At 32.7% G+C, this 60,948-nt stretch overlaps 4 protein-coding genes and 1 pseudogene across 5 annotated transcripts; 3 read left to right on the top strand and 2 right to left on the bottom strand.

Annotated features, from left to right (window-relative positions):
• Window positions 1–621: 621 nt before the first annotated feature.
• LOC11439947 (actin cytoskeleton-regulatory complex protein PAN1) lies at window positions 622–5,716 on the bottom strand. The gene is made up of 5 exons (XM_003630034.4): window positions 5,472–5,716; window positions 3,807–5,163; window positions 2,232–2,426; window positions 1,688–1,839; window positions 622–1,579 (listed from the first exon to the last, which is right to left on the bottom strand). The coding sequence occupies exons 2-5, from the start codon at window positions 5,131–5,133 to the stop codon at window positions 968–970; spliced, it is 2,286 nt and encodes a 761-aa protein (XP_003630082.2). The 5' UTR covers window positions 5,134–5,163; window positions 5,472–5,716; the 3' UTR covers window positions 622–967.
• Window positions 5,717–8,011: 2,295 nt separating this feature from the next.
• On the bottom strand, window positions 8,012–12,717 carry LOC11438385 (18S rRNA aminocarboxypropyltransferase). Its single transcript, XM_003630032.4, has 9 exons — window positions 12,489–12,717; window positions 12,341–12,408; window positions 11,952–12,017; window positions 10,639–10,679; window positions 10,267–10,403; window positions 9,911–10,001; window positions 9,495–9,566; window positions 8,651–8,763; window positions 8,012–8,425 (listed from the first exon to the last, which is right to left on the bottom strand). Exons 1-9 carry the CDS (start codon window positions 12,598–12,600, stop codon window positions 8,304–8,306), a joined length of 822 nt encoding a protein of 273 aa, XP_003630080.1. The 5' UTR covers window positions 12,601–12,717; the 3' UTR covers window positions 8,012–8,303.
• Window positions 12,718–22,133: 9,416 nt separating this feature from the next.
• On the top strand, window positions 22,134–28,479 carry LOC11442558 (MICOS complex subunit MIC60). The gene is made up of 12 exons (XM_024773275.2): window positions 22,134–22,295; window positions 22,422–22,488; window positions 23,375–24,070; window positions 24,296–24,421; window positions 24,516–24,668; window positions 24,786–24,863; window positions 25,291–25,383; window positions 25,485–25,604; window positions 26,730–26,807; window positions 26,900–27,079; window positions 27,605–27,706; window positions 27,912–28,479. Exons 1-12 carry the CDS (start codon window positions 22,285–22,287, stop codon window positions 28,143–28,145), a joined length of 1,938 nt encoding a protein of 645 aa, XP_024629043.1. The 5' UTR covers window positions 22,134–22,284; the 3' UTR covers window positions 28,146–28,479.
• A 6,951-nt stretch (window positions 28,480–35,430) lies between these two features.
• LOC11435550 (protein CELLULOSE SYNTHASE INTERACTIVE 1) lies at window positions 35,431–45,323 on the top strand. 2 transcript variants are annotated; one of them, XM_024772054.2, is made up of 8 exons: window positions 35,431–35,628; window positions 35,880–36,034; window positions 36,820–36,893; window positions 37,312–40,375; window positions 41,275–43,819; window positions 43,979–44,433; window positions 44,574–44,690; window positions 44,797–45,323. In XM_024772054.2, the coding sequence occupies exons 3-8, from the start codon at window positions 36,883–36,885 to the stop codon at window positions 44,968–44,970; spliced, it is 6,366 nt and encodes a 2,121-aa protein (XP_024627822.1). In that variant the 5' UTR covers window positions 35,431–35,628; window positions 35,880–36,034; window positions 36,820–36,882; the 3' UTR covers window positions 44,971–45,323. The 2 variants fall into 2 exon arrangements, with proteins under 2 accessions (XP_024627822.1, XP_024627821.1); XM_024772053.2 differs by having other exon boundaries at window positions 35,431–35,730.
• Window positions 45,324–54,736: 9,413 nt separating this feature from the next.
• On the top strand, window positions 54,737–59,420 carry LOC11435549 (protein CELLULOSE SYNTHASE INTERACTIVE 1-like; annotated as a pseudogene).
• Window positions 59,421–60,948: the final 1,528 nt, after the last annotated feature.

Raw genomic sequence — 60,948 nt, 5'->3', positions numbered from 1 at the left:
AAAAATGAATGCACAAATATTTGATAAGACATTCAAAATTATTTTTCTCTCTATCTTTCACTTTTACATTTTTCTTAGTACGAGTGAAATGAACAGAAGACTCGGTTAAAATGGTAGCTTTGTAAATAAAAATAAAAATAATCTTCCATGTCAATCTCTAGCAGAGATGACACGATACAATATTATTATGTTTTTTTTTTTGAAAGAACGATACAATATTATAATGTTGAATTCATTGAGATACGGTTGAAAATTTTCCTTCCTAAAATGCTCATTGGTGACTACTGGGTTGAAAGTCACACATTAAATGTGATATACCTTCATCATAATCTTTGCCTGTCCTTTTTCAACATAGTCTCTTCTCGTGTTCACATTAATTATATACAAGCACAAAAACATCAAAGTTTATTACAATCTCTCGGGTGAAATAAATATTTGCTCACGAGACTTTGAACTCGTTGCTCACTCCTTTCATACTACGTCGGAATGTCGATTATTACCATAGTTACTGCAACATACTTTTCTGCTGTTGCTTCTGATTTTGTATTTCTGACACTAATTGAAGCTATTATTATGAATCTACGTTAGCAAGTCGTTTCTTCATATAGCTTCCGGTCTTATGAACACAACTAACATTGTTATTCAACAATTTGGTTTCATGGCAAAAGTACATAATCTACCATAGATTTTTAAACTTCAAAATGTATCGGTCAAGAAAAAAACTATCACTCAAGTCAAGTATCTTTTAGCTTGTAAAGTTCTAATACTAAACAACTTTTTAGTCACAACCCATGTAACAGTACCAAGAACCAGAAAATAACCATTGGCATCAACAATTTCTTCCCGTGGGGGACATGGGAACACTGGCGTACCTGCCAAGATGCATATCTACAGAAAAAAAACTTCCAATGGCAAATAATAAGAAAATCAACAAGCTGCCAGGGAAAAAACTCTGAACAACAGTTGTCTACTGCTTAATACTTCTGCACAGTGCCGCCAGTTTTGCTGCAACTTGCTCTTCGGATAGCGGTGAATAGTAGATTTGAGGAGTTGATATGGTTTTGCGAAAGATATCATCGATTGTAAGAATAGGTCGGTCAACTTTCTCTGGAAGGGGTGATGGTGGTGGAAGCCGTTCTCTAGCAGCTGGTGGGAGCTTTGACAATGGTGGCGGCAGTGGAAGCCGTTCTCTAGCTGCTGGCGGGAGCTTTGCCGAAGGTGGTGGAGGTGGAGGATGTTCCCTAGCTGCTGGTGGGAGCTTTGACAAAGGTGGTGGTGGTGGAAGTTGTTCTCTAGTTGCTGGCGGGAGCTTTGACAAAGGCGGTGGAGGAGGAAGTGTGACAGGAATGGGAGGTTGCTCCTTGTGCTGATAGGGTAAAGGCTCTGGCAGTGAGGTAGTTGCTACAGGAGGAACTGTTGAATCATTGTTGGCAAAGGCAACAGGAGGAGGAGGTTCTAGCTTCATTCTCACTTCTTGGGGTTCAACATACTCAGCAACTAAAAGGCGTCCACCCTTTGGAGGCCATTGAAGATTATAAACAGCATCTCGGGTCTCAGTGGCTTCTTCAACAGTTGAGTACTACATTACGTCATTAGAAGATTACTTAGAATCATATATCATTAATACAGCAACATCAAAAGGGAACCTTACTAGCAGCGAAACAGAGAAAAAAGAATTAAGCCTTACACTGACGTAGCAATGGGTTTTTATTTGGTCCATCCAAAAACTGATGATATTCCCAGATTTACCAAGAAGTTCTTGCACTGCTTTTAAGGTAAAAGGTCGGATGAAACGATCAATCCTGAGGGAATTAGTTGGGGGCCTTTGTGATGGTGGAACTATATGATGAAAAGCAAAACTATTAGACTTGAAGCAACAGAGACGAAAAACACAACTTAAGAAGTAAGGACACCATAAACCATTAAGTAACTTATCAGCAAATATGTACAAGTATGGACACTCAACTAATCGGTGATTATTTATGTTATAAAAAATGAAGAGTAACTAATTTTTTTTTGAGTGTATTAGGTGTGCCCAACACGTGCTTCGCTAAATGTAACCGATTAGATTGAAAAAATTGAGGAATTGTCTATTGTCTATGTTTTCCCCTTCCTTTTTCTTATTTAGAGCTACAAGACAGAAATTCAAATTTGATACTTATTCATTCAAGACCAGGAATAAGATTAATCAATTCTTTATAGTTTCCTTGCAGAATAAATGTCTGACTTACCGATGCGTTCTTTGGGCGCATCATCAATTGCTGAGGAATCAGACCAAGACAAATTGCGCTTCAAAGCAATTGGCTCACCCTTTGGTGCAGTAGCAGGTCTGACAGTAGACATTTGTGAATCTGAACCTTTAACTGTTTCAGATTTCCACCTTTTTTGTCGTTTTGGAGGCTCATTATTCTCAACTGATGTTTGATCTGTGGCACAATTCTCCAAATAATTAAGAGGGCTAAGAAGAACATAAATGTGTTTATCATTAAAAACAAATGCATAGCATGGAGAAACGCAGCATAAACTGTACATTTAGTTTCTTGTTTGTCCAAAGGAACGCCCTAAACAAAAAAGTCCACATAAAAGGAATTGCAAATGGAACACAACAAGTTACTTCTTATTAGGGAAGTTATGGGAAGTTATTATGTCAGTTATGTTTAATTTTAGGAATAAATAGAGAAAGGAAATTAGAAACTAGTAATGGGATGTTTTTGAATGGTTATGGGTGAGACCAAGCTCTCAAATTCTTGGAGGGAGAGACCGATACTCTCGAATTTCTTGGATAGTAATTGTGTATAATATATCTATCATTAGTTTATGTGTAAATTCTATATTATCTATAGTGTGTGTAGTTGTTTGTTGTAAGCGTTTCGGCCATCAATAAAAGACAGTTTCTACTATTAAAATGTATTTTGGTACCAGTTTCTAACACATTAGTTGTTGCCACTAGAACTGTGAGCGTTAAAAGTGAAACATAGTCAAGTTTTCTTGCAAGAGACTCTTCGGATCCATGATTCGGATAAGATATTATAGGACATTATGTTGTCGTTTGATCCATGCCGAATTCAAGTGGATAAAGCTTAGTTGTATTAGAAACTAAGCCACTGAGAAAGAAGGAGAAAGAAGGAGAAAGTGTGTTGAAACTAAGTGTGTGTTTGGATGGAGGGTTTTGGAGTGGATGGGAGGACTTACTTTTCATTTTTAAATTACAGACACTATAAAGTGTTTTTTAAAATGAATTAAGTGTGATTGAAGTATTATATGATCATATATCATGTTGTTATTTCAATTTTTAAAAATATCAGATGTATTTTAAAGTATAGACTTAGCCCTCCAAAGCCATCCCCTCCAAAAACCTCCTCCCAATCAGACCTTAAAGGAAATTTTTGTCTGAATTTTATTGATCAAAAGACAACAGTTGCATACACAGTTTGGTATTTATATGAACATCATCTCTCTAACTGCTTCTAAATGAGTTAGTTACAATTAACTCTCGTTAGTTATGTTGACACTGGTTAATTGAGGACAGCTGAATACCAGATCTTGGAATCTGTTATTCAGCTGGTTAGTCAGTTACTCCATTAAATTATTTTTGTTGTAGACTCTTGAGTAAAAATATTATTAAGTAAAACACCAGAGTCTAGGGATCAATTTACAGTCTCCACATGAAACCAAATTCCCACACTATAAATGATATATATCACAATTCAACATGAATAGAAATATGCAATGTACATGACACTGTAATCAAATATGTTGAATGAAAAATGAAATCAAGACTAAATAAAAAAATATATGAAGCATACCCTGAAATTTTTGTTTCTTGACAAGAGAAACAGAAGGAATATTATTATTGTGCTGGGTACCACCTTCTTCTGAGGATAGACCATCTCCCACCGCAATAGCATCACGCTCCTCATTCACAACAGGCAATTCAACACTTTCCCCCTTTTCTCTAAGTTCATCAACATTAAAATTGGAATCAAATTGCTTGCCCTCCTCTGGAAAATCCTCTTCCATGGAATCATCACCAGAACTTCCATCCAAGTTTAACTTTTCTGGATAACCAACATCTTCACTGATATTGGTCTTGTTCATGTCTGGACTTCTGTTGTCACTGACATTTTCCTCAGCAGATGCCTTTTTCTCGTCTAGCTCTTCAACATCCATTGAATGTGATTCATCGCTAACAGGGACATCAATTTTCGATGATGGTTCTTCCACCATCTCTGACCTAACAATTTCTTGTTCTAATTTGACATTATTAGCAATTATAGTATCCTTTATTTCATTCTTTTGATTAATTGACACAAAATTACTAGAAACAGAATCAAATCTTACTTGTGACCCTAAACTAGGGTTGACCTCAGATACCTGATTTTCAAGAAGCAAAGAGTTGGGCATGAGATGCTCACAAGGTGGCTTTAAGTCACACTCCAGCTCGGGCTTTGACTCCTCATTACTCAGCCTCACATTTGACTCCTTATCCTCCTGCTTGGTTACGAAATCCTGACCATGACCATTCCGTGGCTTTGCACTACATGAATCCTCCTGACCGCTGACTACTACTTCTGTTAAGACACTCTCGGTGACTGTAACAGGGGTACCTCTAGTAGAAGAATGAATTAGGTCCCCTGCCACATTTGCAGAATCCGCACCAGCTGATAAATCCATTTGTTCCACTTCTTGTTCCACCATTGCACTATTATCATTGTCAACCGGCTTTGTAATACCATATTGCTTACCACTCTTTCCACTGTCATTGTTCACAACATCTGGAATCTTTTCATCATTTTCTGTATCAGTTGGATGAACTACTGCACTGTTACCCTCTTCATCTGATTCAACACTTTCGGAACTTTTCATTACACCTGTGTCAACTACTGCATCAACTACAGTCTCTCTATCTGCATCCTTTAGCTCAACAGTATTTCCAATGAAACCATCAACCTCATCCTTCTTGGAAACCTCAGCATCCACGCTTTCAATGGTCACGGCTTCATCCAAAGAGTTAATCAAATCTTCCTTTAAACCTTTTGTAACTAGTTTTGTACTCTTAACCTCATCATTCACATCAGTAACATTCAATTGATCAATAGGTTGATCGTTAAGAATTGGATATGTCGACAACATTATATATCCAAATTAACTCAGTACTCTAACCTGAAATCAGTAATAAAATTCAACACATGATCAGCAACAATGCTGATAACAACAAAAACGAATGCATTAATCAAAACAACACATAACCATTCAAGAGAATCAATCTTGAAAAACCACAAAAAGTGAAAGATAATGAAATACTCCGATTGAAGACACATTCAATTGATAATGAAACGAATGATCAAAGAAGCTAGTTGACACAAAAATCAAACGTTGAAATTGAAAATTTACACATGCATTAGGTATGAAAAGTAATTATGGAGAAAAATGAGAAAACGAGATTCTAAGAGGATCGTTGTATTACTCACAGTCACAGTAGCAAATGATCGTTTCTGGTGCGAACGAAAAAGGATCAAGGCTTTGATGAATGAGAAATGCGAAACCCTAATTTGAGAAGAGAAGAGAAAAGAGAGCACTAGAAGATACTAGAAGCTTAAGCTTTAAGGACTCGCTTCATTTCGTTTCAGAAAACAATTCAAGTGCCTTCTGTGGGGTTTATGAGGTGTGTCTCCTTTCAGCAACGGTGTATGTGTGTGCCTGTGCCGTGTTTAAACAACTAATTAATATGATTAAGGAAAATGATAACCTTTTTGTAAGGACTTAAAAATACCAGTCCCACTTTGGTTTGAGCTTATGAAAAACAAGCTTACGTAAATAAATAAGTTTTTATTTTAATTTATAAACTCTCATTAACAAAAATTGTATTTCCATAAACTGTTTTTTCGTAAACTACCTTAAAAACTTATAAATAATATATAAAAACTTATTTATTTGCATAAGTTGTTTTATATAAGCTCTAAAATAAGCTAATCCAAACGGGATCAACATGAATAAATAGGAAATTTTTATTTTTTTTGAAAGGCAGAATAATTTTATTTTATAAATATTATTATTATATTTAAGCATGTTATCTTACATTAAATTATTTATAAATTAGTCCTCGTGGGTTTAGCTCAGTTGGTACAGATACTGCATAGTATATGCAAGGTCTGAGATTTAAACCCCGGCCACCACAAAAAAAATTATTTATAAATTAAAAAAATACTATTATAAAATATAAAGTGACATTTTTAGCAAATTAGGCTTTAAAAAACTCCTAGTCTTCTCTATCTTAAAAAAAAAATACGACATGACGTGGATTAGATCGTAAGTTCTTATTGATCGGTCTAATTATTTCCATCAATAATTATAAGATAGTAATAAGAAAATGTCATATCAACCAATGAACCTTCTTTTAGCGACCTAACATAAAATCAGATTAGCTCAATCTAAGATTCAATTTCAAGTGACATTCACCAATCTGTCATTTTTCTTGTTCCTCTCTTTACCCTCCAACTCTATATCCATTTCTTCATATTTAATATTGTGTAAAATAATATCATATGATAAGATAAAGGTGTAAAAACTGCATATTATATTATTTCATGTCTTAATTCACCAATCAATAAGATAATATGATATGTTTTCCCTCAAAAAATAGAAAGACAATATGATATGTTAAGTTTCACATTTGATTATATTCTACTCCCTCCGTCCCAAATTGTATGTCGCTTTGGAAAAAAAATTTGTCCTAAATTATATGTCGCTTTACAATACCAATGAAATATTAATGTAACTTTTCCTATTATATCCTTAACTATTAATTACTCTTTTTTCTTTCAATTATTTTATTTATCCTTTCCATACCATTTATTAAGGATAATTTTGTAAAACAAATCATAATTTCTCTTCCCCACACAATATTAATTACATTTCTTAATACGTGTGAAATGACCAAAACGTCATACAATTTGGGACGGAGGGAGTACCTCTCTAGTTGAAATAGTATCTTAAGATGAGTTAAAAACCATCAGAATAAAATAATAATAATAATAATAATAATATATTAAAATTTAAATTTAAAATATAGCTCAATAGCAAATATAATATGTTTGAATTTTTATAAGTTCAAACAAAATCAACATTGGCTAACTAATTTCAAATTAACATAGTCTTTATAAATCGAGCTTAAAATCAATATTGTCCAACTAAAGATCACAAATCCACCTTCTAGCACGTAAAAGACCAAAAATTTCTCCCCTAGTCACCGAAGTTTGGGGCCTCCGACCATTCAATTTTAGCTGGAACAAAGCACTCTTGATCACCGGAAACACACCCCAATACCAACACGATTTTTCCTTGAGAGAGATATCCATGTTGTATTTCAGCCGACCAACCATAGGCTTAGTCCACTTGTTTATAGGGACAACATCCACACGCAGCTGCATGATAGACTGAATGTATTGTGCACTTCTCCAATCTTTCAAAGGTAGTGTGCCTCACATGACTACTGTTTGGCGGCCATGTTACGTTCGCCCATATCTGAATGTTGCGACTCTTCAAATGCTCCAAAGAAAACAACAAAGTGGCTCAACCTGCTCTCAAAGTCTGAAGAGCCATAAACACCAAGTCCTTAAGTGAATTACATTGAAGAAGCAACACTTATAAGTCTTCCCAAAGGCCAGCAATTTGCAAATAAGAGACACTCTTTTGGAACTGAAATGAAGAGATGCAAATTCTCTTCCTCAATTTGGACACAGAAAGCACATGATGTAGGACAAACTACTCCTTTGTCTTGACATACAGATCTGTTCGGCACACAATTTACACATCACAGCAGAGAAGATTCTTCACTTTAGATTTAACATCTCAACAACTTCCTAATAGTTGATTTTTTTTTTTTATATTCACTTCACATTAAATAAATTGTAATAATACTCATTTTATTTCTTATTTTTAAATATTTATACATTTTTTTACCTATTTCATAATCCTTTTTTATACTCGGCTATTTAATAATCATTGAAAATGATATAGTAAATAACTTGACATTTTTATAATTAAAACTGAACGAAAATTACAGAAACATCAAGGACTTACAGAGGGAAAATACATGTAAAACTTACAACTTGCTGACACTCTTTTAAATTTAAATATTTTAAAATATAAGAGAAACGCTGGAAACAATTCACCACCCAAGATGACGCATATCTCAGCTGAAATGTTTTCTGCTATGCAATTCTTCATTGATCACATGTCCATATTGATTCCAGTATTGCAGCACTGTTAGAGAAGTATCCAGTGTCAGATTAAAAACAAATCTACTCACTCTCTTCATCACTATTTTCTATGGTCAAATGATTCATGTTCCTTTCAAGAGGTGGAAGCCCATCATCAGAATCAGAAGAGTTTTGATCATTATCTTCATTTTCTTGCTTAACAACTGCCATGTAGCATAGGAGGAAAAAACACATTAGAGAATTTTTTTAAATATATCAGAAGTATCTATATGTCTTTGCGATACAACGAAAAACCAGCATACACAAAGTATGCAACAACAACTAATCTTTTTCTCGCTAGATAAAAGACTGAACTACATGGATCAAACAACTTCACACCACAACACCCACCATCGTGTAAAATAGATATATATATAATAAACACAGACCTTCGCTATCAGTGGGAGCCTTTGGAACCTGACGTGCTTGTGATAGCCAATCATTTTGAACAGAAATAATTTCAGCACTGTTTTGGCATTTAGAGTAGGCCTTCAGTAATTCCCTGTATTGGTTAAAAGAAAGTTCTGAATATAGAAAAGTCTATGAAGCCACATATAATTGAGAATCAAATTCAGTGAATCGCATGTTAGACACAGATTTCATAGAAACGAAATAATTGGAATGAATTTTGTTCACAATTGGAATGTCTGTCCATAAACTCCTTGAGTTCACAATGGTTTCACGTAGAAACATAATAGTACAGCAAAATTGTGTGCTAGGCTACATAGCAGATCTCTCAATTAAGGTTAGACTACAATCAGATACAAGAGTGATTAAGGGGCTAATCAGGAGCTAATGCACGCTCAACCTAACAATCATAGCTAGTGAGGCCCTAGTTATTTATACATAACTAAATCAATTCTAACATGAATATATCAAATCATTTCTTAACAAAAAAATTTGTTCATGGCTACATACAGAGATGGTTTTAATTCCAGTATTCATTTGTAGGTACTGCTTACTTCAATATCAAACTTATAAATATGCTTCATAAAGGACAAAGAGAAAGCTATGTAAGTTACGTTACAGATAGTGTTTTTATATCATGAACTATAAGGTTCAAAAGAAATCAAGAGGGACTCTGGGTTCCCTGTTGCTTTTTTCATTTAACTGTGCGGGATAAATTTATGTTATGCATGTGCTTGAACTTATACCCTTGTAAATATCATAAGTGAAAATAACCTAGATAGCAAAGTGAAAATATAAAAATTAAATAAATGAATCATATCATACTTATTCAGAGACGAAAAAGCGTGACCCCAGTTAAACTTGCCAAGCAACAGATTTGCTGTTTCTTCTTCTCCACTGCAAGATGTAGCAAAGAACTTCAACCAATAGTTTTCATTTCAATAATCAAGCATCATATAAGAATGATTCTATGTATATGCCGCCAACTGCAAAGTAAATTATTAAGTTTGGGCCTAAATTTTTATTCAAATTTTGTTCCATTTAAAAACACATTGGTAATAGCATGATCTGTTGTGTTTGTGTACAGCAAATTGCAAGCAACACTAGTCTAGTAGCAAATCAGCCAACATAAAAAATATGGGACACACAATTTCAGGTACAATTTTTGCAGGGGGTGAATTGTAGGAATAAACTCAAACCAAAGTGTCTGGTCATAAATGATTTTAATGCCATTTCTATACCATATTGTCAAAGCAGCAGCCAAGGCCTCTACACAAGATAGCTGACATGGCCGACCATAATTTATTGGGTTTGCCGCTACAAGCCATGGCACTGCAATAAAAAAAAAATCATTACATTATTTGTGATTGAGGCAACCCTAAACGAGGCAAAAAGATTAAATGCAATGGTGCTAGAAGAAATCTTTTAAGTATCGTGGTGCGACGTTATTGCCAGATAGTAGCAGCCAGTCAGCCACAAGCCAGATCGCTGCAATAGTGGTACCATGTCCGCTATTGACAACCTGGTTCTGCACTACTGTATTTGAACAGAATATAAATAATAAATAAAAATAAAATACAAGCGTATAAGTTCATACAAAGGCGAGGAGCAGCGCAGCGCAACTTCACAAAAGGCACGTCATCTAAGCGTGCCCACGAGCAATCCACAACAGCCAATCCTTTATTCTGGATTAAAGAGTAATCTTCTCTGGAGACACATTGCGTTCCAACTGGACTGTAAAAACACAATTACAGTAGTTATTCAGCGAACAAAGGAACTTGCAGAATTGCAATATAGTATATACAGCAACAACTCAACAGCCAAAAGAGAAAACAAAATATTGCTTCACAAGGTTAGCAACTTAGCACCCATTTCGTCTAGCTGTGAAGTTTTGCTTTTAAAAAAAAAATATTTCTTAAAAACGTTAATAAGAAGGTTAGCAACAGAAAGATATTTTATGACCAAGTACCTTAAAGCAATTCCCCCAAAACCATTAGTCACACGTAACTCCTGCACAAGATATATCAGATTCAGGACCACTGACATATTATATAATAAGCATCTTTCGATAGTGTAATTAGACCTTCATAGATTACATAATCAACAACAAAGAGATGCAAACTAAGCAATAAGCAGCTGCTCACAACACAGACAACCATTGACCAACCAACCTTTTATATCATCAATTTTTTGTTATAGATACCACTAGATTTTTTGTCCAAAGAAATTGTATAAAAAACAAGCTATTTAAGTATATCTACAGATACTATGATATAGGAAAGGTTGGTCAACAATTTGGAGAGTTTGCTTTTCTTTCATCTTTCTAAGAGCAGTCTGTTTGATCAAATCAGGGATCAGACCGCTCCTGGTGTTCGAACTAGTCATTAATGGTCGGCTTCATTGGTATCCTTTCGGTATGCGTTGTGAACACTTTCATTTTTAGCGTCTCATCTTATCTAGAGAAGCGAAACTCAAACGGATAGAGCAAATGGTCCAACTACATAACTTTTTCTTTTTCATTACTTCTATGGTCGTGCCTCTTGGCACAGCAGCACCCTTACTATTGAAATGGTTCGTCAGTAGAGATGTTCCCACAGGTGCCCCTTTTTCCAATGGGACTATAATTCCTATTCTTATCCCTTTATTCCCTCTTTTGGTCTATCTACATTCCAGGAAATTCATACTATGGACCAGTATTACCACAGATTAAAGTAATTGTGGGCCTGTGGCATTACAAAAACTCTACAAACCTACCATTCAGATAATTAAACAAAAGCTTCTTTTTACATGTTGCCTTGCCCTCAAAAGGCTTTCTCCATATGAAATATTAGATTTGGAATTCTCTCATCTTACAGAAATAGCCTATATGCCTCTTCATACTTCAAGTATGATATGCTATTCTCTTTTCACTATACTTTTCTGATCTTTTAAAAAATATCTTGTTCAAAATTTCATGTATAGTTTTAGAGGCCTAAGATGACTACAGTGAAAGGATGTCAAACAACTACCAATTAGAGGCCTTTGACATCCAATGTGATGGTCCAATATTTTGCAACTAATTTAAATCAATGACTCTATTTCTACTCCTAGCATTCAAAACCATTTTAACTATGATCTTAAATAAACAAATTTTATTGTTATTGTCAATTACACTTCAACATCAAATTAATGCAGGTACAATGAATTCATGCAAATGGCGGTATGTATTTGCACTCACAAGCACACACCTATTGAATGTAAAAAATAATGAGTGAACGAAGAGAAAAGATAAGAAATACTTGCTTTTAGAAAACCCAGTCTTGAAAGCTTGCGTCCTGTGCACTTTTTGGCATCACATTGCCCAAAATCCTGCATCAACATCCCAATGACATGATATTAGATCCAAATTCAGCGATGATGTATACAATAACAGGATTTAGCTCCTCTAGAGTGCCATAGTGGTTCCGGAACCAACTTTGGGTTCCATAAAAATCCATAATCGGAGATACTCTTAGAGGAGGAGGTGCTAAACGCTAAAGTAAGGCTTGTTGGGATAAACAACTTAATTTGCAACTTATAGCACAAGTGCTTGTGTATAAGCTACTATTTTGACAGAGGATAAAATACAGTTAAATTATGTTCACAAGGTATTTTGAGGACATATGAAAATAAACTGAAAACAATTGACATACCCACATTGCAAGCTTGATTTTGGGTTGTGCGAGTTCATCTGATTCTTCATTATCACCCTCACAGGGTTCTGCAGTTAGAAAGAAGTTATTTAATTTGAAAGAAAAATAACAAATAAAATGTAAATGAAATGAAGAGTGATGAACGAACCTTGAACGCAGCTTTGATTTTCGTTGTCTAGTGAGAGTTGGTTGTGTCGACTGGATTGAGCATGATTGGGGCGATGATTTCTGAATCTGTGTTGTCTGTTATTACCACCCATCTCTCTCTCTCGCAAACAATTCACCGCTTCAGTATCTTCTTGCTTCTTCTTGATACTTTGCTGTTCGGTTCGTGTTATTTTTAGGTTATATCTTCTGCATCAACCCAGTCAAGGCGGTTTGATCATTAGAAAATATATCTTTTTTTTTTTTAAAAAAAAAAAAAAAAAAAAAAAAGGCTTACGTGTGTTTTTGATTTTTTAACTTTTAAGAAATTGCAATTTTGACGCAATAAAAAATTTGCTTGAACAGAAATATAAATAAAAAAAGTTTGGGCACACTCACATAATTAGAGAAAAATAAATAGAAAAGAATTTAGTCATATCATTCAATTATTTTTTCTTCAATTTTGTTTAATTATGTGTGTGTCTAAACACTTTTTTCTTGTCCTCGTAAGCTTAGCTCAGTTGGTATAGACAATGCAAGATCCGGGGGTTCAAACCTCGACCACCGCAACAAACAAAAAAACACTTTTTTCTTGTGTTTGTGGCCAAGAAAGAATTTTTGTAAAAAAAATTTGCAATTTTAGTTCCTTATGTTTTAGTCCATTTGCAATATTCTTTTTTTTTTTTTTTGCAAATTTGACTCGGTCAACGCTTGTGGAGCATGTCACATGAAATTTACAAACTTAAAAAAAAAAAAAAAAAAATCATGTGTTTACCCGCTGAATTAAAAAAATAAAAAGGAAGAAGAAGAGGTATGTGAGATGGTTCCAAAGACAAACCCAAAAACATCATTAATCTCTTTCTCTTTCTCTTTATATTCTTAACCCACCAACATAGCCAAACCCAACAACTTCATCATCTAGACAACTTTATCTTCTTCTCCTTCTCTTTCATCTTCTTAAGCCATCTGTGTGGGGTCCACTACCTGGACGCACCCGTCTGGGATGACGTCCCCTCCACATCATCACTCATCATGATCCTAACGCTCTTTCTCTTTCTAGGAGTAGGGCGCGCAACCACCTTTCGGCCCGTGCACTCTGTGTCATGCTCTCCCTCCTTGCTCTCAATCTGTCCGATCTCTCAGACATATCTACACAATATTTTTAAAAGCAAAAAATCAATGATTTTTAAAGGGACATAGCGTCACTTCTAACTGGTCAACAACAATAGTTCAATTTCAGCAGTGTTATTTCAATCTCTAACCTACCACATTGCATTGAAACTCACTATAATGATCAACATTAACAATCCAATTTCTAACTAATTTCATCATTAATGGTGCAAAAACAAACAAAAAATCATTGAAATATTTTATCAAACACCTAGAGTAAATAAATTGCCAATTTTAAAATTAGAACTGAACGTCAAAATCACAATTATATTATCCTAGTAAATATAAATCGGATGGTAAAATGTTGTAAGGAGATTTAATATATTGAAGTGTGGGAACTCGTATTTTCCCACCTCTCAACATTTAATGTATGTAAATTTTACCGTTTTCCTTACCGTAAAAAATAAGATGATCATATCATATCATCATATTATATGAACATTTATACATACATATGTTTTGCAGTTAGTTTCATTATTACACAAAAATTAAGCATGATCATATTATATATATAAAAATTAACAAGCCATGTTATATAAATATTATATTTTCTTTTATATCGTTGATTAATTATAGGTATGGTAGCGGGGATGTCACTCGGAAGCACGGGATAGATCGGAGCTTCCTTCAACAAGGTTTACAATTTGAGTTGCAGTGATGCTCTTGATTATGTAAACTTTGTTGAAGGAAGCTCCCGTATATTTCCAATAGTTGGCGCAATCGTTTTTTTAAATGGTAAAATTTATTCACGTCGAGTTTATGTAAGACACTCAAGAACTCGTAGATGAAAAAAAAAAACTACAAAAGGCACCGATATTAAGAAAACAGAAACACCAAAGACCCAATACAAAGAAAAGAAGAAGAAGAAGAAGAAAAAAACCATCCCCAAAATTAGTGAGGTCGGCATATACACACAGCCAGGCCTAATCAGCACTGACTCCTGAAGCACACCCCTGCCTCACTAAAAATTGTCGAGCACCTCCAAGCTGCCGAAGCCAAACAAAACCAAAAAAACAATGCACCAAAAACCTGTGCTGGTAGCGCAAAACAATCCATTTGTTATCAAAACAACAGTCGCAGACCAAGGAGGAAATGCTAGGAATAAAACTCAAAACCAACCAAGAAAAAGCTACTCCAAGCAAAACATCCATTAAAATCAAATGGAAACCGCAAAAGACCTGCCTGCACTACCGAAATCGCACCTCCACACAACCTGCTACCCCTTGACAACACAAACAACTAGAACACAAGCACCACCTTGCAAGACAACAAAATAATTCATCATCTTATAATAATGTAAACAACAACAAATCATCATCTCATAATAACATAGACAACACAACATAATCATCACACCATAATAATATAAACAACAACATATATTCAACATTCTTACTTCATTAACTTTGGTAACACTTACTAATTCAACCAACAATGACGACAACAACAAGATTCAACAACAACGACAACAACGACGACAACAACTTAATCAACAACAACAACGACAACAACTCTCTCAAGAACAACGACAGCTACAACATGTATGTGACACCATTTTCAACATGTTGAATGACTAAGCATTCCGGGGCATAAGCCCCCAACAATTTGAATGATAAACATTCCAGGGCATAAGCCATCAACGGTTGAATGACAAAGCATTCCAGGGCATGAGCCCTCCCGGATTTGAATGGTTAAAGCATTCATCAGGGCATAAGCCCTCACCGCTTTGAACAACAAGGTGTTCCAGGACATGAGTTCTCCCGCTTTGAACGACAAGGCTTTCCAGGGCATGAGCCCTCACCGCTTTATGTTTATGCAATGGACTCCACATTTGTGTATATCAACATACAACTCAACGACAACAACAACTGCTACAAAGTAATGCATATATGAATATGACTTATCATCGCCATGGTCAACTATGACACAACAACCTTTGACAATGAATTCCAACCACTTGTATAATTTGTTTGAGTGAAATTATACATAAATCAACAATCATAATTAATCATGCTCTTGGTAAGGTAATATAATCATTAGTACAACCCAAAGAATCAATCTAACAACATGGATTAAATACTCTTAAACACCTTAATTGAACTCATAATACTTCTAGTTTTGAGCCTTGGAATTATCCCATAAGTTTTGGATTAACTTAGAAATGGTTATGCTGAATTTTCATAAGATTTCACTAAGACCTACTTGGAGTATTTTCATCATATCTCAAAAACTAAAAATCATTTTCGAGTCAAACCAAAGTCATTGGAAAGCTAACAAAATTATCTACAACTTTCATGTTTACACCAAAGGCCAATTCAAAACAGAAACGTGTGAAAAAGACGCAAGAACATGAAACAAGATGTGCTGTCAGAGAGCTACTCGCCCCGGCGAGTAACTCCACTCGCCATGGCGAGTTATGACAAGTAGCTCTCGGGAAAACTCTATTTTTCACCCCAAAATCCCAATTTTGACTTCCCTATGTCCAAATTTGATCCAAAAACTTGTCTAACCATTTCTATACATGTTAAGGCACTCAGAACCATATAAAACATGACCAAAAACATTAATTTACAAAATCACACTTTTCATAAAAGTTCTCAAGAACAACAAGAGTTCACTTCAAGCTCTATGGTTAAGATTACCCAAGGTTTCAATCATCAAAACAACATCTCATAACAAAAACAACAACAATCAGAAGTGAATTCATCAACAACAACATTATACTTCACCAATTTTGAGCAAAAACACAAGTATACATATATACATAACTTGAGCATGTAAATTCATCATCAATAACTACAATGTTAAACCCTTTTTCAGAATTATACAACCCATCTTTAGAGAAAGCTAGTCCCAATTTTTCCCAATTCAATCCTCAAAACTGTCTACAGCATTGCTATATGATTGTACCTATGATCAGTACACAATCTCTCATCTTTATCATGATTTCTACACTTTCAATTCAAAATCTAATGATCAAAACCTAACCCCAAATCCCAAATTTAACCAACACCCTTATGTTAAATCAAAATCAGAAGTTATATAATTTATAATTATTGAGAGTTAGTCTCACCCTTACCTTAATTCAGATGAATGAACTCTATAAACTCGGAATCTTTCTCCCTTAGCTTTTCTTGGCTCTTCTCCCTTTTTCTCCCAAAAACTCTTGTTTTCTACATAAAAACAATTTTTGACTCTTGGTTCTATTTTTCTAACTTCTAACTTAACTCCCTCTTAATTCTATTAATTATAATTAAACCCCCAACCTCCAAAATAATAATAATTCTCATATTATTCTAATTAATATTAAAATAAATCATATAATAAAATAATACACACCACATAATCAACATAAATCATTTAAAATCATATAAAAGACTTTAAATCAACTAAAAATAATTAAATAACAATTAGGGCGTTACACAAGTCAACCAAGTGTCATGTTTTGTTAGACTCTAGAAAATCCATTTCATCGTTTATTGCTTCTGGCCATAATTCAGCATCCAATGAGGTTATAGCTTCCTTAAGGTTTATTGGATCTTCTTCCAATGTATAAACCATAAAGTTCATACTCTTTATCAATTCTTTCTTTCTTAGCTTTTCGAGGTTCTATAACATCTCGTACGATGATTTCATAACTATTTCTGATTACTGGAATGTGATCAGATATAGTGCCCCTACTAGTTCGTAATTTTAAAAGGAAATTGATTTTACCCCCACTATTCTTTAGTTAAAGAGGTAAATATTTACATAGAAATCGACATCTTTTAATTCTATGATCACTTTAGCATTTAGGTCATAAAACCTATATATTTCCCTATTTATAGCATACCCAATGAATACACATTCATAGGCTCTATCAGTGAGTTCAACTCTCTTGGGATCTAGAGTCAAAATATAGTTCTGACAATCCCAAGTTCAAAAATAAGACAAGTTGGATTGTATTTTCTTCAAATATTTCTTAATTAAAATATTTGTTCTCAGACTTGGGTACTCTTATGAATTTCAATTTTCGTTATAAAAATTGAACATATCAAACATATCAATTTTATTTTCCAAAATTCACCGTCATCAATAAATATGATAAACATATCATTTTATTATTTCTAATTTATGTGCCATCAAATTTGCACATATCATAATTTATTAAGTTTGAGATTCTAATTCTCTAAACACTACTCCCTCCGTCCCTAATTATAAGACCTTTTGAGAATTTTTTTTGTCCTTTATTATAAGACCCTTTTGTTATTTTCAACTACATTAATTATTTCTTTACATACATGCCCCTATTTATTATACATCTTTTTCTTCAATCAACAATAAATAACATGTTGAAAACATAAACTAACCTTCTTTCTTAAAGGATAAAATTGTAAAAACAATAGTGATTACAAACAACTTTAATACAAATATCCACTATCTTAATTCCCGTGATTTTGGCAAAAGGGTCTTATATATAGAGACGGAGGGAGTAATTTATATGAACTTTTGGTTCATTTATCTTGGCTGCAAATAATAAAATTGCCTAGTGATATAACTTGAGAATTAATTCTAAGTTACTCAAGTTTAAAATAAAATGTTTGTTCACGTAATAAATTTTGATATGTCAAATATTAAAATCACACAACTAATAAAATAGAAGAGAAATTAACTTTGAACATATTATCAAAGGCGCAATCTTTTTCCACAATAATACATGATACACAAGTCTTTTTTAAGTTTGAGTCAACTCAATCTTATTCAATAAAAATCTGAAATTCAGATTCTTTCTTATTTACATACGTAACATCTGGAACAAATTTCTCATATAATTTCTAGTTCATCAAAAACCTTTTCAATTTGATCCATTCATTGAGTTTTCAATGTTCATATTTTGTGCATATAACAGGGACCATATAGATGGTAAATTATCCTCCTGTTCCTCGATCGGTACATTCAAACAATCAAATAAAGTATATTTGATTAGAACCGGACGGGTAAAAAAATTACTCCAGAAGGTGAAGGAAAGCAAGGCGCTACTCACTCTCCATAACCAAGCGATTAGTAGTGTTCTGGTGTTCACTGCATAACCAACAAATAGAGGACAATTAATCCTTCTAAAGAGCATTTCACTAACATATTCTTATGCAAAAACGCCAAACAATATGGATCTACTGAAGGATAACTTTAGCTATCTTCAATTAACTTCATGCTTTACCATTAAAATGGATATGCAAATTTCTTAGTGTTGTTGTTTGAAGCAACAATCACTTCATCGTTTCAGTCGAAAGATGTATTTCTATAGCCTTTTTATCCTTCTTGTATATAGGGACAACGAAATCTCAATAAGTAATAATTTCTTCGGTAGACATAGCAGTCGAAACGTCTTAAAATTGTTGTTTTTGAATTGTCAAACTGTTGTATTTGGATTTCCAAATTCTATTATCTACCGAAGTTGTTACAGGTTGAGTCACGACCAGGTCGCTCTCTTTAAAACGTTTCGTGGCACTTCCCAAGATTGTGCAAGGCAGATTATCAACCACGCCGCCTCCAGGATAAAACAAGCACAGCTACAACTGTGCTGTTAACTACTGCACTATAAAAAACCGTTCGAGATTTACACCTTCAAATATGGTACTAAAACCACTTTAATATGATATTGTTACCACTCTGTTATGGTGTTGAGACCACTCAAATATGGTGTTACCACTATTCAAACTTTAATTTCTCCAAAGTATCAATATGGCACTACGACCACTCAAATATGGTGATCTCACCATTTCAACTTTTTAATTTCTCCTCAATTTAAATAATGAAAGAATATTTATATACCGTTAAGATCATTTTTAATTCCGACGGGACATTATTATTCCAAAAAAGGACTATGATCTTAATGGTACTCTTTATTCCGAAGGGACTTATATTATCGAAGAGACTATGTTTTTAAGACCATTTTTAATTCCGAAGGGACATTAAACCGAAAAGGGACTATGGTCTTAAGAACACTCTTAATTCCGAAGGGACAGAAAAAAGGAGATGAAGAGAAGAAAGACTCGTCAACACAAGTCAAGAAAGGGAGAAGAGAGAAAGAGTTCCCGACAACTCAATGAAACTCTTTGGTGTGTTTTTTAAACTGAGTGGAGTCCTCTATTTATATAGAGATTTTGTAACCGTTTTAGCAAAAATTGCGACAACAGTTCGACAACACTTGTGGATATGATCAAAAGAAACAAATGCATAAAAGCGGAGGAAACAAACTATTGAATTTGAATAAAGGAAATATAAGAAATTTAATTAAATTCTTATTCTTATCACAACCACCCTAAGTTAAATTTATGGGAAGTGGTATTCTCGAATAAAAATAATAATTACTATTATTTTTATCATTATCAAGTATTTAAAATTAAATACCGCAATTTAAACACTACTAATGTGTGTGTTCTATTTTATGTGGGACTCTCACACTTTATTTTTTCAATTCACACAACATTAGATCAAAGTATAATTACTTGATGTTTAATGTTCCAATTTTTCTTCCAACAACACACTAATACTCCAACAGTGTCTTTGTTTTTTCATCGAATTTATCGGCACAAAGGCCACAAGGAAGTGCAATCTTGGACTTAGGAAGGGAGTTTGTTGCATCTTTTCTCAAGTGGAAGTGTCAGCTATCATCTAGAGCACATGATTACTACCATGATGTTTTGCTTCAAGTGCTGCCTCCGCAAACATCAGGGCAAGGATTAAGGTACTAAGGACTAAATATATACCTAGTTATTATATTAAATTTATATGGGTTCACATTATATTATATGAAAGGAACGTATGCTTGAAATTTTTTGCTATATATTAACAATGTACTGATATATATGCAAATGAAAGTTATTCAATCGTGCAACTCTAATAATTGATGCAGACCTAAACTCAGATGGCTAAGTTAAGAAGTCATCATGGAGTAAATTGGATTTTGAAGGAAAAATTGTTTTAAGTGTTTTTGGAAATAAGTGATTTCGAAATAATTGGAGTAAGTTGTTTTGAGATAGGGAAACATGATTTTATAGTAAAATATGATAGTTTTAAGTGATTAGAACGCGTAGGAGAAAGCGAAATCGAAAACGGATCAATGATCGGAATTTTATGCGCGAAACGGCAAAAACGGAAAAAATTAGAAATCATGTGCTGTCAGACACACACGACCGTGCGTGCACGGACCTTGCGTGTCATTCACAGTTGGCACACACGACCGTGTGTGTCCTAGGCACGATAGTGCGGCCTGTGCAAGTGCCCGGAAACATGATTTTTCACATTTTTAAGGATCCTAATGCATTCCTATGGATTTCAAACACCTAACCCTATCTAATTGAAGTGTAATTGAACTTCTAAGAGTGTTTAAACATGGATTTACTTTAAATTTGGTTTAGTTTTGAATCATGTGTTAAAAAGAGACGAACTTTAGAAATTTGGTGAAACAAAGGAACTTTGTGAAATGAAAAGGCTTTGATTGGTTTACTAAGATGTTAGGTAGTTTGTAAAGATGTTTTAATAATGTGTAAGAACTTGAAACCCTCATTTTTTTGTTGTAAATGAAAATATACGAACTTTATCAAATTCGGTTTTTTTATGATCGGATAACTTGCAAAAGACTTTGAAAACATGATAACATGGTGAAATAAGGAATAATCAGAGATTGATTGATATCTTGCAGATACAACGTGAGTTAAACATATATATATATATATATATATATATATATATATATATATATATATATATATATATATATATAATCAAGACACACTTGATTTGAATATAAGTAAAAAAAGTCAACACAAAAGTTGATGTGCTTAGTTAATACTTTTAGTCCCAAATTTTTTTTATCTATATTTGTAGACTCTCTGCTTTTTTTAGAAATGTTTAGAATATTATAAGAATTTATCATAAAAAGTAAAAAAAAAACACAAAAATTGTTATTTAATTTTTTTAAAGACACTTTTGTAATATTCTAAAATGACGGAGAAAAATATTAAAAAATTTAAATGATATATATGAGTTGATTTAAAATCAGAAAACAAAAAAAGCAATGAAACTTTTTTTGGACTAAAATTGATTTTTTTTATAGGAGAATCAAAATGAAAAGTTGGAATATATTTATATAAATAAAAGGGTTAAATATGTTTTTGGTCCCTATAAATATATCAAATTTTTGTATTAGTCCCTCTAAAATTTTTCTTCAACTTTTAGTTTCTATAAAATTTTCAATCTTTACTTTATATTTCCTTAAAAAATACAAAAATTCTATATATTTCCTTAAAAAATACAAAAATTTACTTAAAAATAAGGATAAAAAATAGTGATTGAAAATTTTATAGGAACTAAAAGTTGAAGGAAAATTGTAGTGGGATTAAAACGAAAAGTTGATATATTTATAGGGACCAAAAACACATTTTAACTATTATTTACTTCTGGACCCAAGATAAAGTTTTAGTAATTATGATTCCACCCTGATACATGAGTAAAATCACAATAAGCATCACTTTTGTTTTGAGGTTGGGTTGTTAGTTTGGGGGTGCGCCACAACCAAAGGCAATCGGCAAAGAAACTAGTTCAGCCATTTCCGCAAACACCTTGTTCTCCATCTCTCCGAGTATACCATGTTCCGCAGGTAAATGCAACTTTACGCTTTCTGAGTTCGTGATGCCGATTAATCGAATCGTGTCTACTCTTTTGATTTTCACTGTTTGCGATCGAATTCTTGCGTTTGTTTCATCATTATGATTATTTACTGCAGGTCCATTTTGCAATTTTCATCTCGAAGACAATCCTTTAGAACAAACCCCAGATATTTTAGTAATCAGGTGCCTGATTTCTACTTTTTTTTTTTTTTTTTGCAATTCATGAAAATAATTCAACTAGCATATAGTTTTATATGAAATTGTTGCAACTGGTATTATTATAATGTGACCATTGAAAAAGGGCAAAAAGAGTGTATATTATTCCTCACTTTCAATGGTTTCGCAATCCATCTTAATTTAGTCACCAACTATTGAAAGTTAAAAACCCTTAAATGTCTCTTCTGAAGTTCTTATATGCAACAATAGAATAGTAAATAGACTATAGGAATATACTAGGAGAGTTCAAGGTTGATTCAGAATTGAGGGTAGTAGCAATTATGTTATTTATTTGATTATTTCACTTGGGCATAGCACAATGATCAGTGGCTTCAAATACCGATATACTGCAAGGCGAAAGTTGGGGTAACACCTATTGTCGAAATGATGTGGAAACTCAACTGTGGTTTGGGAATTGGGTATATGGAAAGAAGACCTGTAGATTTTGTAGTAAGGAGAGTAGATCAGATGGAGGATAGTCAAATCGCTAGAGGTAGAGGAAGACCTAGAAAAACTATAAGAGAAACTATTAACAAAGACCTAGACATTAATGAGTTGGATAGAGATATGATATATGACAAAACCTTAGGGCATTATCTGATCCATGTAGCTGACAGTACTTAGCAGGATAAGGCTTGGTTGTTGTTGATTACCAGAATGTAGGGAAGGAAAGGTGTTAATGTTGAAACACTTGTTCTTGCTATACAAATACATTCCGTAATTTACTACTTATGTTTGTGATACAAACTACTTAGGTTGTTGGTTTAGTAGTACTCATTTCCAAATTTTCGTCAGTTTCACATGTCACCCTTTTCTAATTTATTACCCTTCATTTCTGCATTACATATTTCAGAAGATACCTTCACATCTATCTTCTCAAAAGAAATTCTCAAATGCATCGAAACCTGCTGGTGCCTCAGCTTCTGATTCTACAGGAAAGCCGCCTGAGTCTCATGGTTCTAAATCAAAGTTTTTTTTAATTGGAGGTGCTGGTGTAAGTGCTGTTCTTCTGGCAGCTTATCAGTTTGGTTTCTTAGATAAATATGTTGAGAAGGAGAAGCTTAGTGTTCCCCAAGAAGCTCAGATAGATGGTACCGTTGGAGATTTGGAGAGTGGACAACATTCAATAGAGGAGTTAGTTTCACCCACTAGTGAGAAATCTAACAATGAAAATCCTGCTGTAGAGCATGCAGAACAGAAGGCTGATGCCCATCTTTCACAGCCAGAAATTGTAATAGAAGATTCAAGTGATAAACCAATTCCTGTGCAAGACACTTCTGATATTGCTGAAGATCATAACGCTGGTGCAAAAGAAAACCAGTTTCCCGAAAATCCTCAAAGTAGTCTAACATCTGATAATCTCAGTAAAGAGAGTGTGGTGCAATCTGATGGAACCGTTGGCATAAAAAGCACCGAAGCAGATGTTACATTAGAACCAGAAGAGGCAATTCAACATACATCGCCATCTAAACAGGACAATACATTTCTAGATGAGAATGGGACAGAAAATATTCAACCAAAGCAACAAGAAATAGAGGAAAGAAGGGAGGTACGTTTGAGTTTGTCTTGATATACAGGTTAATCATTAATTTCATCTGCGATCTTTTTGGTAATCATGCTGGTTTAAATTTTACAGTAGAATGTTAACTTATCAAATGATTTTGTTATTCACTGGCATTCAGACCAAGAGCCTTTTTCCTTACATTTTTTCTTTCTAAATTGAATTTTGACATTTATTGATTATTATTATATTTTCTCTATTACTCCAAGGCAGAATGTATTAGTTAAAGATATAGAACAACCACCTACCCTCCTTGAGGAATATCACATAAGGAATAAGTCAGAAGGAACCACTCCTATTGGGCTTACTGAGAACAGTCATTTTCCTGAAGAAAAAGAGGTTTTTTATGATCCTTTATTTTTCTGTTAACATTTTAGTGGTACATTCTTTGTGATTCTGATCATACATGAAAGCTAACTTCTTGAAGCACTAGGCATTTAGTGGTGCAACAGAGGACTTGAAAGATGGTTATGTGGCTAAGGATGGAAAAGTGGCTCTTGATTTCGTACAAGCCATCCATGCTGCGGAGAAAAGGCAAGCTGGAATAGATGCACATGCTTTTAATGAAGAGAAGAAAGCATTGAAGGTTAACTTACTCTCTAATCTATGCGAGTAGGCTTAGCATTTGTAGTTTTTTTTTTTTGTTTATTGATGGGTTTGTTTGTGTTATACTAATTTTTACTTGCAACTTTGTTTGTGCTAGGAAAAATATGAAAAGAAGTTGAAGGATGCAGCTGCCAAAGAACTAATGCTTGCTGAAGAAACTGCAATGTTGGATAGGGTAACAATGTTTTTGTTTTCTTCCTTTTTATTCAATTTAAAATGATATTTGTTTTTTCATTTTTGTCTTAAATACCTGGATTGGAAAAGACAATGACACAGGCTACTTGATTCAAACAAACAACAATTTCTGTATGTGGGACTGCAGTTTTGTTGTTCAATGTATGTGCATTTGACTCGTTAGTTACGTGGTCTCGATTGAGCGTAATAGTTCATATTGAATTTCAATGTACAATTATATTGATTTGACTTAATATCGATCACACAAAATTAATTAGAATCAAATTTGAACTATCAGCCTGTCAAGTTTGTTTTGTAATTGTGAAGTTTGTCCACTGATCAAGCCGGGCTATTTCTTTTATATGTGCTGTTTGGCTCTACAATGTTACCAGGTCTTGAACTTTCCTTTTATCTCAATACCTTTTCAGGAGCTTAAGAGAGAGAGGGCAAAAGCAGCTCTTGCTATTAAGTCACTTCAAGAAAAAATGGACGAGAAACTAAAGATAGAACTTGAACAAAAGGTGCACGTTAGTTTTTATTGGCAGTACAAGTACCCCGCTTCCTGTATATATTAATATTATATAATATTTGTTAAAGTAAGTGACATCATTCATAATTTCAGAAAATCGAAGCAGAAGAAAATTTGAAGAAAAATCAGGAGTTAGCACAGGCAGAGTTAAATGCAGCCATAGCAAAGGAGAAGGCAGCCCAGCTTGAAAAAATGTCTGAAGCAAATATTAATGTGAGGCTTACTCTAGAATTAAGGATGTGCATAGATACGCCCATATTTAAATTTTTTATAGCTAACTTCAATTTAAATAGGGATATGATTTTCATTAGGTAGTAGCATATAGAAGAATACAATAGCCATAATAGTTTTGCTTGGGTATAAAGCTGGGGCAACTTCTACTATGGGTAACTTATGAAAGCATGCAAATAAATTTAGTTCTGGATTTAACTTCCTTATGCAATTTTGAGTTGACTACATTCATTAAAACCTGCTTAGTAGGAAATTACATTCATGGTCATTTCATTACTTGAAGCAAGTTTCTGAACAGAGAAAAGTTAGTTTGCCAATGTAAATTCTTGGTCTAACATATAATAAAATTCCCATAATTCTTAGCAAACAAGTGCTGCATGTTCATTTACATGGTAGGTTAGTTATGGAGGAATTTCCGTGAGAGTACAGAGCAAAATAATAGAGTTTCTTTATGTACTAGTTAATACCAGATAATTTCCTTCAATGCTTTTCGTGACGAGAACCAAAATAACAGCAAACCTGTCATTGTTTGAATCTTTTCTGGTTTGTGATAGAACTTTCTGTACATCCCAAAGATCAAAACAAACGTTGCATATATTTTTGTAGACAACATTCAGTACAGCTGTACCAAGGCTGGTGTGTTCACCTTGAATGAAAATGCAAAATATGTGAATTTCACTTCTTCATTTATTTTTGTATATGGACTTGTGTTGCTTCTTTGAGGTTGAAAGGTGGATACCACCGCTTCAAGTTTACATGTATTTAACTGAACTAGTTATTTTGTCTGTGGAAAACATAATTTTCTTTTCATAATTATGTTTTGCTAGACAACTACGGCATGGTTGGCTTGAAATTATTGGAAAACTGTTTGGTTATGCAAACATAAGCTTTGAAGTTTGATCAAGAAATATTTATGTTAAAAAAGGCAAAACACAGGCCGACTTTTGATAGTTGCAAGGTTTATATCATATTTTTAGCTAATAAGGCTCGATTTAGAATTTTTATTAACGGACGTGCTTCTTGGCTTTCTCGTAATTATCAATATCTTTCATGTCATATATGAATGTTTGACTTGATTTAAAAATTTCTTTCCATCTGATTCTCTAGATAAATGCCTTGTGCATGGCATTTTATGCTCGATCTGAAGAAGCTCGTCAAAGTCATGCTGCACAAAGCTTTGCTTTGGTAATCTTTTTTCACGTTTCTTTATGTTTTACTAGTTTCCAATTCTGCTTACCAATTACCAGTTTATTGTTATCTGTGCATGAATCCTGCAGAGAGCACTTGCACTTGAAGATGCACTGTCAAAAGGATTGCCAATTCAGACAGAAATAGAATCTTTGCAGTCTTATCTTGAAGGCACAGATAAAGATTCGGTGTTGGATTTGGTGTTAGTGTCCCTTCCTGAAGAGACAAGAAATATCGGCACTGACACACATCTGCAATTAAAGCAGAAGGCAAGCCGTGTTCTTATCTGCTGTTGACTTTTTGGGTTACTTGTTCGTTATAAAATGAGAAATGATATTTGTACAACTATCTTTTAGACAACTTTCTCTCTCATACTCACATTATATTCTTATTCTCTCTCCATTGTTTTTGACCAATGAGGAGAGAGAGAAAGGAGGTTGTCATAGAAGTTGTTAGCAAATGGTTGTTCAAATATCATTGCTCTTATAAAATTGCTACATTTCTTCTGTCAATTATTATTTTGTAACCTTGCAGAACTTTCTTTTGATTATATGCTAGATGTTGTTTTCTCTCGATGCTTATAGTATGAATATGGATCTCTTTAAATTGATTTTTTTTACTTATATTAAATTTATATAAAGCATTTGAGTTGACTGCTGAAGAACTTTCTGGAATTATTGAACATTGTGATCTCCTGAAATGCAGTTGACTGTTACTACATAAATTGTAGATTATATAATATAATTTTAGATTTCAATCTTGCATATTTCTAATTTATGCATATTCTGTTGCAGTTTGATATCATAAAAAGTAATGTACGGCACTTCGTCTTCTTCCCACCAGGAGGGGGAGGTATGTTGGCACATTCTTTGGCACGTGTAGCATCCTTTTTGAAGGTACGTATATAAATTACCAACATGGCATTTACATTTAAGTGTGTGCTTAATGGGAAAATATAATTTGTTGGGGCGGTGAAATTCGATGGAGACCATGATTTGTGTTTTGATACGTTGGCTACCTTTATTTCTTTCTGGCACCCTAGCTCCCATTTTCATCTCTATCAAATTCATCCTGAAGTACAAATTTTTACTCCATATTCAGGTTAGGGAAGCTGACCAATCAGGTGATGGGATTGAATCTGTCATTAACAAAGTAGAGAATTACTTGGCAGAAGGAAAACTTGCCGAAGCAGCAGATTGTCTAGAAGAAAGTGTGAGGGATACCCAAGCTGCAGAAATTGTTGCAGTTTGGGTGAAGCAAGCAAGAAACAGGGCTATTTCTGAGCAGGCTGTAGTTTTTCTTCAATCCTATGCCAATTCCATTAGCCTTACATGATTATCAAATTTTGAATATTTGACAAGACCATGTTGATTTAAATACCTAAAAGTTGAAGAGATTATTTGGTTCCACCAAGGATGCCGACGGGATTTGCCTTGACCCACAAGAAAACAAGTTAGCTTTTTCATAGCTGCTGAAATTCATTGATTCTGTAATATCTGTATAACACCACAGGCTTCGGTGTTTGGAACGAAGCGATATGAGGCTCTGCAGGGGCGGTTCCTTTCATGTAGGAGGGGTAGCCAAATAATAAACATTGAGCTACCCCAAACAAGTTCAATTGTTGAAAATTAAGATAAATAAGAAAGTAAAAATATTATTACATGATATATATATTGGTTTGATACTTTCAGTCTTAATAACAATTATAGAGAAAACTTTGTCAACAATAAAAATTATCAAGACAATAGTCATAAACAAATTAAATGAACAATGAGTTTATTGCAAATAACCTATTAGTTTACATTGGAGAATACATTATTAATCTATATATTTAGTAAACACTCAATTATGGATAAAATTGGTTTTTTGAAATGCATCTTGTCCAAATTTTCTAATAGCTATTGTCAATTTTTATCCTTTGTTGTTGTTTTAATTTACATTTCATATAAGTAAAAATTATTGTGATTTTTGTCCTGTATTTTTATTCTGATTATTGTAAAAATTATCCTTTGATTTTTAAGTTAAGTTCATACGATTTTGTTTAATTTTAGTCCTTGATTTTTTGTTGTAGAAATTAAATGCAAGACCAAAAATATTTTTTTGTGAAATTTTAAAAAATCGAGACAAAAGTTGCATAAAATGTCTTTAAGGACTAAACCTTAAAAATTACAATCTATAAGACTAAAAACATACTTTATCTTTCAATTTAATATGTTGGTTTTAAAAAAAAATTATAGTTTTTTTTAGTAATTTTTTACTTTTTATAATTGGCTCCTGCATAAACTTTTTGCTAACTTCGCCGTTGAGGCTCTGAATATTTTCTCTTTCAAGAATGATTAAAATGTTGCACTGTTAGTTTGGAAATTTCAATAATATACCCGCTGGCGACCAAGACAAGGTTGGACGTCAAATGTCTATCATTGCTCTCCATACAAATAATAGTTCAAGATGGTTTCCTGAGCGATGATAATTGTTGGTTTTTGTTTTTTCTACCTGCAAAGTTAGATATCATGCTTATTTATATTCAGTGCAATGTTAGATACCATCTTTTGAGCGAATGGTTTGTAAACTTCTTTTGGGCAGAACAGTCTGCCTATAATTTAAGCATAGAGTTTTATTTTGAAGGAATTTAAGTATAAAGTTATTGATCAACCTGTCAAAAAAATAAATCTATTAATCAAAGTAGAGGTTTTTTATTTGGAGCAGTAGTAATTGGATTGTTGAAAAATGAAAAGAAATAAATATTTACTAATTCAATTCATTTTACTAGAAATATTGCACATGAAACAAACATACAATCCAATTATTTTAAATTTAATTAAATAATATAAAACGGAAACATGTGGTTGTTTGGTTCAATTATTTTGTCATAGATATATATTAACACTCATAAGAGCAACGATCCACCATCTTAATCACTAGCAGTGACATATCAACTTCTGTTATGTGAGTTTATATTTTGGTTGGGGAATGAAAAAAAAATAAAAAATAGACCCTCCTCATGTAATTTAGGGTCTGTTTGGGAAACCCCAAAAAAGAGCTTTTAGCTTTTAGTTTATAGCTTATAAGCTCGTTTGACAAAAAAAGCTCTGTTTGGTAACACTTGTTCACCATGAGCTTATAGCTTATTTCACGAGCTTATAAGTTGTTTTTCAGAAGCTATTCCAAGTAGCGTTTGAGCTTATAGCTTATAGCTTCTCACTTTTTCTTCCAATTTTACCCTTATTATTTCATTTAAATTGTATTTTTATCCATTATAATTTTTATAATAAGCTACGTAATAAAGACTACTATCCCTTTATTCCAATTTTTGTATATATATCAGCTGGTTTTTTTTTTTTTTGAAAAAATATATACCTTCGTTTTTTTTTACGAAACAAAATACCATTATCCTATTAGTGTTACTTTTTATTTTTTATTTTTTTGAGATAAGTGTTATTTTCTTTATTCTCTCTTATTAATATTACTCTATTAGTGCTACCTTTTTTTTTGTTTTTGAGGTAAATGTTATTTTCTTTATAAAGTGGAAACACTTAAATGATAATAAATATAAGATAAAATTTTAGTGAATAAAATTTAATTTAATTTATAATACATAGGATATATTAAATTAATAAATTTAAAGTATTTTTTAAAAGAAAAATTAGTTTACAAAATTACAAATACTTAAATTAATGATATAATTTTTATTATGAATTAAGAATACCCTTTATGTCATTTACATTTATGAACCGCTGTTTTTACCAAACACTTCAGTTTGCTTATCAGTTAAAAGCTATCAGTTAGCTTATCAGCTATCCACTATTTTTACCAAACAGAGCCTTAAAGTAAATTTTTTTGTCTAAAGTGCTCTCATTCCATTGCGGTTAACTTAAATTAACGATTATATAAACCAAACAAGTCATTGGTGTTTTAGATAGCTGAAATGTCCCAATCAGGAGGAGAATATTAACAGCAAATGCCTACGGGGCGCAGCTGCAAATAACATGGCTCGTTCTTTGTTGCTTGATTTGATTGCATAATTATATCTAACTCAGTTGCTAATACAGCTTGTCCAAATAATAATAAGATATTTTTTTTTGTTGTTTTGAAAGGTAATAGATAGACCTTTATTAATGTTGTCATTTTTAGGTGCCAAAAATCGAACTTACGTTGTATTACGATCAAACAAATGATATTATACACGCACACTTTAACTAACCAAAGGATGAATAGACTTGCTAATTGAGGTAATTTTTTAAATGGCTTTCTGGTTAATTAGTTAGTTAAGCCAAACCTGTGTGATCAATAATTGGAGTTCGGTTCCTAACTTTAGTTTAAGATATTAGAAATGAGAATAACTCTTTGCATTTTATTTTGATTTTCAAGTTTTATCAACGGACATCGGTCGGAAGATAACTTATTTGATATACTATTCAACGCTAAATATATACACATCTTTTTGCGGAAATTTAAACCTTGAGTATTGTGATAGATCAACTCATTTGGTTAAACTTAACTCTCTCATTAATATAACTATTTATCTTTTTAGTTTTTCATAGGTTTCCCTTTCAAGTAATACTTTTTTTTGAGCAGCCGTCCAATATTATATGTTGATACGTCATTCAATCAAAATTTAAACATTGATACACGTATAATTCTCTTTGTTAGACCTACCACTATTGTTTTCATTAATATAATTCTCCAAAGTTGATCTGGTTGGGAAAAAGTTGATGTCAAGTGTCAAAGAGAACCACCTCACCCACTTAACGGACATATCAGCTTTGACTTAACGGACATAACAACTTTAGCTTAACGGAAGTTGACAGAAAAGATCTATCCGAAACAAACTCGAAACTTAAAGAACCTATATAAAACAAACGTGAAACTTAAAAGACCCGATAAATAATTTGGCATACTATTGATGAAGTTAAGTTTTTTAAATATACATATTGAACAACTTCTTCAAAATATGCATATTTATTTCTGCATGCTCTTCCGATGACACTGTCGTTGCCAACACCGTTATCTAGTAAAATTTAGTGGCCCTAACGAGTCTTGAGATGCAAATAAATTAAATTATACTTCATTTTAACAAATAAAAATGGATTATATTAACGCTGCAATAGTAGTTTTCACAACATAAGGTATACCGTAAAGACTACTAAAAAAGAAGCAGTTCACAAAAGATACAAAATAAATTGACCACCACATATCTTCACCAAAAACAAAAATAGCCTTTTTTTTTTTTTTTTTTTATACTTAAATATAAAAAAGTGACACTTCTCTACACAATCATCTTTGCTCTTGTCCACAAGGAATGTTCAATAGAGAGTTGACTTTGATTTGACTTTTGGTCTTATGTGTTATTTAGGCTTTGAGGAATGTTTGCGTCTTCTTTAATAATGTGTTTAATTTTTCACTTCTCTCAAATGAAAATAAAATATTGTTACAAAAATTGGTTCTTGAAGAGAAAAAATTTACTTGAAGAGAGAACGTAATTGTGTTCACTATGCATAATCTCTTTTTGTTGTTGTTATTGATTTTTTTTTTAAGGTGTTGTTGTTATTGATGTGAGGAATAGAAATCACATATCAGATTTAATTAAAAGATGTATTTACATTTACGGTCCATACATCTCGAATAACATCTTTTAAAGATGTATGAACTGTAAATAAATATGTCAAACGTATCAACGGAGTAAGATTATAAGCTAGTGGATTCAAAGAAGCTATTCTTTTGTTAGGGTAAATGATGTATCAACTGAGTAAGATTAAAGATTATAAACTAGTGGTTGATGGCATATTGGATAAATTTGCATATGAATCTAAATTTGGAAAACTTGCAAATGAATGTAGGATGGTTTTTTATTTTTTATATTTTTTTTTGAAAGAAAATGAGTGTAGAATAGTTCTTAGTTCTTTTCAATTATATAAGAGAAATTTTATTATGAGACAAACTAATTTTGGTGTTATTTTTTTAACAATAACGTTGAAATTGTATGCAAGTCATTGTATCTTTGATTATATACATCTTATATCTTTTTTACTTTGACGATTAATGAAAAAAGAGTTTTTTTAATTACACAATTTTTATTCTTGGTTGCACTCCAAAATGATAAAATTACCCTTCCATAAAATTTAATTTTCAAAAAGCATATTCCTTTTTTCTTGGTTACACCCTAAAATCCCTTTTCAGTTTAAGTAGGTCATGTAAACTTAGTTTCAGTAGGTCATGTAAACTGAGTTTAAGTGTACATACTTAAACTGAGTTTAAGTAGGTCATGTAAACCGAGTTTAAGTGTACATTTAAAAGTTCAACATTGTTCAATGATTCTACGTAATCTCAGTTTAAGTATGTACATGTAAACTTATTTTAAGTAGGTCATGTAAACTCAGTTTAAGTAGGCCATGTAAACTGAGTTTAAGTGTACATCTAAAAGTTCAACCTTGTTCAATGATTATACGTAATATCAGTTTAAGTATGTACATGTAAACTTAGTTTAAGTAGATCATGTAAACTGAGTTTAAGTGTACATTTAAGTAGGTTATGTAAACTAAGTTTAAGTAGATTATGTAAACTAAGTTTACATGAACATATTTAAACTGAATTTAAGTTAACTTCAACAATGTAAAACTGAAACTGTCGTACAGTGCAGTTGAACAAGAAGAAGAAAATTGAAACCAACGTTATTGAAAAAGAAAAAATTCACTTATTCATATGCAATCGAGTATGAATGAAAGATGTTTTGATTGACTCTTTAATCTTCCATAGAGATTAATTGAACATCAGGATTGTTTGATCGTTGGTGGGTGAAAGAGAGTGAAATTTTAGAGTGACAATGAATGAAATCAAATTTTTAAGAAAATTTATATTAAAGGACAATTTTGGTATTATCAAAAACTTTTTTAAAAAACTGGGTGTAATAAAAAATATATAGGATGTGAATAGAAAAACTCATGAAAAAATATAACATTGTTACTGTAAAAAGAAAAACTTAAGTGTTGTTTTATGTTTTTATTGTATCATTACTAGTTTTTTTAATTAAATTAAAGAAAATATTAACGAGAGCCTCTGGGACACTTTTAAGCATATAAAGTGGTAAGCTTTTATGAAAGTCTGTGCATTTATTGTATTGGAAATTGAAGTTTTTATTTTTTTTAAAGAATAATTTCTTCATAAGTAATGCTTAAAGAGTGCTCTAGGAGTACTCGTTAACGAGATCCTTAAATTAATTATATATACATCATTCTCAAGTCTATTATAGCTTACTATGGCCCTGTTTGGATTGGCCTATTTTGAGTTTATGTGGGCTTATCTATTCCCATAAGTCTTTTTAAAGGTGTTTGGGTAAATAAATAAAACTAGTTTATCATAGTTTCATAAGCTGCTTATGCCATATTTTAATAAGCCTAAATTTTCAGCTTATCCTCCGGCTTAACAAGAAGCTTATGAATTTATGTAACCTCCTTCGATTCTCGCTGGAACCATTTTTCAAAACATATATTTTAATTAGAACGTTAGTTATCTTTGGCAGTGCATGAGTAACAAAGTTGCTATATACTTATCTTACTAAATTAACACACGTAACTAAGACTTTTTATTTTTTTTGAAGAAATTTTTTTATTATTTTTTTGTTACGTAACAAAATGAAACTGAATTTTAATATTTTTTTCATATATGAATATTTTTTTGTTACGTAACTATATACTTATGTAGTGTTAATTTTATCTTATATGAATATTGATATTTTTTTAAGGACGAATATTGATTATACTATATATATATAATTATAATTAATATATTATAATATTGTTTTTTACATCTTGATTAATTTTAGACTTAATTGCACTTTTGGACCCCTATCTTTCCAAAAGTTGCGGTTATGGACCCCTAATTAATTTAAATACAAAACAGCCCCCTATGTTTTGATTCTTTGGCAGTTTTAGACCCCCAAGACAAAAAAAATAATAATAAAATTGACACGTGGCACCTCACTTAGGGTGCCACGTCAGCGTTGACCGAGTCAACAATGGACTGGGGGTTCAAAATTGCCAAAGAATCAAAACATAGGGGACTGTTTTGTATTTAAATTAGTTAGGGGTCCATAACCGCAACTTTTGGAAAGATAGGGGTCCAAAAGTGCAATTAAGTCTTAATTTTATCAAAAAAGATCTTGATATTGTGGTTTGATTCTTTGATTTTTTTGTTAAATTAAAAATATTTAAAATTTCGATAACTGCTTATGTAATGTCACATCCAAACACTTCAATTTATGTAAGTACTTTTTTGTATACATAGCCAAACATAAATAGTTTATCAAGTATAAGAGCTTATGATGTAAGCTCTAATGTTATAAGTCCTAATGCTATAAACATCTATATAAGCTGTTTATCCAAACGGGACCTATATCCACTGCCTTTAAGACGGAAAAGTCATCGTATCTCTCACTCAAGGCATACATATCTTATTCAATATAAAAACTAATTTTATAAAATGTTATAATCTTTAATTAATCTTAATCTATTTTATTTTGTGTAGAAATTTATCTTGATCTTTATTCATAATACAAAAAAGGTAAGAAACACAAGACATTGTTTTACAGTTATGTTGACTGTTGAGTGAGTAGAAGAGTGAATGTGAAGCCGACGCCAACCTGTGAGTGAGTGAGCTTCAACTTGGCACTTGTCGGTGAACCGATCCCATCCAATCACTCACACCGTCAAAACTTTCATACTATAAACATGAAAATCAAAATATAGTAACGTAAGACACAATCAAATTAGCAACAAAGTTAAATAAAGCAATAACCCATTTTATTATTATTTATAATAATAAGGTACAACTATATTTCTCTCTTCTTTCTTCCTCTCTCTCTTTCTTCTTATCTTCTTCTACCAATTCCAATTCACACAATTACATGCATTTTCATTCATTCAAGGTTTGCATTTCACTTTTTACATTATCATCTTACACTGTCAGTGTTGATCTGAGCTACTTTGGATTCAATTATTATGTTTTTGCATTGATGATTTCATTTCCAGTTTCAGATTTTTTATTTACATTTTTCTTTTTCATGTTTTAAACTAGGAGGAGCATTTGAAGAGTGTCTCTTCAGTGTAGATCTGAAGAAGGGTCTCATCAATTTGGACTCAAAGAGTGAAGTGAACAATCCAAAGCTGGCTACTACACTATCTTGGAGGCATGCTGCCAATAATGGCAGCAGCCATGCTTCCACTGATCTGGTCAGTACCTTCATACATCAATTTTTTTTTTTTTTTACTTTATTTCTCCATGACACATCATTTCAATCTAATCCTACTTGATTTGGGTTTTATAAAGTTCACAACTTTAAAAGAATTATGGTCAGTGTAACCATTTTGATTTTGTATGCAATTTATGGATCTTATTATCAGTTTGATATTTTCTGTTTAATTCAGATTTATTTCCTTTTGTACTAGATGTTAGACAGTGTTAGAAAGTTTCAAAAAAATTTTTAGATTTAATTCAGTAATATAGTCCCCACTTTTCTGCTACTTATTTTAAATTGTTCCTTAGAAACATATACATGACAGTTTTGCAGATTGAGAGAAGTATAGTTATGGAAATGACCAGAAATATTTATTGTAGGATCTCTGACATTATCAACTGAGCAACTCATGCAGGGGAAAACATTTATTATTATAGAATAGCAGGCATTATTATATCAGTAATGCAACTTGGGGGGTGTAGGGAAAACTAGAAAATGTTTAATTTTCTTGATTAGGAATGTAATAATCAAGTTGTGATATACGTTGGTTTACCTATGACCGTTAGAACTTGATCTCCCGTTTTATCTTCTCTTTCTTATGGAACACATTACTTTAGTTTTCCACCCCTCACTATCTTTATGAGCAGGACAAAGAAAAAGAAAAAACAACAAATGCTTTTAGGATGATCAGTTTATATATTTTAAAAATTGGAGTAGATGCATTCAAAAATATGTAGACATGCCATTTAACATTCCGCACCTTCATTATTTTGTTTACAGGAAAGGAATGGTGATGGGAAGGCTCAAGATTCAGAGCCCCCAACTCCTCATTCTGTTCTGAAGATGGGATTGAGGTTGGTTACAAGTTACAAATATACCCTTTTTTTTTTTTTTTTCATACACCAGTAATTTACAAACTTATAAAATCAGTGATGAATTACATGCAATGCGTCTAGAATAAAAAATGTTATTTCTTTAAGAGTATACATTTTATGCATTAGTGTTTATTCTACTGCTTGCTGGCAAGTAAGATGAGTGTCTAACACATGTGGATGTGGGGTACCTCTTGTATTAGTGTTATTATAAAAAATAGAACATTTTTTATTAAAGAATGTTATATAATAGAAGATAAGGTTGTTTTGGTTCTGACAATATTATATATCTGAATTAAGAATCATCTGAATTTAATGCTTCAATTTATGAACAATCGATAGTCAAATTTGTGTTCACAAAATTTCGGCATCTTATGTTCTTAAATGGTTGCACTTGCAGAGATCGTAGTAGCAGCATGGAGGATCCAGATGGGACATTAGCTAGTGTTGCTCAATGCATTGAGCAGCTGCGCCAGAGCTCGTCTTCTGTGCACGAGAAAGAGTATTCCTTAAGGCAGTTATTGGATCTTATAGATTCGCGTGAAAATGCATTTAGTGCTGTTGGATCTCACTCTCAGGCAGTTCCAGTACTTGTTTCCCTTCTTCGGTCAGGTTCGTTGAATGTGAAGATCCAGGCAGCAACTGTTTTGGGTTCACTTTGTAAAGAAAATGAACTGAGGGTGAAAGTCTTGCTTGGTGGATGTATTCCTCCATTGCTTGGTCTGCTGAAGTCAAATTCTACTGAAGGCCAAATTGCTGCTGCAAAGACTATATATGCTGTCTCTCAAGGTGGCGCGAGAGACCATGTTGGCTCAAAAATATTTTCGACCGAAGGAGTAGTACCAGTGCTTTGGCAGCAGTTGCGAACTGGCCTGAAAACCGGAAACGTAGTTGAAAGTTTATTGACGGGAACATTGAAAAATCTCTCCAGCAATGCAGAGGGATTCTGGAATGCAACAATTCAAGCCGGAGGAGTGGACATATTAGTGAAGTTATTGGCAACAGGGCAGCCTAGCACTTTAGCCAATGTTTGCTTTTTGCTTGCTTCTGTAATGATGGAGGATGCATCTGTTTGTTCGAAAGTGTTGAACGCAGAGGTGACTAAACAACTCTTGAAACTATTAGGCCCCGGTAATGATGACCTCGTTAGAGCTGAAGCAGCTGGTGCTCTTAAATCTCTATCTGCTCAGTGCAAAGAGGCGAGACGGGAGATAGCCAGTTCTAATGGCATTCCTGCTTTGATCAATGCTACCATAGCTCCTTCTAAAGAATACATGCAGGGTGAGTGTGCTCAAGCATTGCAAGAGAATGCTATGTGTGCTTTAGCAAACATCTCTGGTGGTTTGTCTTATGTCATATCTAGCCTTGGTCAAAGCCTTGAATCATGCTCTTCCCCTACCCAAACTGCTGACACTTTAGGGGCTATAGCATCAGCTCTTATGATATATGATAACAAGGCAGAATCTACCAAACCATCAGATCCTTTGGTGGTTGAACAGACATTACTCAAACAATTCAAACCTCGCTTACCCTTCCTTGTGCAAGAACGGACCATTGAAGCTTTAGCTAGTTTGTACGGCAATCCCATACTCTCAACTAAACTGGCAAATTCCGATGGAAAACATTTGCTTGTTGGTCTGATAACGATGGCTGCTGACGAAGTGCAAGATGAGCTTATAAAAGCTCTTTTGTCACTATGCAAAAATGAAGGAAGCCTATGGCGTGCACTTCAGGGTCGTGAAGGAGTTCAGCTGTTGATATCTCTTCTTGGTCTTTCATCAGAACAGCAGCAAGAATGTGCAGTTGCATTGCTTTGCCTTTTATCTAATGAAAACGATGAAAGTAAATGGGCAATTACTGCTGCTGGTGGTATACCCCCACTTGTTCAAATTTTGGAGACAGGATCTGCAAAAGCAAAGGAAGATTCGGCAAGAATCCTTAAGAATTTGTGCAATCATAGTGAAGATATACGTGCTTGTGTTGAAAGTGCAGATGCTGTTCCTGCATTGTTATGGCTATTGAAGAATGGAAGTCCTAACGGGAAGGATATTGCAGCAAAGACCATAAATCATTTAATTCATAAATCTGATACTACCACTATCAGTCAGCTTACAGCCTTATTGACAAGTGACCTTCCTGATTCTAAGGTATATGTTTTGGATGCTTTGAGAAGTATGCTTTGTGTTGCTCCTCTTAGTGACATTTTACGTGAAGGTAGTGCTTCTGGTGATGCATTTGACACCATGATAATGTTATTGAGCGCAACAAAGGAAGAAACTCAGGCAAAATCTGCATCAGCTCTGGCCGAAATTTTTGAAGCTAGGAAAGATTTGCGTGGAAGTAGCATTGCTGTCAAAGCTCTTTGTTCATCCATGAAATTGCTTGATTTTGAATCTGAAAATATCCTAATGGAGTCCTCAAACTGCCTGGCTGCAATATTTCTTTCCATCAATGAGAACAAGGATGTAGCAGCTGTTGCTAAAGATACATTAACCCCCCTAGTTGCACTAGCTAACTCTTCAGTTTTTGAAGTAGCAGAGAGGGCTATAGGTGCTGTAGCAAATCTTATTTTGGATATTGAAATAGCAAAGAAAGTTGTTGCAGAAGAAGTTATCTTGCCTGCTACCAGAGTATTACATGAAGGCACAATTTCTGGAAAAACTCATGCTGCAGCAGCAATCGCTCGCCTCTTACATTCTCAGAAAGTTAATAATGCTGTTATCGATTGTGTGAATCGTGCCGGCACTGTTCTTGCATTAATTTCTTTTTTGGATTCTTCCGCCAGTGGATCTGTTGACACATCAGAGGCTCTAGAAGCACTTGCCATTCTGTCTAGGCCAGAAGAGACCGGTGCAAATATTAAACCAGCATGTGCAGTTTTGGCTGAATTCCCTGAAAGCATAAGACCAATAGTCCTGTGCATTGCCAATTCAACACCGACATTGCAAGATAAAATAATCGAGATTTTATCTCGATTATGTGAAGACCAGCCCGTCGTTTTAGGAGACACTGTTGCTTCTGCCTCTGAATGTATATCTTCAATAGCAAAGAGGATAATTAGTTCCACAAATGTAAAGGTCAAAATTGGTGGAGTTGCGCTTCTTATTTGTGCTGCAAAAGAAAATCCTCAGAGATTGGTGGAGGATCTCAATATATCAAACTTGTCTGCTAACCTTACTCAGTCTCTAGTTGATATTCTTATTTCTGCACAGCCTTCTTTGGGTAATCACGGTGATGATGATAATGACAAGGAATCCATCAGCATATGCAGGCATACAAAAGAAGAGGCCAACAACCATGAATCGAAAACTGGAACTTCTATTATACGTGGTGTTGATTTAGCTATATGGTTACTGTCTATTCTTGCTTGTCATGATGAAAAAAATAAAATAGCAATAATGAAGGCTGGAGCAATTGATGTTCTCGCCGACCGGATCTCCAACTGTTACTCACAATATTCTCAGGTATTCAAGTGCCTTTTACCTATCTATCGAGAAGAAAGAAATAAACAGTCAATTTGATTCTGATCTTAGTCATTACTTTACAGAGAAAATTATGCTTTAACCTTTCCAACTCCCCTCCACTCACATTTTTGTCTAAAATAAGCTTTAGTACAGAGTTTTTAATTACGAGTACTACTTACACATACCAAGTTTCAGAATCTCTGCAATCTAAATTGAATCCCCTCGATTAAAACATCACATTTGATCATTTTCTCAATTCAATTGCATAGCATTTACCAAGGTGAATTTGTTATTTATCTTCTGAAACATATAAGTTGGGGATATATATAGAGTAAAAGATGGTACATTTTTTTGTTGTTGTAAACAGTAGAAAACCAAAAGAATCAAATGAGTGAAAAGGATGAGATAACGAAAAGTAATTTAAAATAGTGAGGGAGACTGTGAAGTAAGAAAATAGTTAAAGTATTATTAATGTTTAATTTATGTAGTATATACTTGTATTTTTTAACATGAGTAACAATTTTTTTTTTGTTGGAAATTTTAAACAAAAAATGAATGATTTTGAAGTTAAAGTTTGCAAAACTTGTTAATAGGTTACCTTTTTACGAAACACGATGATAAAACTTTCTTTACTTGTATCGTAATCAATTCTCGAACCTATATTTCTTGTAAAAATATGTTTTGACATTCTTTTTAATACTTTTTTATTTCAGAGAGGTGAATTGTGATTTTTCCTAGTAAATATTCACTTATTTACACATAAATGCATCCTTAACTTTAAAAGTCAAACATGCATGCACCCTCTTAATGATTGAAATAGTAAGATAACAGATTACTATATTAATGTCATGCTATTTTTGTATATAAAGTCTGTTTGCTTCTTTATGGTGAACATGCAGATTGACTACAAAGAAGATAACAGCATGTGGATTTGTGCCTTATTGTTGGCAATATTATTTCAAGATAGAGATATCATACGGGCACATTCAACCATAAAGTCTGTGCCAGCACTAGCCAATTTATTGAAGTCAGAGGAATCGGCAAACAAATATTTTGCTGCACAATCAATAGCCAGCCTTGTTTGCAATGGTAGCAGGGGAACACTTCTGTCTGTGACAAATTCTGGAGCAGCAAGTGGACTTATCTCTTTGCTTGGTTGTGCTGATACTGATATCCAGGAACTTCTGGAATTATCAGAGGAATTTTCGTTGGTGCGTTATCCTGATCAAGTAGCTCTAGAGAAGTTGTTTAGAGTTGATGATATAAGAGTTGGTGCCACTTCTCGGAAGGCAATACCTGCCCTAGTTGATCTTCTCAAACCAATTCCTGATCGCCCAGGTGCACCATTTTTAGCTCTTGGGCTTTTGACTCAGCTTGGTAGAGATTGCCCGCCAAATAAGACTGTAATGGTAGAATCTGGGGCTTTAGAAGCTCTTACAAAGTATCTTTCCCTTGGTCCACAAGATGCAACCGAAGAAGCAGCTACAGATCTGCTGGGAATTCTGTTTAGTAGTGCTGATATACGAAAACACGACTCTGCATTTGGTGCTGTTAATCAACTTGTAGCTGTCCTACGCTTAGGAGGAAGAGGTGCAAGGTACAGTGCTGCAAAAGCATTGGAAAGTTTATTTTCGGCGGACCACATTAGAAACGCTGACATTGCTCGACAAGCTGTTCAACCCTTGGTAGAAATTCTTAACACTGGTTCAGAAAGGGAGCAGCATGCTGCAATTGCTGCATTGGTTGGGTTACTGAGTGAAAACCCATCAAGAGCACTTGCTGTTGCAGATGTTGAGATGAATGCAGTGGATGTTCTTTATAGGATCCTTTCGTCAAATTGTTCAATGGACCTCAAAGGGGACGCTGCTGAATTATGTTGCGCTCTTTTTGGAAATACAAGGATTCGGTCCACAGCTGCTGCTGCACGATGCGTTGAACCACTAGTCTCTCTCCTTGCAACCGAGTTCAGTCCTGCTCATCATTCAGTAGTCCGGGCATTGGATAGACTTGTTGACGATGAGCAACTGGCTGAATTGGTTGCTGCACATGGGGCAGTCATTCCTCTTGTTAGTCTACTGTCTGGTAGAAACTATGTACTTCACGAGGCCATTTCCAGAGCTCTGGTCAAGTTAGGAAAAGACAGACCTGCTTGTAAAATGGAAATGGTAAAAGCTGGAGTCATTGAAAGTATACTCGACATCTTACAGGAAGCACCTGATTATTTGCTCGCAGCTTTTGCGGAACTGCTGCGTATATTAACCAATAATGCTACCATAGCTAAAGGACCAAGGGCTGCTAAAGTTGTTGAACCCTTGTTTTTGTTATTGGCACGACACGATTTTGTGCCCGACGGACAGCACAGTGCAATGCAGGTTTTGGTTAATATCCTAGAACATCCACAGTGTCGTGCTGACTATTCATTGACTCCTCACAAAGTTATTGAACCACTTATCCCTTTGCTTGATTCACCGATATCGGTTGTGCAACAGTTGGCTGCTGAGCTTCTTTCGCATCTGCTCCTAGAAGAACACCTTCAGAAGGATCCAGTGACACCGAAAGTAATTGCCCCGCTTATAAGAATTCTTGGTTCTGGCATACCTTTACTGCAGCAGAGAGCTTTAAAGGCCCTAGTTAGTATTGCACTAACATGGCCGAACGAAATTGCCAAAGAGGGCGGTGTTGTTGAGATTTCCAGAGTGATATTGCAAGCTGATCCTTCCCTTCCTCATGCTTTATGGGAATCTGCTGCGTCTGTTCTGTCAAGTATTTTGCAATTTAGCTCTGAATTCTACTTAGAAGTGCCTGTTGCTGTGTTGGTAAGGTTGCTTCGATCTGGCTCGGAGAGCACAGTTATCGGTGCATTAAATGCACTTCTGGTTTTGGAAAGTGACGATGGAACTAGTGCAGAAGCTATGGCTGAAAGTGGTGCAATAGAGGCTCTCTTGGAGCTCCTAAGATCTCATCAGTGTGAGGAAACCGCTGCACGACTCTTAGAAGTACTGCTTAACAACGTAAAGATCAGAGAAACGAAAGTCACTAAATCAGCCATCTTACCGTTATCACAGTATCTCTTGGACCCACAAACCCAAGCACAGCACGCAAGGTTATTGGCAACTTTGGCTCTTGGGGATTTGTTCCAGAACGAGGCTCTTGCTCGATCTGGTGATGCAGTTTCTGCCTGTCGTGCTTTAGTGAATGTGCTTGAAGACCAACCAACTGAAGAAATGAAAGTCGTAGCCATATGTGCTTTGCAAAATCTTGTAATGTACAGTCGACCAAATAGAAGAGCGGTTGCAGAGGCCAGTGGTGTTCAGGTTGTATTGGATTTGATAGGTTCAAGTAATCCTGAAACTTCTGTTCAGGCTGCAATGTTTATTAAACTTCTGTTCTCAAATAATACTATTCAAGAGTATGCTTCTAGCGAAACAGTCAGAGCAATCACTGGTGAGTTTTACCTTGCTTATTGTTAGAATACAAGAAAGTTATTTATGCGAATATATACGGCACTCTATATAATATCAAAATATTCTAATACATTAACATTTGTATCTTCAGATTTTGATGTGTTTAAACATGGTCTAAGAAAATTTTGTGTTCTTGTAGCCACTATTGAAAAAGATTTATGGGCGAGTGGAACCGTGAACGAGGAATATCTGAAAGCATTAAATTCTCTATTCAGCAACTTTCCACGACTGAGAGCAACCGAACCGGCAACACTTAGCATTCCCCATCTGGTAACAGCCTTAAAGACAGGTTCAGAGGCTTGTCAGGAAGCTGCATTGGAAGCACTTTTTCTTCTCAGACAAGCTTGGTCAGCATGCCCTGCTGAAGTCTCAAGAGCTCAGTCAATTGCAGCTGCAGATGCTATTCCTTTTCTGCAGTACTTAATCCAGTCTGGCCCACCTCGATTTCAGGAGAAGGCGGAATTTTTATTGCAGTGTTTGCCAGGTACATTGGTGGTGATCGTCAAGCGTGGTAACAATATGAGACAGTCTGTTGGAATCCCGAGTGTTTACTGCAAGATTACACTTGGCAACTCCCCGCCGAAGCTAACAAAGGTTTTTTTTTTAATCTGTTTTGACATATATCTATTTTCGTTTTTTGTGATGGAACATTTTATCTTTTTTATTAATACACAATCGTCCCTGGCATTTGAATATTACTAAATTACTGATACTGATGATGATGTGGTGATCAGGTGGTCTCAACTGGTCCTAACCCGGAGTGGGAGGAGAGCTTTACATGGTCCTTTGAGAGTCCTCCAAAAGGCCAGAAGCTTCATATTTCTTGCAAAAACAAGAGCAAAGTGGGAAAGGTAGGTGTAATTGAAAACTAATTTATTGCATTATATAGTATATATTCAACTTCACCTATCTTGTTTTTACACTTCCACTTAACCCCTTGTGTTGTGATTTGTTCAGAGTAAATTCGGAAAAGTAACAATCCAAATTGATCGAGTGGTAATGCTAGGAGCTGTAGCTGGTGAGTACACTCTTTTGCCTGCAAGTAAAAGTGGACCCCCAAGGAATCTAGAAATTGAATTTCAATGGTCTAACAAAGTAAGTGATACAACAACTGATACAGTTCAGCAATAGAGGACAAGCTGTGAAGGATTTTTTTGGATTTTTTGTTTTTTTCCAGAGAAATCACGTGTACATAGCTGTTGTTTATTTTATTTTTTGGTCTATAGTTCAAGACAGAATATTTTTCTTTTGTCATTATATTCTTTTGTAACTTGATCCTTCATTTCCTAGGATCAACACTAGGGGGTACGAAGATCATGCTTGCTTTTGTGTTTCTTGTATGATTCTTTGAGTGTGTTCAATTCAAAGTAGTGTAGCGAGTCTGTTCTATGCTTTTGTTTGGAACTGTACAAGTACAACTTTGATGTATAATAACATAGATATAAAGATTGACGTGTGTTTACATATCATAATAATTTGATGAATATATATATTTTTTGATAGTATTCAAATATTAAACATGAAATGAACTACAAGAATGGTCCTAAGTATTTGAATATTATTCAAATATTTGTAGTTATTTTTTGGTCTATAGTTCAAAACAGTAAAAAAAATGCATTATACAGTACGTGGTAAAGGGAAAATGGTCCTAAGTTTCTAACAACTACAAGAGATCGCCCTATAGGGAATTTCACGAATATTGCATTGCATAATATCTTACCTAATTTTGTTCAACGTTGCATGCACCTATGTTAAGAAGAGTAGATAATATATTGAATGTGTTCATTTTGTGCATAAATGTTTCTAAAATACTACATCCACTTGTCTGTGATTATATTTAAGTCTAACTTCTAATATTCCAAAATGTTTAGTAGTATTATTTAAGAGTATATTTTCAAAAATAATAAATATCTCTTATTTTTGTACCAAAAAGAAAATATCTCTAATAATTTAAAATAAGGCTTATATTAAGCGACATATTTCTAAAAGACAAAATGACGAGTCATGGTTAAGCGGTTTACAATATTGTTCTCTCTTTAGAAAATTAGCCACTGAACCAACTTGATTGCCCTCTGCAATGTGATGACTTATGATTTAGGATCCGTTTGCACATGTACGTTACAAAGTGATGTCTGCTTGCATAATTCATTCCTACTTCGCCAAAGATGATGTGCTAAGATTTTTCTCTTTCTTACATAGTACAGAAGAAGAAGAAAGAATGAAAAGTAAAATAAAAATCAAGGATGTTATATTGAAATAGAAAAGATATTCAACCGACGATAACTTTGATCACAGTTCAACGACTTTAAACTGTTTGAGTCGAAATAACAGTTGAATTGCTCAAATATCTGAACCGTATAGTGTTGGATCATGTTTCAACTAGATTGATTGCGCTTAAGAGAATTACACCATAATTTTATTGAAATTTTGAAGTGGATTTTCTCAAAATATGGTGGCCCATTGTTATTCAGTTGAAATCGCCGTCAATCTAAGCATATATATAGTAATACTTTGACCTGCAAATTTATTTTCTGTGTAAAATTTATGAATAATGTATATGGTGGGGGTGATACAAATTTTAATCAAGACGTAATGTATTTCTTATTCCCTAAATATCGTGATTGTGCAATTTTGATGTCTACTTTTTTTTAGTGATTTTAACCCTCTTATTGTAACAAAAAAAAAAAAACCTCATATGTCTTCCTCTTCTAATTTGCTCGGATTTTTTTTTTTTGTTGAAATGATTTAATTCTCATACTCGTCATTACTTTTTTTTAAAATAAAAAAAAAAACAAAAAAACCAGCTCGTATACATGAGAGCGAATATTCTTGATTATGGTTTAAATATTTTGGCGTTTTAAATTTGGTTATAAGATAAAATGTGAACTAACAAAAGTGAAGTTCCAAAATCGCACAATTAACAGTCAAAAGTACAATCATACCTTTAATTAATCAAACCTAATTTCTTACATGAATCTTGATAAAAAGAACATTTGAATTATTTGGATTTTTCACGTTTTGCCAAAAGTTTTAAGCTAAATTTGATTACCTGTCTGTCTAGATAAACTCTAGATCAATGTAATGCGTGCTAAATATTCTTGTGGTAATCTTATAATATGATCTTGTCAACCTAAGATTATTGAGTTGATGACGTTGAATGACCTCTAAGTAGGACATTTATGTTGGTTGTTGACTTCTTCTCATTCGCATGTTGCCTTCTTCTCCGGACGAGTGGAGGTAGTGTACTTGCATGTGCTCCGACGCTCAAATTAATGAGTGACATGAGATGATATGTGTTTTTGCGATCAAACTAACTGTTAAATCTCTATTTCATTTTATTTTATTAATATTTGATAAAAGTCATTTTCCCCTAAAAATTTGAGTGATAAAATTGAGCGGTAAATTTCTATCTAACTTTTCAATTGTCAAATATTATCATCATCATAATATGCAAAAATATAGGAAAAAAATTAAATATATATTAAAATGATAGTAAAAAAATTTAAAATATTCAAACGACATTACAAAAAAAGAATTTCAACATATGAAACAATTAGATGTGAAAGTATTTGAACTAAATTAATATTGTCACTACCAATTGAGTTAAAGCAGGCCCGACCCTTGGCATGTGCAAGGTGAGCTACGGTGCCGGGCCTCGTAATCTTAGGAGCCTCAATTTTTTTTTAATATAGCACTAAGTGTTAGGTATATATAATATAAAATTTAATAGACATCTTGTAATAGTTTAGTGGTAAATTAAAATACACTTGAGTCCTTGATTATGAGGTTCAATCCCAAACATTTGTGTGAATTTGAACCAAATATAAAAGTTTCAATTACATACATAATTAATAGACCATTACAATTTAATATGTACTCCAGAGTTATCTATGATTGTATAAAGCTACTGTATATCTTAAATTTTTTATCATCTATTTCCATTAACAACGCAAATTAAATCTGTTAAATATTAGTATTTTTTCTATTGTTTCAAGTTTAATCATGCAGTACTAATTTACTACTTTTTTTTTTTTTTCCCGATATTAGTGTTAGATGATTACTATTGCTTTTTTTTTTTTCCCTACAAACTTACATTTACTTAATAAGAATGACTATTTTTTATGTTATTTACACCTTAAATAAATGATTACTATTGCTTAAAAAAATTTGTTTTTTCATAGAGGCCATTTTTAATATTTGAACATGGCCTCCGACTTTACCGGAACGGCCTTGAGTTAAAGTCACAATGACATAAAGAAGTGTCAATTGAATTACTTGAATAAAGTAATAAAAGAAATAGTTATATCTTGACCAAAAAAAAAGAAAAGAAATAGTTATAAAATATGAACAATTTAATGATGTATTAAATTCTTTTCAAAATAATTAATTTTAATATCATAAACTAAACTATATTTAATGGCTCAATTAACTATGAGCCAATTAATTTTACAAAAAATGTGAATCAATGTGAGAACTCCGTTTAGAGCTTAAACAAGGATGGAATCTATGTGAACAAAAACTTAAAAACTATTCCTCTATAAAAATGATTCCTTCAAAAAAAAATTATTAACATTTAAAACTATGTACATAAAGAGGATTAAGAAAAAGTATAATTATGTTACATGAATTCTTTTTAGTTTATTTTTTGAAAGACGTGAGTTCTTTTTATTAGTGTCTGGTTGGTTGCCCGGTAGATTTTTAAATACTCACGTTTACAACATTTCAACGTAATTTGATCTTAAAAAATATGTTTGGCTTCCAAAAAGATTAATTGATTATAGAGGCTAAACTTGATTTTGCCTGAAGCTCATATTTGTAGCTTTTGGAATCAACTAAATCGATTCTCCTTATTAAACAATTATTTTCTATCTTGTTTGTCAATTATGCCCTTGTTTATAAGGGAACATGTTTTTTTATTTCTTTATTATGTAACCATCCCTAGTCCCTACTATATATTGCACTGTGCTACCAGTTATATTATAAATTATACATTTTCTTTTACAATGGATAAAATTATACTATTGTGTTTTTTTACACCCTTTGGTTCTTATATTATTAATCATTAAATTGATGAAAATATATATATTAATTATAACTCTTTTTTTTAGGGGAATTATAACTCTTATAAATTAATATTATTTCAAAAAGAATATTTGAAGCAATAAAAATTCATTTACGATATGTCGAAATAATTTTCTAAAATGAAATATTTAGTTTTAAATAAAATTAAAAGGGTGTTCTAAAAAAATACAATTAAAGGGATACTTTGGTCATTACACGTTCAAAATCAATTTTGATTTAAAGTATCCAAACCACATCAACTCATAAGAATCATTTTTAAGTAAATATTTCCAAACATAAATCAATTTACATCAAACTCACTTTAACTAAAATCAATTTTCTCAAACTTAATTCTATCAAAATCAATTCTCACCGCCACCAAACCAAACATATACTTAGTAGATTCGCAAATATGTGCCATAATTTAATCACTTAACTTGTGCCATCGGTATAGCATTTTCCTTAAAATGAAGCAAAAATTTGGGACTGATTATATGAAAAGATTCTAAATTTTAACGACACATTAATGAAGAAAATGGAATATCCAAAAATAGTATAATTTTAAGATTATTATATATATCAAACATTTACAAAATATCAAATTCTCATCTCTACTATTCATCTCTACTATTTTAGGGTTTGAGGTTATCGCATACATAAAAATGAGTCGTCTAGTACTTTTTCATCAAATTCTTATATGTTATTGTACGTAAGAAGAATTCTTATTTATGCCATATACTAGGACGGACTTATATTGATCATTGCTCCCACTAAATATGATTTTACTTTTTAATCTGTATGCATATATATATATATATATTATTAGGTAAAAATTTTAACTTACAATCGCAATGATGATGTCATTGATGTGTACAGCCCCTTTCAACAAAGTGCGATAGTTGGCAAAATTTCTTCCTTTAAAGATCGATCCAAAAATCAATAATGAATATATTAAAAAGCCATACCACCAAAACTAGGTGAATAATACAATGGCAACGTGGGTCAGCCCGTCATGCATAGACTTAGCCCGTGCTATTAGTCCGTTAAAAACGGATAGGGCCAACTTGAGATGGTTGCTTAAACATACATCTGACAAGAGGCGAACTAACGGATTGATGATGGGTTGACCCTGTCTAACAATTTTTTTTTTAAAATTCTTTTTTTAGACCAATGTTATTAAAGAAAATATGCTACCATTATAAAAAGTCATTTTTATTTTCTCATACTCAATTTATTGCCAATCTAATACTGATAAAAGATTTTAGTGTTTAGCCATGGATCATTAGATACAAATTATAGCATATCAAGACAACAACAAGAAGGAATAAGAGATTGTGTACCTTAGAGAAGGAATAAGAGATTGTGATTCATTCATGAAGGATAGCTGTCAGAAGGATGAGATGAATGACTACCCTCATTCCGTCTAGCACCGGAATGTTCAGAAGAATGTTCATAATAGTTTAACCGTCTGATGGGGTGACGTTTAAATAGCTAAACGACTGAGGGCAGGGAAAACAAATCATACAGGTCAAAGACTCTCTTTTCTAACAAATGATGAATTTATAGTGACACACTTGAATTAAAAGAATGTGTTAATAAAGAATGGCCCAAGCATTTTAAAAAATGCTATAACAAACTCTCACTAACCCAAAATATCATAAACTTAATCAAATCATTATGAGTTACAATACTCATTTATATAAGTCCGTGGTTAGTGGTTCTGCCAATGAGTTTTCAATTCTATAAAAGTCATATATCCACAAAGGTATAAGAATAGTAATTACTTATAGGGATAGCCTATAAAGAGAGAGTAATTACATTTAGTCTAAATCGATAAATGTTCTACGACATTCAATTAATCCACATTTTAGGAAAAATGTGACTGTGAAAATCCATAAAGAAATAGGAAATTCAAGAATCTCCAAAATGGATTAACATAGACACTAAGTTTAAAGAAAAAGGATGTGGATTAATGTGGCCACTAAAATGTTAATAATGAATGAACATTTATGATTATCTCAAATTATAAGTACTACAAGAACACAATATCATACTCGATAGGAGTATTGATATTATACATTGTACTTATTATTTATAACCTCATAAAATGTGGAATGATGGTAAAAGATAAGCACAATATATATTTGCATGCTGAGAGGTTATTGTGCAGATTCCAACAAAATTGACTTAAGCATTCAATTATGATGCTTATTGAGATATTAAAAGAATTTTAATATATATCTCAGTATAATAGAATGAGACTAAAGTTTAAAGTCTCTTAGGCTATGCCATATTTTATAGTGTGCACAAGAGTATATGGCAACGATGAGAATAATATTGTGTACTTATTTCTCTTGATCTCACATATGTATAAACAAGAGTAGGATTTCTCATTAGAGCTCATAATACATAGTGTTGTGTACACACTCCCACTGTCCCACATATATATAAACAAGAGTAAGTGGGATTCTCATTAGTGATCACTGATATAAAAATATTATAATAATGTAATATTCAACAGTGGGATACTTGATTACTACTGCAAGTTTTTTTTTTTTTTAAGAAGCTAAAATGAAATTTATTAAAATCACAGTGAATTCTAACCAGCACAAGGAATGCTAGACTAGGAGTTGTAAAGTAACATACAAAGAAAACAAAAAGTTGTACTAAAACCCTTCCCCAAACATACATAAAAAAAAATCTCAACCAACGTCACAAGCTATACCACCCTCAAACAGCAACGTCAAGAACCAACACAACAACCAAACAACCTTTGAAAAACAACCGGTAACTATAACGATTGAAACAACAACAACCACCACGAATCCACCTTTGCAGCAACAACAACAACCAACGCAACAACAAAATCCACCTTCACAGCAGCACCACCATCGATCCACGTCGACAAACCACCAAATAACAGAGTACCCGAACCGGGTGAGAAGGTTCTGATCGAACCCGACAATTGAAGACCAACCGGCCCTTCCTCACACCACCAAAAATGTGGCCTACATCACCACTTCACACCACCATCACCTCCTCCATATAGATCTGGATCGGAAGGAAACAACCACCACACAAAAACACCAGACAACATGTGTTTTTCCAACAACCGCAAACTCAGCACCCACAAGGAAGACAATCACAAAACCCCAACAAAACGTACAAGCTCCTCATCATCATCATCGCCACACCCCCCGAACTCACCACCACACAAGAAAGAGACAATAAACTTCGCCTCCCAACTCAACACCAACCACCACTTGTGATACTCATCACCAACAACCACCAAAATAACCATCAACTCAATAAACCATGACCTTAGATCTGAGATCACCAAACACAGACTGCATCACCACCACTGTCACATCATCCAAAACAGAAGCACCACTCCCTGCATCACCTCCATTCAAAACTTCACAAAAAACAGTAGCACACTAATAACACTACCATTCTAACATCACCAACCGAAACATCTCCCTTGGTTGCCAATTCATAAAACAACGCAGAACCAGATCCGGATATGGTTCATATCCGAGTTCGCATCCACCACCACTACAACCACCTACAAAAACCTCCCCGAAGGTCACCATGAATAGCAAACCATCTCCAAAAAAAAAAAAACCATCAGGAACAAACTATGAAAATCCATCACGATTTATGTTGCTAAAACCTTCCAAATTCACCAGCGACGCCGCTGCCACCCACCAATGCAAGCCCGAACCAGAACAGTGTTAACAGTTGATCTGAGACGACGAATTACCGGATAGGATGAGGGACGCCGGAGGTGAGGTGATGCGGAGGCCGCACCTCATCGCACCACCGCCATTTGGATCTACATCGTGATTAATAGCGGTTGGATTTGAGGAAAAGGGGAAACGATGGTGTGGTTTTTGGCTATCAGATTACTGAGTTTTGAAGGGGAAGCAGCGGTTTGGTGAAATTTAGAAACAACGGTGTTCTTCACATACTAGGTCTAAGTCTAACAATTGACTCCTACTGCATAATTTTAACTAATAGAGTTTCATGAACTCAACCATATATTTTGCACATGAGTATAGCAGAATTATTAACACAAGTGGTAACTCAAGGATAGTATGAAACCCACATAAATACATATTTTATCAATGGCAGATATTATAAAGAATTGGGTTTCGTAGTTAACCACATATTCTGCATTTAGAATTAAGGAAAATGTAAATTTTTATTTAAGAATTTTATAACACAAGATCTCCTTTTCACAAATAAAATTTAATTTCAAAGAATTTTATAAATATAGTAACCTTAATATGACAGAGTATGATGATTATGTAAAAGGTTTATCATCATATGAGTGAGATAAGTATCTAGTATTATAAAATAGGATGTGAGACTATATTCACAATTTTAGTGACTCACTCAAAACTCAAATGCTACAATTATAATTACACACATTTGACAAAAGATTAGGTTACACGCAGCGGAAATACATAAGACTTATATTTTATTATTATTGAGGATATAAGAGAAAATAGTCATAAGCTTCCATTTATTAAAGAATAGCAATAATATAAAATATGTCAAAATATAGTAATATTAAATATCTCAAATATACCATTTATAATTATTTAGAATAATGGAATAAATTTTTTTCTCAACAAAGTTGTTAAGAATTTTAGGATTATGACATATTGCTTTAACAAAATAAGTTTACAATAATATAAAAGGATATGGAAGTATATAATAATTTATGAGAAAAGACTATAATTAATATCCTCAATATAAATCTCTACAATAATTTTATATCTAGAGTTATGAAACAAATAATATATTTGTTTATAAAATATAGTTAATTGACATGTAGAATTTTCCTCGCTTGTTGAAGAATTATATGTTCTCCAATTGATGAGAATAATAGTTAAACTAATAAGGTATTTTTCTTACCCATAAAAAGATGATTATGTTGAGTAATGTCATACCGATAGGGTATTACATAATACATAGCAAAGATTCTCCCACTTGATAGAGAATAGAATATGATAGTTGAATTAAAAAGTTTGAAAGATATTTTAAATAAAATATTCAACTATTTCTCCATCACATAATGATATGTTAAGTAACGTCACACCGATAGTGTATGTCCGTCACTCACATAACAAAGGGATAATAGCAAATCAATATATATATATATATATATATATATATATATATATATATATATATATATAAAATAACATTTAAATATAAATTTAATTCAAAAAATTAGAATAATATTGAATTGCAACATTTATATAGTTTGCTACATGTCTTTTAATAGAGTAACTCACTTATTGTAATCTCATTCGAGATCTTAAGGATAATAAGTAAGAACTATATCATCACAATGTACAATTCTTATGTCTCAAAAAAAAATTAAATATTGATATCGTACTCTAATTATATTTGACATATGTATAAAAATTAAGGTACATTGAATAATATCAATTATATTAATAACAACACACCGATAGGGTATGACTGTCACCAATATAATGCTAACTATTTAGAAAAACTTTGCATAATTGTATCCACGATAGGTGAGATTACAATTATACAAATCAATAATGTTTATGCTTAGGAGAATATGATAAAATAATATCATGCATAAACAATTGTACTTAATTTACTCAATTTCAGTCATATTCAATACAAATAATAGAAATACATGCTTAACAATATTTTAAATTAGCATATCATAGATATGACTTTAGAATTTATTTATATGAAATAGTATAATAACAAGAGTTATTTTATCCATAATAGAAATCTTAGAATAAATTTTTTAAATACTCCCACTTATAAAGAATATAAATACAACATGGAGTACTACAGTAAGAAAAAGTATTTAACAACAGAGTTCTGTTTAGAATATTCTGGAAAATGGATTTCACTTCTACATAGGATATCATAATTGCACAACAAAAGAGAAGAAGAATTAAATTTCTTCATATGTGCAATAATAAGCAATAAGTCACAAGAGGATAAAATAATTAAATAACAACTTACTTCGTAGAGTGTGACATTCATCCTTATACTTAGAACCAATGATTTTTGATGACTTAACGAGAATATCTTATAATATAGTCATCTCAAAATATTCATCAATAGAGAATAAGCAATTATAAATAAACATATGTGAGACTCTAATTATAAATCAATATGATTTATATAAGAATTCAGATGTAAGGATGATAAATATTTTAAAAAATTGCTTCAATTCTTAATAAGTTGCTTTGATAATAGTTCACGGATAAACAACAAAGAGGCGTACAAATTTTAATTCATAATTAGAATTTTAGCATTAAAAAAATGCAACAATGCATTATTCACTATATATAAAATATATAGTTTAATATTATTGTGATCCAAACATTTAATTGCGACAAGACACATAATTAGATAGTTAATGGTGTTTGTCACAAAATTTAGAGTAATAAATTATGGGTCTAGATTATAGTAGAAAACATAATGTATATTAAAGATAAATATGCCAATTTTAGATTCAACTAATACATATGACATATATAATATACAACTCACTATACGCATTTTTGAAAACAAAATATTATTAGGAACCTTTAAATCAATTTGTGACAAGAATCAAAGACAAGTGTCTAAGTTTAAATATGTCGCCAAAAGAATGATCAAGTAGTAAACTTTGGATCTTTATGCAAAGAAAATATGAATTAAAGAATAGATTATATTAGAATATTTATAATGCCAAGAATATTGAAAATCATAAAATTTAAATTTATTATATTTGGCATTAAAATTAATAAAATTGAGCCTTCTATAAATTCACAATCACAACATTTTAATTGATTAGATAGTTAGTGTTACTAATATAAGAGAGGATTTTCAAAACAGTTTAGGCTCAAATATTGAGAATATATGTATAATTTTAAAGAAATTATTATCACTTCAATGAGGTAAACAATTCAAGATTTGACAAAATTTTGAAACCCATAAATCAAGAATATATATATACAGTATAATAGTCAAGTTAATCTTGACAGGACAAATAATTTCAAGAAAATCAACAAATCTCAAAATATATATTAATAAAGAATATTTGATGCAATAATATAAGTCCGAGTCTAAGAATTTTCACAATCATATAGCACTTTAAAAGAATATTTTATACAAGTGCTATTATTATAAAAAGTATTCTCACATCAGATATTTTAGACTCAAATATTGAGAGTATATGATTTAAAAAAGTTTATGATTCTCATATTAATTTGCATCAAACATTAAGAGATTTCATGAAGTAATTTAAATCCCAATTTTTATGGGTACAAAATAAATCAAATCTTCTTAAGAATATTTTGGATGTATAAAGAATTATATTTTTATCTCAAAATAATATAATATTTATTAGTTAATTGGGGATGAAAAATTCTTAATTGACACATCAATCTCAATTATAGAAGATTGAGATTTTTCATAAATGTCATAAAGTGTAAGGAATCTTCATGAAAATAAACATTTTATAGAAAACAATTTGTTCCCCAAATAATAATAATAAATAAATAAAATATTTGTAGTTGTCAAAGTAATTCCAAAATTTATGCCACATTGATCAGAATAATAACTAATATTTAATTGACATAAAAAATAATAAATTTTGGAATATTTGGACTTGATACGTGCCATTTTTTTTATACCATCTGATTAAGCTCTGAATTCCAGAGTATAGAGACATGTTAAACTCGCTAAAGTATAACTTTCATAAGTAGTTTGTGCATAAGCATTCCTTTCGTATATTTCCAGATAATAATTGGGTCAAAATAACCCGCAACGTGACCCGGATCGACGTCAGTTGCTTCTCAGAATTACGGATGACGCAATGCAACGATTTTCAAGAGAGTTCATCACGGCAAAGATTCAAGATGAAACCCAAAACAATTTAAACCAATATTTGTTTGATTAAAACATATATAACTTTTCGGTTTGAATTATTGGTCAACATAATATGTGGGTCTTGATTACCAAACAAAGATCATGATTTCACAAATCATTAATTCATGGTTAAATTTCATAGTAATCAATTTTCAAAATAAAACAAGAATTTCAATTGAAGAGATAAGAAATTTTGGGATATAATAATGTTGCGGCAACACACATGAATTCTCCTAAAAATAACATTGATTTGGTACAATTTTTGTTGAAGCTTTCTTCGCAATAAACCAAATTGGTTACGTGAATATATATCGACTTAACAATAGGGTAGTCAATTGTAAAATAATTAGGGTTTATACGTTGTATCTATTTGGCTTTGATACCAATTAATAAAAGATTTTAGTGTTTAGCCATGGATCATTAGATACAAATTATAGCATATCAGGACAACAACAAGAAGGAATAAGAGATTGTGTACCTTAGAGAATGAATAAGAGATTGTGATTCATTCATGAAGGATAGCTGTCAGAAGGATGAGAGGGATGACTACCGTCATTCCGTCTAGCACCGGAATGTTCAGAATAGTTTAACCGTATGATGGGATGAGGTTTAAATAGCTAAACGGCTGAGGGGGCAGGGACCTCTCATTGGGCTTGGATAAATGGTCCAACCCATCATGGTTCATTTAAAAAGAATATCCCAATCATATCAACTAATGAGTGCTTAATACAATAGACCATATTATAAATTATAACATTAATTTATAATAATTGATTATTGTCAATCTATAGTTGATTAATTAAATAATTAATCCAACAAATACAAGAGAAAAACAACAATTGTCCAATTGTTTTTAGGAGAAAAGTTTAAAAATTGAGTCACTTATTATTTATTTAGTACAATATAAATTAAAAAAATATATATAGTTTTTAATAAGCTTACAACCCACCCTACTACGACCTGCCTTTTCAGTGGGCTATATGGGGTAGACCAACTATAGGGGATGAGCTTAAAACTTCAACATTTTCTGTCTAAAATGACGTGTTAAACGAGCTGGCACGATATATCAGACCCGTTTTATCACCTCTAAATGTATACGTAACAAATAAAATGTATATATTGATCTCAATATTTTTGTTTCAAAAAGTGTTATTTGTATAGAGTAATGATAGTATTTGTACACCATTTCTTAACAACTTTCTTCTTATTTTTTTATTGGTGAAAAACAATGGAGAGAAATAGAGAAAGTAAAAACACAATAAGAGCACGAGAGGATTATCCAAAAGTTGTACAAATATCATTTCTCTTTGTATATGTGACTTAGTCACCACACCTTAAATTTTCTGGATATGTCCCTTCTAATATAATATCAAAATATTCAAATTGAAATTAAGCATAGACGGGGTAGGCGGGCGTGTCTCATTGTCGAATACGTACGTACGACATATATTGGATTACTTAGATAAATGTCTTAAAAGTTTATTCTTTCTTCTTCCTTTGTTTCAACACATATTAGAAAAAAGTTTTAAATTAATATGCTTGTATTTTTTTCACATGGTCTAACAAAGTTTTTTGTGTTCTTGTAGACAATGTTGAAAAAGATTTACGTGCTAGTGGAACTGTGAATGAAGAATATCTCTATTTAGCAACATCCCACGGCTGAGAACAACCGAACAAGCAACGCTAAGCATATTCCACATCTGGTAGAATCCTTAAATGCAGATTCAGTGGCATGTCAAGAAGCTGTCCTGGATGGATGCACTTTTTCTGCTCATACAAGGTTGGTCAGCATGCCCTGTTGAAGTCTCAAGAGATCAGTCAAATGCAGCTGCATATGCTATTCCTTTACTGCAGAACTTAATCCAATTTGGTCCGGTTCTATTTTTTGAGAAGGCGGAATTTATATTGGTGATGATCGTCAAGCGTGGTAACAATATGAGACAGTGTGTTGGAAATCAAGGTAAGATTACACTCGAGGCGAACCAAGGTAATTTTTTTGTTTATTTATGTTTTCACATTTATCTATCCGACAACCTAAAATGTTTAAATCATCTAATTAAATCACTTATAGATTGATTATGTCAATTCATAATTGATTAATTAATTAGACACTTGAGTCTAATGATGCAGATTATTAAATATGTTTAAACCAAGTAACATTATGTTTTATACTCATGCTGATCAGGTTGTCTCAACTGGTCCTAATCCAGAATGGGATGAGAGGTTTACATACATGGTCCTTTGAGAGTGCTCCAGTAGAACAGAAGCTTCATATTTATTGCAAAAACAAGCTTAAAGTGGGAAAGGTAAAACTAATTTTAACTTCAACGATCTTGTTTTTACACTTGCACTTAAACCATATATATGTTGTGATTTGTTGACAGAGAAAATTTGGGAAAGTAACAATCGAAATTGATCGAGTGGTAATGGTGGGAGAGGTAGCTGATGAGCACACACTTTTGCCTACAAGTAAAAGTGGACAACCAAGAAATCTAGAAGTTGAACTTAAGTGGTCTAACAAACCAAGCTATGCTTACTCAATAAAATTAAGCATACCGTCATTTAAGTTTGACTATCTTTTTATATTGGTCCTTTCTTGATTTCATCATTTATGTTACATTTTTCTTATATTGTTAACAGTTTTGACAAAAAGCATTGTTACGAAAACTACGTGTGACATTCAAATATTGAGAAAATTTACTCCTTCGTTCACTTCTTTATATCTAAATTTCTAAATTAAAAAAATGTTTGAACCACATTAGCTAATTTTTCTTAAAAATGTCTTTATTATGAAGCAACGGTTAAAACTTATCAACTTAAAATAGTGATTATTTCATCTCTAGTGTGAGAGATGAGTATAAAAAAACTGATTTTATAATATTGTGTTAGACTCGATATAATTTTTTTTATTAGTCTATAGTTTAAAATAGAATATTTTTCTTTTGTCATACTATTCTTTTGTAACTTGAGCTTTAAATTCCTAGGATAAGCAATATGGAATACGATTTTAAGGGTAGTTTTCGTAGTTTATTTTTTTTGTATTTTAGGCGTGAAGCCGACCAATCTGTTCATTATTTAGCAAAATATGTTCTTAAGAATTTAGATTACATATGAATTGAAGAAACTCTGCCTTGTATTTCTGCAGTCTCGATATTTGATTTATTGCCAAACTGAAAATGGTCCTAAGTTCCTAACAACGACAAGTGATCGCCCTATAGAAAATTCACGAATATTCATTCATTTTATATCACCTAATTCTGCTCAAAGTAATTGCATGTCAACGGGAGTATTTTTAACCTTATTATTAGTGGTGCAAAATATCCACATGCTTTGCTTTATAAATGATCGATCTCCATCGAAAAATCTATCTTTAGTAGGAATGATGTTTCACCCAAACACATTTTTTTTCATCCAAAAAGTTTCAATCCTATACGTTGTCAAAATCATTGAGTATAAACATAATATTGGTAGTTGGAATTTTATTATATTGTATCCCTTGTTAACTTTCTTTTTTGCAACTTGAACATTCATTAAGATTAAGATGAGTAGGTAATACATACTTTTTTTTAACAATAAAAAATGGAACATATATATTAACAAAGCTAGAAATCTGCAAAGTACAATGTGTACTATGAGAACCCATAATAATTACAGTGATGCAATGTTAGCTAAAGTTATTAGTCAATTCCTAAACAAACCATGGAACTTGACCACCAAAAGTGAAAACCGTAAGCGAAGATTGCAGGACTAACTTTTAGCCACCAAAGAGAATACCGCTTACTTTATCCAACAATTGATCTATGAAACTTCCTATATTATTAAACAACCTTTGATTACGGTCATTCCACATAATCAACGCACAAAGCAACCAAACAAGCTGTATAAATGAGCGCCTTGCTCGCAATCCACCTGCTGAATGAGTAAACTGATAAAAGTGGTCTGAGACATTAAGAGGGTTTGGTCCTGAGACACCAAGTCAAGACCGCACCTTATGCCACTGAGAGCCATAAAAATCACAAGAAATGAATAAATGCTGAGAAGTCTCGGTACCACCGCAACCTGTCAAACAACCAGCCGCATCATCAGAAAGAATACCACGATCCACCAAGTTTGTCCTTGTAGGTAACC

The sequence above is a fragment of the Medicago truncatula genome, chromosome 8 (assembly GCF_003473485.1).
Source record: "Medicago truncatula cultivar Jemalong A17 chromosome 8, MtrunA17r5.0-ANR, whole genome shotgun sequence".
Lineage (NCBI taxonomy): Eukaryota > Viridiplantae > Streptophyta > Magnoliopsida > Fabales > Fabaceae > Medicago > Medicago truncatula.
This window is presented reverse-complemented; position numbering and strand designations above follow the sequence as displayed.

Excerpts from the sequence above, each read along its gene's own strand:
- LOC11438385 (XM_003630032.4), bottom strand. The coding sequence starts at position 12,600 with ATGGGTGGTAATAACAGACAACACAGATTCAGAAATCATCGCCCCAAT. Across the intron at positions 12,018-12,340 it reads AAATCAAGCTTGCAATGTGG|GATTTTGGGCAATGTGATGC; the intron begins GTATGTCAATTG and ends ATGTTGATGCAG. Across the intron at positions 9,567-9,910 it reads GCTGCTGCTTTGACAATATG|TGGAGAAGAAGAAACAGCAA; the intron begins GTATAGAAATGG and ends TACATCTTGCAG.
- LOC11435550 (XM_024772054.2), top strand. Across the intron at positions 43,820-43,978 it reads AACAGTCAGAGCAATCACTG|CCACTATTGAAAAAGATTTA; the intron begins GTGAGTTTTACC and ends GTGTTCTTGTAG. Across the intron at positions 44,691-44,796 it reads ACAAGAGCAAAGTGGGAAAG|AGTAAATTCGGAAAAGTAAC; the intron begins GTAGGTGTAATT and ends TGATTTGTTCAG.
- LOC11442558 (XM_024773275.2), top strand. Across the intron at positions 25,384-25,484 it reads AGATAGAACTTGAACAAAAG|AAAATCGAAGCAGAAGAAAA; the intron begins GTGCACGTTAGT and ends TCATAATTTCAG. Across the intron at positions 27,080-27,604 it reads ATCTGCAATTAAAGCAGAAG|TTTGATATCATAAAAAGTAA; the intron begins GCAAGCCGTGTT and ends ATTCTGTTGCAG.
- LOC11439947 (XM_003630034.4), bottom strand. The coding sequence starts at position 5,133 with ATGTTGTCGACATATCCAATTCTTAACGATCAACCTATTGATCAATTG. Across the intron at positions 2,427-3,806 it reads CAAGAAACAAAAATTTCAGG|ATCAAACATCAGTTGAGAAT; the intron begins GTATGCTTCATA and ends ATTGTGCCACAG. Across the intron at positions 1,840-2,231 it reads TGCGCCCAAAGAACGCATCG|TTCCACCATCACAAAGGCCC; the intron begins GTAAGTCAGACA and ends TTCATCATATAG.